Source organism: Tyto alba, unplaced genomic scaffold (genome assembly GCF_018691265.1).
Source record: "Tyto alba isolate M040663 unplaced genomic scaffold, T.alba_DEE_v4.0 Super-Scaffold_29, whole genome shotgun sequence".
Classification (NCBI taxonomy): Eukaryota; Metazoa; Chordata; class Aves; order Strigiformes; family Tytonidae; genus Tyto; species Tyto alba.
Window position 1 is genome coordinate 5,329,020 of NW_024881303.1, and position 70,895 is coordinate 5,399,914.

The 70,895-nt window shown below is 44.9% G+C and overlaps 1 protein-coding gene across 6 annotated transcripts; it reads left to right on the plus strand.

Annotated features, from left to right (window-relative positions):
• Positions 1-1,902: 1,902 nt before the first annotated feature.
• On the plus strand, positions 1,903-39,090 carry TMEM260 (transmembrane protein 260). 6 transcript variants are annotated; one of them, XR_006165904.1, is made up of 16 exons: positions 1,903-2,042; positions 7,687-7,718; positions 8,468-8,619; positions 21,904-22,081; positions 24,384-24,497; positions 26,847-27,026; positions 29,478-29,518; positions 29,891-29,974; positions 30,337-30,454; positions 30,623-30,795; positions 31,935-32,106; positions 33,087-33,224; positions 34,166-34,319; positions 34,881-34,934; positions 35,357-35,447; positions 37,072-37,090. XR_006165904.1 is itself a non-coding variant. In XM_033009809.2 (16 exons), exons 1-16 carry the CDS (start codon positions 1,937-1,939, stop codon positions 37,342-37,344), a joined length of 2,094 nt encoding a protein of 697 aa, XP_032865700.2. In that variant the 5' UTR covers positions 1,903-1,936; the 3' UTR covers positions 37,345-39,090. The 6 variants fall into 6 exon arrangements, 5 of the variants coding, with proteins under 5 accessions (XP_032865700.2, XP_042655114.1, XP_032865699.2 ...); XM_033009809.2 differs by having other exon boundaries at positions 33,087-33,235; positions 34,143-34,319; positions 37,072-39,090; XM_042799180.1 differs by having other exon boundaries at positions 34,881-34,965; positions 37,072-39,090.
• The last annotated feature ends 31,805 nt before the right edge of the window (positions 39,091-70,895 follow it).

The following is a 70,895-nucleotide window of genomic DNA, read 5'->3' on the forward strand; positions in this document are numbered from 1 at the left end:
TATTCAATAAGATAAAGGCTGTTGTGAGCCTGCCCTACCGTATTACAGCAAAGTACTTTGCCACTGGCACCCTAAAAGTTCCAGTTTCTGCATGACAAAGATATAAAACAACTTGCAGGACAATTAAAGAATAGTTTGTCCTTACCATATTATTATCAGCCATTCTTTCACATTTCGATATTCGCCTTTAAATTGCTACCTCCTCCATCAATATAATTGTAATCAGTCACGGTTAACATTTGTCTTTGGATGCCTTTTCCAAGTTAAATACAAAGAAAGAAAAATACTGCAAAGAAAAAAGCCACGCTTTGGATAAAGAGCCTCGCCACCAGCCTGCTTTCACACACAGACTGCGCACTTTGCTGCTAAAATTACATTTTAGCAGCCCCGACGGGTGCAGGAACAATGACCCCTCTCATTACCATAGTGACAATGGCTGGCGAAGGATTGCAACATATCTTTTTCCTCTCCCCAATGAACCCCAGCCAATAACGGCAGAAACCTGCCAACAAGTTGAGTATATTGAAGCTCACTTGGTCACCACAGAGCCAGGCGGTTGCCTTTGGATGGAAGGCAGCCACGTGGGCCCAGCCGTTATTCAGCCGGTGTTTATACCCTCAAACACCAGTTCCTCCAAGCAACCCAATTAACTTCTGAGCGGGTCGCAACTTCGGCTTCTTTTGCCGTCTCTGTACATACCGGCTGGAGTGTGTGAAAAGACCTTCCCTAAATTTCCTTAATACCTTTCTCGGTTTCAGCTTGTGCCCTTTCGGGGGTTTTGTGCCGGCAGTTTCAAAAGGGTCCCTCGGCACCAGCTTCTCCACTCCCCAGAACACGATGAGCGGTTTTTCAGTCGTGTCAACCCTTAATCCTGCTTTTTTTTTTTTTTTTTTTTAATAAATGCAAACCTAATTTCCTAACGTCTCCACTTAGATCTAATCCATAAGGCTGTTTATTATCCTAGTTACCCTCTCCTATACCTTTTCCATTTGTATTCACAAGCCTCTCTTTAATCTGTCTCAATTCTCTAGGTATGGCCTCGCCGCTCTTTTGCACAATCCCATAATGATTTCCATGGATGTGTTTTAGTCTTACATCGATAGGTCTCAGGATGCTATTTGCCTTCCTTAACTACTCCCGCAGCGGGAATCGCTGCATTTAATATTCTATACGCTGACAACTTCAATATATTTCTTCACCGGCATCTCACGCAACCCTGTTCTGGGCAGAAATCTTTATTATTTGTGCGGGCAGAAGGCGCTGAGCCCGGTTGGGAGCGGGGTATTTAAAATACATTTAAAAGTTGGTGTTTCAGGGGGCCTGGGGCCCGGCCCCTGGGGCACCAAGACACCGCCACCCCCCTACCCCCCCCCCCCCCCCCCCCCCGCGGCAAACCCTGAGGCGCCCGCCCGGGCCGGGTCAGGGCCGGGGTCCTCCTCGGCCGGGGACACTCCGCGGGCACCGGGAGGCGGCGGGGGCAGGGCCCGGTGAGGGGGGACGACACCGGGCAGGCGGGGAAAGTCGCGGCCCGGTCCCCGGTCCCCCCCCAGCCGGTCCGCGGTGGTTTCGCCCCGCCTCTCACACCCCCACCCCCCCCCCACCCCTCGCGCGGTGGTGCCGCCCGGCCGCCCTCAACGAGGGGCGCGCTCCTCCGCCCCGCCCTCTCCGGCTGTACCAACTCCTCTCGGCGAGGGGGGGGGTAGGATGTATAGATGAGGGCAGGAGGCCGCTCTGAACCTCTCCACCACGCCGACGACCCGACCTATTCCATATCCAAGCGGCCTTAATGACGAGCGCTCCCGCGAGGCAGCTCAGGGGGGGTGGGGGAAGCGGGGAGGCGGGAGGGGCGGGGAGGCTCCCCCCGACGGTCTGTGGGGTGGTACATCCCGCCCGCCCCGAGCGGCCGAACCCGGAAGGAGCGCGCGCGGTGGCACCCATGGGCGCGGGGACCGGGCCCGCGGCCGCCGCCGGGGCGCTGGGTGCTGCTGTGGCGGCTCTTTACACGGCCACGCTGCCGCCTGCCCTGCCCGGAGGGGACGCGGGTAACGTACCCAGCGCCGCTCAGCCCGCCCGCGAGCAGGGGGAGGGGCGGCGGGGCACCCCCTGGGGCCGGGGCACGGGGTCACCCCACTGGGGAGGTGGCAGCCGTAGGGACCCTCGCCCCGTGGGGGCCGGTGCATCGTGGTGACCCTTCGCGGGGTGTGGCTGGTGATTCGCAGTCACCATATAGGGATGTGCATCCTATAGGGGCTGGTGCGTTGTTGGCACCCCGTTAGGGTTGCTCTCACCCCATAGGGTTTCTCCCCCATAGGAGCTGGTGCGTTGCTGTCGCTCCATAGGGTTGCTGTCGCTCCATAGGGTAGCAGTCACCCCATAGGGTTTCTCCCCCGTAGGGGCTGGTGCATTGCTGTCACCCCATAGGGTTGCTGTCACTCCATAGGGGCTGGTACGCTGCTCTCACCCCATAGGGTTGCTGTCACTCCATAGGGGCTGGTACGCTGCTCTCACCCCATAGGGTTGCTGTCACTCCATAGGGGCTGGTACGCTGCTCTCACCCCATAGGGTTGCTCACTCCATAGGGTCTGGTGCGTTGCTGTTGTCCCATAGGGTTGCTGTCACCCCACAGGGTTTCTCCCCCATAGGGACTGGTGCATTACTGTCACCTCATAGAGTTGCTCATCCCATAAAGTTACACGCCCCCATAGGCACCGATGCATCACAGTCACTTTCCGGGGTGCTTAACCCCCTGGTCTCAGTGCATTTGGACCTCCTCATGGGTGCGCTTGCCCCCCAGGCTGGTGCATCACAGACATCCTATATAGGAGCACACTCCCCTGGGGGCTGGGGCATTGCCACCCCCATGAGGTGCTCGCCCCATGGAGCCTGCTGCATCACAGTCACACCTGGGGGGGGCTCACCCCCTTGGGGTCAGTGCAGCAGGGTCACCCCTTGGGACAGGAGCCCTCTGGCCACCCCGCATTGACCTGATCCTCTCCCTTTTCTTTGCTTTGCAGTAGTTTGCCTCTCTCTGAGCCTTTCAGCAAAGTCAGGGGCCCTGGGGATGGCTGGTGGCATTCAGAAGGCAGGTGTGCCATCCTGCCAGATGTGGGATCATCTTAAAGGTGTTTTCCAACCTCAATAATTCTATAATTGGGCCGTCGCTACCTCTGGCCCCATGCGGCCGCAGCCAATGTAGCAGTGAAATCTCTGCATGTGCCTGCCTGGAAGTGCGACTTGCCGACAAGCTATCTGATGATTTGTGTTTGGTGCTGCTGATCCCCCCAGATGGGACAAAATTCTCCTGTTTGGTCTTTCTCTGGTTTTGCAGGTTTAATCTGGTCTTGCTTAAAAAACCCGTCTTCCTTCTGTAGCATGTGTGCAGCTGTGATTTGGGGATAGGAGGGCTTGGATTTTCTAAGGGATGCTTTGATTTCTTTTTGATGGAGTAGGTACCCAACATTCTCTCCTTCTTTTGTATCCCTGAAGAGCGTTGGCTGCGTCTGTTTAACTCTGTGCCACTTGGCTGCCACTGGTTTTGAATCCAAGCTGTGCATAAAATTCTGTATAAATAAATGGGCTTTTAATAATATTAATAAATGGGCATTTATTTTACAGCTTCAGTATATGTGGAGAGAGAGATATATACATATTTTATCTACAACTCTTTAAAATTTGCTATCAGTTTTTTTGTTTAGTTACACAAAAGACAGTGCTGTTTGGTAAAAGCAGGATGGTTTTGTCCAGCTGGGTTTAAGGCAGTATATTCAGTGTGGCTCTTCACACACAAATGTAAAGTTGAGCAGTGCTTCAAGTGAGGATTATTTGATTTAAAGATAACAGGACGGAGCTGTATTTTCATTGCACCAAGCTCATCCTGGTTAGCTGGCTCGCAGAGGTGTAACCTTGTGTTGTCCCATTTTCCCTGTTCCCATGTTTGGATCAGAGGGACCCTGTTGTTAAGAGCTGTACTAAAAGAATTTCTTTTTAAATCCCTTCTCCATAGACCTTGCATCCCACGCTCTGGATGAGGTGTGCAAACACACCCTTACTAGGCTCACTGGTGTGCACCCTGATGGCTTTTGCTTCCGCTCCCAAGTTTGTAAAGGGGCTGGCTTTGCTCCTTCTGGTGGTATCAGTTAATATGTGATGATCAATAAAGTTACGGTTACTACCATTTTGTCTTTTCAAGTACTGCCTGATGAGAAACACGCGTCTGTGAACCCACAGGGTGCCTGTGCTCTGAGCTGTTTGTGCTGTGTGAAACCTTGGGAACCTGGTTTTTAATTATACTTGAGCTTGGGTTTTGCCTCCGGGATGCAAATAACCATTAGCACCCTTTACAAAGTGGGGTGCGGGTTCTCCCGTGGAGGTGATGCTGGGATTTGTTCCTTTCTTGGTGTGAATTATCCCAGTAGATACAGCGAGCAGCCAAGCAGCACAGGCGTGAGTTTGTCCCACTTTCCCTGGGCTATCGTGGTTATTTTATCCCATTTTAGAGGCAGGGGAGGGGATTCCACTTTCCCTAATTTCTGGAGGCTTGCTGGTTCTTCCTAGCACAGCAGCTGTGTGTACAGAAATGCACATACATACATGCAGCGTGCATTGCTCCTCTGCTAATAACTTTTGTCAGAGGTACCAAGGACACTAACAAGGTGTGTGCTGCAAACAAGGTTCCCGGGGCGGGGGGGGGGGGGGGGGGCAGGCTGGGGATGCTTTAACAAGCTTCCAGCAACCCACGTTAGAGGGAGTTATATTAGAGGAAATCTCTCAGCATGGTGTCCCTTGGCTAGCCAGTGACCTCGCTCCCCACCTCCCATTATTTTTATTTTTTGCATTTTCTATTAAATCTGCTGCCTGAGTTGCATGTGTTTACTGGAGCTGAACAGAGATGGGCTCATCCCCGCTGTCCCCTTGTGCCTGTTGCAGCCAGCAGCCACCCCGATGTCTTGTGTTAAGACTTTTTGGGTTATTCCCCTGGTTTCTAATGGCCTGAGCAGCCCATGGGATGCTTCCACCAGGCTGAGTCCCACAGAAAGTCTCTGCACGGCCCTGCTCAAGGTGATTAACTCGCCCATGCCTGAGCACGGAGCTTGAACTTTTGCTATGAAAAGCACTGAAGCTACTTGTGTGAGTAAAGAGCTGCTTAAGGATTTGCTGTATCTGCTTTCAGGCAGGGAGCCTATTATTTTATTCTATTTTTTTTTTTTTTAAGCTATCTGTATATTTTTAATTGTTCCTGAAGTTTGCAGTAATTCAAAAATCTAAAAGGCAATAGGTATTTTCACTGGCAGCTCTTTCATGTTACTTAGCATTATAATAAAGAAATGAGAGAATGAGTTCTAATTCGGAAACATCCACAGATGTTAAAACAGCTTAAAAAGGGATCAAATAAACTCAAGTTAAATAACAAAAAAAAAAAAAAACAAAACAAAAAAAAAAACCCAACCAACTTTTTCTCTGATTTTTTTTAGACATCAGCTCCCAACCTTGCTGAGGATAAATCAATTTTCAGGCAGTGTTGGGCCCGTTGCTTGAACATCTTTATTGGGGAATCAAGCGGGTGGTCAGAAACGCATTTACACCAAGGTTATGAAGGAATAAACTCTTCAGTTTGAGCTGGTGTCTGAAGATGCTGCAGGTCGTTTTCTGTCGCAAGAAATAGATTGAAATCGAGTTTGTGGATGCTGTAGTCTTCCTCTGTGTGTTTTGCCATTTAATAATAGTGCTCTGCACTTATGTAGCCCATATCTTCACTTACATCACCCGTAGAGGCTGTACGTGATGCCCAGGTACATGGGTGGGAGATGGAGAATTAACCTAATCTGAAGTGTTAGTTGTTATGCGCTTGTTTTGTTTTTTCCAGTGGAATTCAACAAGCCTGCAGCCTGGGAGCTTATTTTTGCAGGTTTTCTTACTTCCCCCCCTCCCCCCCGCCTTAATTCTTACAAATCTGTTGGCTTTCAGAGCTTGGCAATGGCATCAACCAGTATTTTAATTTTTTTTTTTTTTTTTAGCTTTCTGGTTAGTTAGTGTCTGTGTTGCTTTGGGGTTATTCTTGTCCGTTGTATCAACCGTTATCATAGCGACACGCATGAACTTAAGATTAACCTCTCCCCATTTTAGATGCACAAATTGCTGTGTCCCAGGACTTTAACGAAGGCGAAGCTGCGCCTGGCTCGGGAGCAGCATCCCCGCGGTGTGATGGGGCACCCAGCGTTAGCCGCTGCGCAGAGCAGCATGTGCTGACACGCTGGGGTACCCCCGCGATGCCGAATTTAGGGTTTCCTTCATTAGCATCACCTTTTGCTTCGTGCAGGGGGGATCGATTGCTTCCCAGCCTCGCCATGCCCTGGAAACGTCGGCGCTGCTGAACACTAAAGGGCTCGGCTTGGAGTGGATAATTTTCCCATTGCATCTGCTTTTTCGGAGCTGTCTTGCCATAGGTTGAAACTTTCCTAAAATAGAGTAGCAATAAAAATAGCCGGCGTTTGCAAGCGTGGTAAAATCCACATCTGAGAGGCTTTTGTGCAGAAAGCTGCGGGGCTGTCCCCGGAGCAGCACGCTGGGTGATAGCTGTAATTTTATGGCAGTTGCCAACAGCAGTAGTGGGTTGACTTGCATCTTCCTTTTAAATACACGGTTTACTGTAATGTCAAGATTTAAAGGTGCCATTTGTACAATCCTCCTCCTTTGCGTTGGGTGGTAAGGACGTAATAATGTGCAGACATGTAAAATATTGTTAATTTAGCATTTAAAGCCAACCGTGCCGTTTTGTTTTCTGTCTTTACCATCAAACTACGGGACAAAGCTGCCGTGACCTTGGCACTTGCAAAACTAGCAGGACCAGTAAGACCAGGCTCTGTAAAACTGGATCGTGAAATTTGAGGGAAAGAAGGAAAACTAGGCATAATTTTTAGTTTTGTTGCCCCTTGGTTCATCCTTGAATCTGTTGTGCCTATTGAATGTATTTAACATACACCATTCGGGAGCATTGCAAAATGCTTCAGTGTCAAGTGCTCTAAAAATGCCAAGTATTATTAACTATTATGCTAACATGGATTTTTTTTTGTGGCAGTTATTTGTCGTGGCATAAAATACAAATGAAATGCAGAATCTAAATGGTGTTTCTAATGGGAGCGGCTGCAGCATCCGCTGACAGGTAAAAGAGTTACTTGCGAAGCAGATGCTGCAAGGATTGCTTTAGCATCAGGGAAGAGCAGCGCTCCCAAATACATGGATGCAGATTTGCACGATCAATCATTATATTTTTCCTCCTTAAAACTATAAAGCTGTGAGTTTTTTTAGGTTGTTTAAGAGACAATGCAGCTTAAGCGTTACAAACTGTAGTGCTTGAAAGTTATTGAGTCAATTTGGTTTAAATTAAAAATACGCATACACAACTGTCTGCATTTTGAATATCTTGGGCCATTCTTTACCTGAGCCTACCTATACTTTCACTTATCTGTTCATAAAAGTCTCGCGAAAACATACAAAAGATATTTTGTGCAATGACATCAGAGGGAGAAAATATTCTTAGAAAATTTCATGCTGTTAAATCTCTACAGATTTACAGTTTTATCCAGTCAAATTAATGCAAAACCCCAATGCAAGCATTTGGATTTTGAAAACTTTGGAGGAGTGTCATTTCCTAATAGTAATTATTGGTTTTACATTATTTTTTCACAGGGGAGCTGATCACAGCCGCATATGAGCTTGGAGTAAGTATTAGTTTTATTGTTTAATCAATGCTCTCATTAACAGTTTTAGGAATTAAGGAAGTTTAATTAAGCATGGAGTAAAGTAGATTAATTTATTTTCAAACCACAGTTTTTACTAACTTATAAGTACAGCACGCGACAATTTACTTCAAGTTTTAAATCCAATTAAACTAAATTATAAAGCAAAGGCTTTACTGTATATACAGTAGCTGGCTTATTATCAACCCAAATTTTGTATAAGCTGGGGAGAATAAAATAAATCGGGTTAACAATTTTAATAAGTTTTATTATTTAATAAACTTTATTATGGTGCATGATCCCTTTAGGCAAGACCTTAGGACTGTCAGCGCGGTGGTAATCCGATAGCAGTGTGGTCTTTCAACTTGCTAACCAATAAAATAGTTGAGAAGCTGCTTTTTTTTTTTTTTAAAAAAAAAAAAAAAAAACAACAACAGAAAAAAAACAACAGCCTTTTGAATGACCCTAATATACTGTGAACCCAAACAAGGAGCCCTTTAAGGCACGCTAATGAAACGTGGCACCTCCTTTTCTCGCCGCCTCATTATTATGGGCGAGGCGTGGAGCCAAATCCACTACGGAAAAAAAATACTCGCGGAGTTATAATTGGTACGAAAGGATGGGTCAGGGAGAGGCGCCACTCGGAGATCGGCTGGACCCCGGAGTGCTGCTCTCCTTTTGATGCCATAGAATTTCACCCTTTTTTCAACCCCATTTTGATCTGCCCGTAGGTCGCCCACCCTCCCGGCTACCCCCTGTTCACGCTGCTGGCCAAAGTGGCGACGGGGCTGCTGCCCCTCGGCTCCCCCGCCTACCGAGTCAACCTCCTCTGCGGCTTGTTGGGAGCAGCTGCTGCCTCTTTGCTTTTTTACACAGTTTTCAGGTAAAGTCATTTTTCTCCTCGGCGTGATGCTGGCAGGGCGCTGCCCCGTCGGCTCGGGACATTTCCAAAGGCTCCCTCTGTTCCCCTCTGGCCTTTGGACTAGCATTCCCCCGCCCTCCCTTTCCAGCTGTAATTAGTTCTTCTGATTAACCTAGCAGTGGTTTAATCTGAATTTGACCTTCTTTCCTGCACAAAAGGTCCCTCTTCTTTTTTTTTTTTTTTTTTTTTTTTTACCCCCCCTTCTTTCTGTTAAATAATAATAATAATAATAAAAAGTGCGCCCTTTCCCTTACACAGACGTGACAGGTTGTTCAGGCTCATTATCACAAATCACCGCTCGGTTTAACTAACCAGAACTAATGAAGTTTGTCGTTCTCGAAAGATGCAGATGGTCTGTTTAAATTAACAGGGTGAGCTTCACCTATCGGGAGACGGCGCGCTTGGTTTAATCGCAGCTCCCGGCGGCGGATGGGCAGTTGCCTGCCGGTGGTACCCACGGGCCAGGGCGAGCGTCGGGGCCGGCCCCTGGCGTAGGTGCTGCCGTCTGCAGCGGGGGGGGACCGGCCGGAGCCCGCCCGATCTCTCCAGACCTCAAACCTTGGGAGGAAAGGGAACAATCGCGATGCGCACGTGGTTGGGGGGTTTTGTCAACCCCGCTCGTCTGTGATGGGCAAGTCCTGGCTGCTCTTAACCTCAGCCTGACCCATATTTGAGAGGATTATCGCAACCCGTACAAACAATTTCTGATGTTCTTTCGCAGGGAAAATAGGGCAAGTTTTCAGGCTGCAAACAGTGAAATCTGAAATGATATCGGGGCACTTTGGGGTGAGACAAGGCGCTTCCTAACCGAGATTATTTTGACAAAAGCCCTTTTCTCCCACCTCTTTCCAGAGCTGCATCACCCTTTGGGGAAACTTTCCCAGAGAGCAAGAGCAACCTAGAAATAAAAGCAGGAATAAATGGGGGGGGGGAGCCAGATCCTGCACAGCCCGAGAACCCTGAGCTTGCTTAAACTTTGGTCCACAGGTCCGTCTGTCCGGGTGCATCTTCCTCTGCTGAAGAGGAATTGCTTTTTGCACATCACCTTTCACGTAGCAGTGCATCAGCTCCAAAGCACACCTGCTGGAATTGCTTAAGTAATTCCTAAATATTTCTGTAGGTATTTAAAAGTGATTGCTTTTACTGTTGGGTAATACATGTAATTAAGTCAGCGTTATTTAATTTAATATCCTGTATTTTACAGAGTATTTAGGGAGCTGGAAGTGGTGCTGTCCTCCCATGCACAGCGCCAGGCGCAGCATCAGAGCGCAACTCGTTTTGATTATATTCAAAACTCCTGCAAGGAGTTGCTAAAGATTTTAAATACTGGGTTCTGAATTTTTTTTAATTGCGGTTATTCCCTTTATTACAGTTACTGTGAAGATCTGCCCCACTTAGTTTTTTCTCCAATGTGACAGTTCCTTATGCACTCATTTTGTGCATATGAAATGATGTGATCGTTGCTTTAGAGAAATAAGAATATAGGAGAGAAATGACAGGCTAAATTTGGGAATTATTTTTATACTTCTAGAGGTTTCATTTTTGTTGTTGTTGTTTAATTGGATTTGGAAGATGTTGCTTCTGTCAAATTTAAAACTTGCACAAAAGAACAAAAAACCTGGAACTGAGAGATGATAGAAATTGTTAGGAGTTATAGAAAATTATTTCACAGATACAAGGTATTGACAGGATCAATTATTCAGCCTAGCAGCAATTGATTTTTTCAAAATTAATTGTAATGTATTGTGGGTCAATTTTATTTCCAAATTACAATGTTATATCCTTCCTTTTAAGCACTTTAAAATAGATGTGTTTTTTACGACATTGATTTAGCAAAAAAGTTTGTGTTTTTTTTTTTTCTTTCCACTGCCATCTACTTTAAAAAAAAAAATCTTTCAGGAAGTGTTTACTGGCACCATCTGCGTGAAAGCTGTAACTATCTGAAGGGGATGTGTTTCGGTTTTAACCGGGCTTGTCTGTACTCACAAAGGATCTAAACTGGTCTATCAAATCCCCTCACATTTTTGTGTTTTAATTACAATTTAGCTGGTGGAGTGACCCCCGCGAGGTACCAGAGGAAAAATAAGCACCTGCTCCTCTTGCCGCATGAAATGTGGATGTTAATATGAAAATATGTAGATGTTAGGAATACAAATAATTGATGAAGTACACATCCTTCGGGAGGAACACAGTTCAAGTGGCAAATCTCTCTCCTCAAACAATAGCCACCCTTCAGCGGGGAGGAAGCCATCTCTATGGTAATGGGGCTGATGCTGCCCTATTGATCGAGTGGAAGAAGACATTACACAATGTCAGTTGGGTTGTTACAATTTCATTTGTCGTCTGACCTGAACTTAACCTCTAAAACCTTTCTTTTCTCCCCACCAGCCGGGCAGGGCTGCTGTTTACCCTCGCGGGGTTTTTTCTGTGTCTCCCAGCATCCCCGTACAGTAAATCTCTCCCTTTTTTTTCCCCGTTGACTCTTTTTGTTTAAGAGGCATTTCCCGAGTTTATTCCTCGGCAGGTCGGGACAATTTCATTTACTGCTTAAGGAAAGAGTCGCGGTTCCCTCCGTGGCTGGGTGGTGGTTGGGATGTTACGGCGCGTGCGGGATTAGGATCGAATTTATTCCTTAAACAGATTTCTCCTCTGCCAGGTGATGGCTGGCGGGATGTTCTGTGCAGACACTGCCAGGGTCGATAGGAAGCAACCTCAACATCTTGTTTGTTTATAGAATATATTATGTTATACTATTATTTTTTTAAGCCCAGACTGTGCTTCTTAAAACAGTTATGTCGAACCGCATTGATGCGAAAAGCCCTTTTGTCAGTAATCCAGACTATCACTGAACGAGCGGTTTACTCCTTTGAATTAGTTCTCAAATGCACTTTTTTTTCCCCCTCCACACAATCTTAATAAATTGCTTGTAATTATCGTAAAATGGCATTTACAAAGAGTTTTCTTGGACTGCTTGTAACTGAGGAAAATAATTCATCTTAGCTTTGAGAGGGGGGGAGCTGCTTTATGTTTTTAGGACGCAGCAAGTGCGGCTATAGGATTGTTTCTTTAAACAACTATTTATTTGTTTTACTGTGGGAGGCAAAGCATAGCAAGTTTGCAAAGTAAACCAATTATCTTCTTATAATATGATTGCCAAAGTGTCATTTTCTGCACAGATGCTGCATTCTTTGCATTCTCTGTTGCAAAGAGAAATAGGATGCTTTCCCCTGCTTTAAGTGCATTTTTTTTTTTCAGTGTATACCTTTCGTAGCTTGGCTGTTTTGCTGTATCTAAATGTACAAATCTAATTTATTGCAGGGGCAGTAGTAGAGTAGAAGATGTCATTGCCCAAGCACTTCTAGTAAGTTTTTGCCAGCTTTATACTGGCTGAGTTGCACACAGGTTTTGAAAAGGGGGAAGATGTTGCGTTAAATTAAGCAGTTCATGTCTCTTCAGTTCGCTTTTCTGGGTATCATGTTAAGTTTTGGGCTAATATATTTATGTATTTTTATATATAGTTTCCCTGCCCCTAACACCTGCCAAGCAATACAACCTCCGACCGCTAACAAAAAGGAGTGTTAGGCATGTTTTATCATGAAATCCTCAAAATTATTTGATCATTTTGAAATCATTGCAATCTTTTGGAAATGGCACTTGACCATCCTCGTAGCTCTGAGGATCCTTGCTCCAGTGTAGTGTGTCCTGGAGCTCTTGTGGGAAGGTCCCTGAGGAGGACCAGGCATGTTGGAGCACCGAGAGGATGGGTGACCTTCGTGGTCCTCACCAAAGGGACCTCATGGCTGATGCTCCCTTAAAACTGACTCGTGCTGGGAAAAGTTGTCTGCTGCCTGCGACGAGTGGGGAAATACCCCATGCCCCTCAGGTACACAGGTTTGCTGAAGCAAGAGTCGCCCCCAAACAGTTTGACCCCTTTTTTTGGGGCATGGTTTGGGGAAGATGGAGGGATGAGAGAGGAGCGCTCCCGCCTGATGTGCCGGTGTCTCCTCGACTATCGTGAGAAATTAAAATATTGGGCTTTGGGGAAGGCAGAATCTCCTTACAGGGCACATTTGGGTTTTTCCAGATTACAGATTATCGTAGATTGTCAATGTCATAGCACAGTGCAAAGATTTTGGCTGTTTCAAAAGCAGCTACGCTTAGTTACAAGAAGTTACAAAGTTTTAGGAAGGAGAGAAGAAAGGAAGGTACTCAAGCATTAATTTGCTTTTAGAAGAATATCTACCATGACTTCTGGCTAATTGATCATATTTATTTATTTATTTATGTTTCCCCTCGTCCTCATAATAAACTGGCACGGAGTTCAGTCTGTTTGAAGACATTAACATTACCAAATCTGTTCATTTGCATTTTGCTCTAAAGTAGGCACGTTAGGCTGCAATAGCTCTGCTTCATTTTGAAGTGGGGGGAGAAGGGGGGGGAAAGCAGTGCAAAAAACTCTTTTTTTTTTTTTTTTTTTTTTAAAAAAGACTGAGGAGTCTTTTCTGACAGCTAGTCAGAGTTAGAATTAGTTCAAGGAAATGTTAATAATGCACTGCCTGGCTTAATCCCTTTGATATCACCAGGTATCCTCCTGTTCATGGGTTAATTGCTTTAAAAGCGGAGGCAATATTCTGAGCGGTGGGCCGCTTCACCTTTTCACAGCTGTTACCATTGAGTGACAACTAAATCCCATGTGTAAGATGAGGAAGAGCTCAATCTCCAATTGGGAGAAAATTTATGTAAACCGCAATCCCTTCAGAATGTGCGGAAGTCACAGACTTTCTTGATTTACTCTGCTTTTCCCAGAAAGCTCCATTGTTCCCTTCCCTAAGTCCCATCAACCCTTTGTAGCAGAATATCACAGCGGCGGCAGATAGCTTGAAATATATAAATGCTATCATAGCTCTGATTAATAGCGGCGCTTATGAGTCAAGTCTGATAACGGAGCAGCTCTCCACTCAATTTCAGATACCGCTAATGGAATCTGTCTCCTGCAATTGTAATGTGAGAAGGGCTAATTTGCCATGGAGCTTGGAGCTGTCACCAGCCGGGGATTGGGGGGTCAGATGGGAGCTGCCAGGTTTTTGCCCTGCAGCTTGTATCTCTCGCTTTGAATAGCGCAGCCCCCTGCCTGCCAGGGAGCTGATAGGCCGCCGGGGGGTTTATGCCACTCCGTACAATAGCGAAGGGCTGCATGGGCTGACTTGGTAATTGTGAAGCCAGCTCATTTTTATTTTATTTTATATTTTATTCTCTTTTTTTTTTTTTTTTTTTTTCCCCTCTCTTTTTTTTTTTTTTTTTTTTTTTCTGCGGCTGCATAATTTCTAATAAGGGGTTTTAACAAATGTCAGATTAGGAAAAGTTTCTGCAATTACAGAAAGGAAAAAAGCCAACTTCTAAAACATTTAAATAGCTAGAGTCAGTTCCTACCAAGGGTTGGGGTTTTTTTGGCTGCTGGAAGTAGGCACCGGTTATTACAGGCGCTCAGGATAAAGGCGTACTCATTTTCTAAGGATTGTGAATCAAATAATAGGTCTAACTAATACACCCTTTCTGCTTGCAAAGACACCGTGAGAGAAGTTCGCATTTTTAATGGCAGGAAGCACAGTTTTTACCACTCGCTATTTAGAAAGGCGTGAGTGCAGGGTGATATTTATGAAAGCAGCGCAGCCGTCTATGCGTTTTAGCGATCTGTCGCGAGTTGTTCCGCTTGAACCGCTCCGGAGTAGCTTGGCATGGAGGTGTTGAATTTAATTACCAAACTTTCTTGGGAAGGGGCTGCTGCAGGCAGGCTCCGCTCCGCCGCGGTGCTGGGCGTCCAGGAGCGTGCAAGGTTGAAGGTTGAGAACTTGCGTTCCTCGCTCTCCTGCCGAGCCCTCGCGGGGGGGGATCTTCCCATCTCTGGTGTCCAGACCCACCCGGGTCCCCACCACCATCCCGGGGCACCTCACCACAGGGACAGCTTGACCCTCCCGGCCGAGGTGGCATGTCCCCAGGACTCCAGGGGTGGCATGTCCCCAGGACTCCAGGGGTGGCAGGTCCCCAGGACTCCAGGGGTGGCATGGAGGGACCCCTCTTGCACATGCTGGTGACATTCACTGGCCCGTATTTACCAAGAGGTCAGGCAGAGACTCAATATTGTCTTACCTACCTAGTGTTGGTGTCCTTACTGGGCACGTCCAGTCCAGGAGGACATATGCAAGAGGGTGCAAGGACCGGCTCCCCTTAGCCAGACTCCTCACTAGCTCAATATCCAGGCTGGAGCATCCCCTTTTCAACTTGTGGTGTTTCAATAAGAGAATTTTTTGAAAGGGTGAATAAGCGGTGGCAGTCCCCAGCTGGATGTGAGGGTGTATGGAGCAGAAGGGGCGCTGCGGTGGGTGGTGGGGATGCTGCCCGCTCACCCCCGCCCCAGGACATCGCGCTGAAGTTGCATGGTGCTGAAGTCCCATTTGACGTGAAAGGCAGCAGTCAGTTCTAACCAAAGTGCCCATTTTGTGTGGGTTTTTTGTTTTGCTTTGGATTTTTTTTTTTTTTTTTTTTTTTTTTTTTTTTTTTTTTTTTGTTATGGTGGCCCTGCCCATTTGCTTGGTTTCCATTCTCTTCTTGTGGCCACGAAGTCTCAGCCAGGACACGCGAGCCAAGCTGTGCTCTCCTACCTCCTCCTCCAGTGCCGGGAGCGGAGGCTGCGGGCAGGGCTTAAGTGGCTATTCAGCTCCAGGTCCTTGAGGAAGAATAAAATCTGGTTTGCTATTCCCTGTAGTACCTGCGCTGGCTCTTCAGCGCTGAGAGCAAGAGAAACAGCCTTTTGTCCATTGAGTGTTTGTGACTGAGAGGCAGGCAAACCCAGAGGGATTGGGGATTTTGGGGATAATTATTATTACTTAAGTCATAAACTCATGTTTGGGTTTTTATTTGTGTTTTATTTTAAAATAGTTTTTCAGCACCAAAGCAGGTGCACGCTTAAAATTTATCTGTGGAAAGCTTGGTTATTTAGTCTTTTAAGTCCTATTCTTTTTAGCCTACATCAAAAAAATTTGCTTTTTTATAAATCAAGCAAGTGAAACCTCTTAAGTTTAATTCAAAATGTTAAATCTTTAATGCCCTAGTCTGTTATAGCATGAAATGAAAATACACTGAAGGGATATATCTTTGCTACCGCGAAGCAAAGTCACAGCATCGCAGAGTCAAAAGTTCCTGGTGATGTACCTGGAGCCTGTGCAAGTGTACAGGGAACCACTGACATCAGGGTCGTCATCTGCAGGTGCAGGGAGAGAGTGAAATTTAAAAAATCCATTAATTAGCTTAATAGTGGAGATTTGAAAAAGCAGGAGAGTATTTTCTTTTTCCACTGACTAAAAATAAAAAGATGTAAGGCTGAGATCTGCTACCTGTAAAGTTTTGGAGGAACAGAAGGCAGGAATAATCAGCTTATTTCACTAGGTACAGATGGGTGTTTCCAATGTTTAATATATCAGCTTCAAATATAAAACATTCCGATTATCTTTTCTTTATGAATCCAGTGCACTAAAGATTGCATTTAACAAAAACATTTTAATTAAACTCCAGTTCCCATCCATTTATACAAATAATTGAATAAGTTTTTGCAAATTATTAAATATAAAATGTCTGCCATTATTTTCTAAATAAAAAGTAAAAATGCTGATCAAGTTCTTTGTTAAATGCATAGGGATGTAACCTGTGGTCTTGGATAACAAAAAGTTTTACCAAACTTACAGAAGAGGCTAAATTTTAAATCACAAACTGACGTGTTTTAGTGATCGCTAAGAACTGTAATTGCAAAACCAAGTTAGAATGTCTAATTTCAGTTTTCCCGGTTGCTCCTGCAAACTCTTAATAAAAACCTGCAGCTAAAAAATTCCTGATTAAAGCGTTTCTACTGCCTGTGTCCTTGGAGCTGAGGCCCAGCCACATGTTCTTTCACTTGGGTGCCTGAAAAGGAAAACGAAATAATAATTTTTTTTTATTCTTTTCCTTTTATGTTTAGGGATGCCATGGGAAAATATTTCTCACAAAGGACTGTGTGACCTTTCCTTTGCTGATTGTTTCTGTCCCTTGAGTGCATTTTCAGATGATGGGAATTTCTGCCCACGTTCAGAAGATTATAGATGGTGGACCTATAGGAAGGGACCTTCTTCCCATTTGTTTGATAAAGTGCTCCATTTGTTTTGAGCAGGTCTTGCCCCAAACTAGTTATTTTCCAAAATCAAGAATACAAACTGTTCTGTGGGCTTTTCCTCCGCGTAAGATGAACAAGCCTGGAAGACAGCTTTTGTTCAAGCTCGATGCTTCAATCCTTCTCGAAGTGGGCCTGGCGGTGATAGATGTAATACTGCTGGGAGAAGTTATGAAGACTTTCTCATTATTGCATTGACTGCAAATCTTTTCTTCTGTCATGAGCTGATTTCTGTGTGCTGAGGCTGTTCGAACGGCAGGGTATTACTACTCTGAATGCTTTCTTCTAGGTGACCCAGCCAAGAGATAGTCCCTACCCAGCCCAAGCCCAGGATCCCCACCTCCACTGGACAGAGCCTTATAGCAGTGTTTTGCCCACACTTTGCACTTTTTAAAGTCTCTTCCTGAGGGAGTCACTGCAAGATAACTTTATATCTATGCTGTGTTGACAGATGAGGACTGGATGGTTATTACCATTGCAATGGCTTCATTGTTGGCAACCGTTGTTGATCCTCTTGATCCAGTCATTTGTTCTTTCTCATACCAGTTCCAAAGACTGAGGGAAACATGCTGGCTTTGGGGAAGCAGGAAGCTGCCCTCCCTACTCTCCAGAAGGAATGGGATAAAACCCTCCTAGATGTTGCTGTTACATGAGGCCAGTTGAGGGTCCAGCTGTTGTGGGTCTTTGTCATGATTTTTGAAACACCTCAACTGTATTTGAAAATGTGTTCAAAGACAGAAGCGTGAGTAGAAGTCAAGGGAGGATAAATCTCTGCTGCTCTCTGCTCTGGAGCCCTGATATGCTGTCAAAAGGAGAGACAGTGTTAAGCAACTAAGAGGTATTTTTGGAAAAAGAACAACTGTTTCCTTCACCTGACCATGGTGCACCTGTAAGCCTTCAGCCAATGTAGATGGAAGAGTGTGGATCTCCAGGCTGCGTGGCAGAGACCAGAGGCTGCGTTTTTGCTTCTTGTCCAGCAAGGCTTCACTGCAGGAATTATTTGCAGTGTCTGTGTCAGACCTTGGTGTTTGTTTTTGGTGAGGCACGTGTCCATGCACCATGAGAAAACCCCTTCTTACCTTCCACACAACAAATGGCTTCTTGGGCTTCTTCCCCCTCCATTTTAACATTGGTATCTGGGTTGTTGAGCTTTTGCTGCAGTTATGGAAAGTCTCCTTTACCTCTTGTGTTAACCTTCTTCTACAACGTACTCTGTCTTAACCACAAAAATGCTGTCTATGTAATTAAAGCAGCCATTATCTTTTGGCTTCCTAATGTCCTACTTCATTATGCAGCATGTCATCAACAGCATCTTCAGTTGTAGATTACACTGTCCTCTTTTGCAGGTCTTTTCATCCTCTTTCTTGGATTCAAGTTTCTTGACTTCAGATCCAGAGATCTGCCCCATCCCTTTGCTCTTTTAATTCTTCCCATCTCTATTTTACTCTCATCTTTGTGCCTTTTCCATTCTTTCATCTCTTTCTGCCTTAGCTGACTAAACACCAGTGTCTTCCTCACCTTTAAATTGTTCTTTGGTCTAAAGTGTTGTAGGTGGCTGACCTGTGTTGTTTGTGCCTGAGTTGCTTTGTCACCTCTTTGGACAGTGTGTGGATTTGGGGTCCATCTTGGTGCTGAGGCAAGAGAGACAACGGCACGGTGTCGCTCCATGCGGGAGAAGCCCAAGAAGCTGCCAAATGGCAGAGTGCAGGGGTGCATGGAGATCCTGATATCAATCAAAACGAGCAGTATAGCCACGTTAGCTTAGCTCCAAGGTGGGGTTGATTTAATTTGCCCCCAGCATCATGCTGACATAGTTGCATGGGGTTCATTTCTGCTTGTCCTGCTGGTGCTAATTTGTACTGTGAAGTGTTGCATTGCATGGATCTGCTGGATGTGGGCTTTTTTCTGCCAGGTGGTCTTCATCTTCATCTGGAGATACCTGCTCTGATCACTTCCACTTCCAAGAGTGTTTCCTTCTGAATCAGCAAACTCATAAATCCATCATTTCTATTGCTGGTAACAGAATCTACAAAAAAACTCTTAGTCTCCAGCTTGCATTTCCCAAAACTACTGTCTTGATGTTCTTCAAGAATGTGACACATTTCCATTTGTTTTTTTAGCATCTAGCATACTTGTAGGGGCTTATTGCTTCATGCATGCAACATGCTTTTGCAAAATAAGGTTAGCAGCCTGTCTTTCCCACAAGTTTCACTGGAAGCTAAGAGCAGCGTTGGCTCTGTTGATAAACAGTTCTGTGGACTGTGCTTAGCGCTGGATCCTGACCCTGTACTGCTTGGTGAGCAGAGGTGTCCTCTGCCCCACGTAGCTGGGGTAAGTCTTTAAGTTTTGGGTTGAGTAGCTTTTGCTTAAACCGTATTTCAGAAAACTTGAATCGCAGGTTTGAGACTATTTATCAAGAGGATGGATTTTCTTTCATCTCATTTGAACTCTAATGATACTCTTGAGTCTTTTCTGGGAAAGACAGAGAGAATTGGTAAATGATTGGGGTGTTTGCCTAAAATGCTGCTTTTCATCCAAAGGTTTTGGGGAAGGTTGTTTTACTTTTTTTTTCAACCTTATTTCCCTGCAAGAATTTCAAAGTGATTTACAAAGTTGTTTCTTTATAACTAAAAGTTTGTGCTGTTTAAAGGGTTTAGTCCAAAATTAGGGATGTTTTGTAGTGGGGTTTGTGTATCGGGGGATCTCTCAGTTTTTAAATACACATGGCCCTGCTGCCCTTTCTTGGTATTTTTCTTTAGGAGCAGAAACCACTGCTGACTCAATTCCTGCAAGCTCCATCACATCTTCCCTTTTTCTGTTCAGGTGCCACATTTTTCTAGTAACAAGGAGGAGCACAGCCAGAGCCCTTGAGGCTGAGAACCTTGACAGACAGGCTGCGTGTGTCCCACTTCTCCCTTGGAGAAGATGTACTCGGGGCTGCTCGGCTGGCTTGGTAGCAAGACTGACGGAGCAGTGTTCATGCCTGTGATCGCCTTTTCTATGTGCAATTGTATGGTTTTGAAGCATTATATTAATGCAGTAAGTGACAGGTCTTGCCTTGGAGAATTTCATGCCAAATACCCAGACCTGTGTTGAACTGCAGTGAAGTTCAGGTGTTGGAAGAGTCCACCATGGTGGCATGCATTAGTGAGCACAACGGTAGATACTGGTAGTTTGCCTGATTTCCAACAGAACGGGTTCCACATAACCTTTCTTCAAAAGCTTATAAGGTACTTTGCAGATACACATTTGGTCAAACAGTCCCCCCTGCTGACAGTTGGGAATTTTTAGAATTTTTTTTCCCCTTCCATTGATTTTTCAAGATCCCTTCCTACAATCTTGATGCTGAATCTGTGTCACCCTGAGCTTGTCTAACTCTGGCCTCGGACACCTGAGAGTTGGTTTCTTTTTCCCCAGTGTTAACTGAACTACCTTTCTTCTTGCCTTCCAGCTACCCCCTGCAGCTGCAGATCTCAAAATGCTTCACAGAGGAGTTAAAAATCATTAGTCTTATTTTGCAGATACCTGGGGCAACACCAGCAGAGTGGCTTATCCCAGAGCACCCAGGATGTCCAGTGTCGGTGACAGGAGGAGGAATGGTCTTCCTGAGCCCTCATCCCAGTCCTCTCTTCCCCATGAACTCTGCTTCCTATCTTTAACAGACTAAAAATTCCCGTTCTGACTGCACAAGTCCTTCTTTGACAGCTACAGAAATAGATTGGCTGTACTGAGGTTGTTTGGGGAATGTGGAAAGAAAGTATAACCAAGGAGAGAAGCTCTTGCTAGAGAGTGCTCTGCCAGCAGCTCCCACATCTCTATAGGGGCTGTAGGTTTTGTTTCCTTGGTCTCCATTTATCTCAGAGTTATGTGAGGAACCCCATAAACAAATTCTACATGGGCATCCACTGTCCAATCCCTGATGGGCAGAACAAGCCACCTGGGGATTTTGGCTGTGCTAGAGGATATGGCCAGTATTTAGGAGCAAATTACACGGGTACCTTAATGAGTAAGTTGACTAGCTTATCATCGTTTTGCTTTAAACCTGCTGGAAACATTAGGACTAAATGGCAGCAAGCGTAGAGTCTGGCTTAGTCTCCCAGCAGGATGGTGAATTTCTGGAGAGGAGCTTTGATCATAGCTGCAGCTATTTCTGTCTTTGGATAAGGCTTAACTGAGCTGGTTATAGTGCCCTGCGCGGCATCTTTTCGGGGTAACTTCCTGAAGGGGAGACCTTCCAAACAGGCAGAGCCGGAGCTGCCCCTGACGCGACCAGGTGGGATGAGCCACTCTTGCAGAATGGGCGTTACAGGTTTCCCGGGCTAAACCTCACCTCGTGGGCTCCCTCTGCCAGCTGCAGCATCCAGCCAAGTCGGGCAAGCGGCTCCACGGGGAGCGTGCGCCGGAATCCCACCCGGGAGTCCCAGAGGCGCCCAGCGTCCGGGCTCACGGCCATCCCAACGGCGGAGGCTTCACCCGCTCGCTCCCTGCTGTTGGCTGGAGCTGACCCCCATTTTCCCCTGACCCCAGCAGCCCCCTCTCCCTACCAGGACCACAAACCTCGCCCACCCCTGAGACACTAAACACGTCCCCAGGAAAGCTCCGCTAACACTGTCCGTCTCGAGTAGCTCTAATCCACTTTTTTTTTGAGCACCTTGATGAATTTAAGGCTGCGCTGGAGGGTATCCCATTAGAGGCATGACTCCCTGGCTCGCCGTACCATGACCTGCTGGGCCATCGCTCCACGGGGTTTCTGAACCAAATTCCATACGGGAGGTTTTTCGTGGCGCTTGCGAGAAGAAGCCGACTCTTTGGTGTTGGGTGGCTGGCAAATAGACGGGCTGGCTGATGCCTGCTTCTCCTAATTGCAATTCTTTGCAAAGAAATTATTAGGAAGATATTAACCATATAATGTTTTGGCAGGGTGCTGGGTGGCAGTCATAATTTCTGCTGCTACAGTATGTTTATGAAAAAAAATAAAAAAAAAAATAAGGACAATAAAGTAGGCTTTTTTGTTGGAAAAGAAGATTTCATGTTATCTGTGTTTGCAGGCTTTCTGGCTCATATGCTGGAGGAATCCTTGCTGCGGGGGTGTTTTCATTTTCTCGTCTAACATGGCAGTGGTCCATCGCGGCGGAGGTTTTTAGCTTAAACAATCTGTTTGTGGGGCTGCTGATGGCTCTCACTGTGCATTTTGAGGAGGCATCTACTGCAAAAGAGAGATCAAAGGTAAAACATCTCAAGGAAAGTTAGTACTTCTTTATTTTTTTTTCAATTAGTTATCACACGTCTGTTGAATCTCCTATTCATTTAATGCTGATTTAGTTCTGTTTATTTAAAGAAGGCCAGATTTTGGGACCTGTTCAGCACCTGTGCTGGGTGGTGTCCATCCCTGACCTACCTGGATATTCAAAAGTGACAAATACTGAAAAACCTGTCCACTTTGCTTAAGGATTGAGTTGGACCTGTTGGATGGGTTTGGGGTTGGTTTGTTTAATACACACAGAGTGGAAACAAGAAAAGCAAAATAATTTTCATGTAAATGTTTTAGTGCAGAGTTTGGTTTCCTGCATCAAAGACCCAAACTAGTCTGTGGGTGTTCAAGTTTTTGTTTCCAGAACTGATATTTTTCTTTGGGGTAAATAGATACTTTTTACAGAAAACTTCATCTAGTGAGAAACCCAGTTTTCTACCGAAAAAGAGAAATGACCAAATTTTCAATCAGGTCTTCTTTTGAAATTAAATGTGCCCCTAAACTAATGGCATTGTTAAATACAGAGACTTTAAATTTCATGCTATATTCTCTACTTCATAAACAGACTAGTCAGCCAAATGATATTTTTACTCAGCCGTCTTCTGTTTGTCTGAATATCTGATCTCTTCTCCTCTCACAGACTTGCCTGCTGTGACTCCTGTAAATTGTGTGAATAAAAGGATTTTTGTTGGGCTAGGCTAGAATTTCAGGAGTCCACAGTGGTAGTTTACTCAGCTTCGCAAGTTCTCAAATAACATGTTTTATCAGTGCTTATAGAGACCTTGCTTCACCATTGGATTTTTTTTTCCTTTTCTGATGAGTACTGTCCCAAGATCCCTACAGCCTGAACTCCACAAAGATGGAACTGGCCATTTTCCAACCAGCTTCTACGTTTCACATGCCCAATTTCCAATGGGGTATTCAGATGAGATTTCAGAAGCAGTTAAGGAGTTTCTTTCTATGTTTTTTGGGTATCTGGTGTCCCATGCCTTGAAGAAGCCAGGCTGCCAACAGAAAGCTTACAGTGCTTTTCCTAAATTAGATGGTTGTGCAGACATCTTCAAGGGTGTACTTGGAGTTCATCAATATACTTAAAAAATTACTGAGGTTGTTCTGAGTCCTGCAGGGCAGCTCTGAAGCCCGCAAATGTATTTCAGAATTTATGGCAGGTGTTTCCCTGGCAAGGCAGCACTCAACAGCGAATGCTGGACAGTCAATTAAAAATTACCAGGTGATGCCACCACCGCACCAAGGCAAGTGTTTGCATCTCTGTCCTCGCCAGTGACTGAAATAAGCAGGAGTGATGCTCTGATGGTAGATGGCAGTACCATCCTTCTTGGGGGTGGCTGGGAAGGTGAGGATGGGTTGTCGGCTCCTGTCCAGCAATGTCTGTGGGACTTTGGTGGCTTTTTGCCTGCCAAGTTGCTCCCCTGGGGGCATGGCTCCAGGTTGTGACACGGACCAGGTGGTCAGTAATGGTGGAGGAAGAGGCAAATTCAGAGGAGAAGCTCCCTCGCTGAACAAAGAAGACTCAGCACTGGTCTGATGGTGTTGGGACAGAGCAGAGCATATGGCAGCATGGGACAGAGAGGCTTTCCTTAGCATCAGCCAGGGATGGCCATGGTACCAATAACAAACCCATGAATAATCCTCAGCGAGTACCCAAAATATCCTGCACAGCACTGCATAGTCTGGATAGGTTACCTGTTTTATCAGAAAACTCTTTCGAAGATGCTTGAAAATGAGATTTTAGAGGAATGAGGGATATCACATTTAATTCCCTTTGCTTAGGAAGTTTGTGCAGCCCTGACTTCAGCCCTCTGTGCCTGAAGAAAAGGAAAAAATCATTGCTGTTATATAAAACAAGATCTCTGTACATAATGGCATTATTTGAGGGTATGGCTTCTGAAAACTTTGCATTATTTGGAGTTAACTGCTGGGCAGTCTCCCCTGTGTAGGTGGGGTTCGGTTCCTGAACCCTGCCACATCATTATGACATGATGGTTCTACAGATGATCTTTGTGTGCATGGAGACATCATAGCTGTTGTGCTGGATGCTTCTTAAATAATGTTTTCCATTAAACAAATTAAATCTCCCTGTAAATAATTAAAAATATCCTGTGCTATCTGTGTTGCAATTGACTGGTGCTCACTGATGTATTTGCCTTTCTCCTGTAAGCATGTCATGCGCTGCACTGAAGCTCTTTTGGTCTCTGGAAGTTTTTGCAAACTGTAAAGATTAATTGTGGATGTGTTTGGGTTTTTTCCCCCTTTCAGATTTCTAAACTTGGTGCCTTTTGCTGTGGGCTCAGCTTGTGCAATCAGCACACAATAGTGCTTTATATCGCTTGTATTGTGCCTTGGATTCTCTCCCAGCTTTTCAGAAAGACGGTACGTATTTTGCTGACCTGGGCCTCTATTTTTGTAAGGCTGTTAGTAATTCTTCTTTTTAAGCACTTGTGACACTTCTGTGTTGATGTACAAACAGGGACAGTCAATGGTTTGTCTGAACTAGTCGGTCTTAACCCACTGAAGTTAGAGTCCATCAGTCTGACACCAGAGCCACCGATCACAATTTAGGGGCTTTGCTCACACCAGCAATCTGTGACCTGCCCGTGTCTCCTGGCACAGGAGCACTCTGCCCCAGCTGCTTGCAGATACCCTGTGAGCAGCCACGAGACTGATACTCAGAGCTAAACACTGCTCAGCATGTAGGAAATCAAGAGTATGTTCAGTGACCTACCAAACGGGAAAGCAGATAAATATCTGGTGGTGAGAAGTCACAGGCACGTGCAGTCAGTGTGCACTGCTTCTCTTGGCTGATGGCACAGGCTTTCTCATGCCATCAGCTCATCTGGAGATGAGTTTCTCTATGTTGATTCCCTGGTGGTACCAAACAAAAGCTGTGTCTCCTCGTTACAGAGCGTCTGGCAACTGCTGTTGATAATTAAAGGCCAGAATAAGCAGCACAGCCCTAAGGGTGCAGATGCTTGTCTCTAGGGGAAAGTCCTCTTGAGCATCTCCTTGGGGCATGCCTCCAGCTCTGATGCAGCCAGAAATTGTGAGTCCCACAAGAGATCAGCTCTCAGGTGAAGAGCACCTGGCTCACACCAGCTGGAAGAGACCGAAGGGAGGCTGAAACAGCGAGCCCCTGGTCTGGTCAAATACGTCGCTTTCATCTCCTACCAGAGATGCCATTCTCAAGATGTCCCTCCTTCCACACCTCTTTCATTAAGCTTGCTAGTTGTGGAAGAAGGTGAAAACACCTTCTGGCACGCCTGCCTTATGAAGGTGATGTGCATCTCTCTGGACGAAGCTCCCAGGTGATGTCGGGGGGCCCTGCAGTGCTCTTGCCTTCTGTAGGTGATCTTCTGAGTCAATGCATCAGGCTGGATGTAGACGTGTTGTAGAAATTCTACTTTGCCCTGAAAACAGCTGCACACCTCAGTGATGTAGATGCTCCGATCACTTTGCAAGTGGCCCTGAGAAGCCTCCAGCTACTCCCCCCCCCTCCTTTTCGTCCCCCTGAAGGTGACAGTTGGGCAGGTTTCTGCTGGGCCGGTCCTGCCTGTGTTTTTCCACCCTCAGCCTGATACATCAGGTGGGGTTCTGAGTAATGGCACAGGGTATAACTAAGCCTGGAGTGAAGCACGCAAGCTGCAAGAGATGAGATGCAGCTCAGACAAGCTTGATCCAAAATGTGTTCAGCATCTCAAGCAAACCCCTTTCTGAGTACATATTTCCTTTAACACAATGAAGACTCACTTCTGCAGTATATCTGTGTTCTTTAACCGAGTTTGTGTGTTTTTTTTTAACTGGGGAGATCCAGAGAGACTTCTGTGATTTCTAGCAAGGACAATCCTGTGCCAATATAATATTTCTGGGAAATACTTTGACAGCCCAGTGGTGCCTGCTGCAGAAAACCTAATATGAAGGATATTTGGTGGAAAACAGTTCCTTTTTAGGTAAAAAAGAGCCAGCCGCCTTCTGAAGGAACTTTGGCCACCACCATTACCAAGCTACCTTTTCTGCTCCTTAGATCATCAATCTGAGTGGTGCCTCTTCCCTATAACCCCAGCTACTGAAGAAGTGCTCTGATTGACAGCTCAGTGGCTAATGATAAAGCAAGCATGCAGTATTCTAGGGTGGGATTTTCCAAAGCACTTAAAGGAGTTAGGCACAGAAGTCCCTTTGAAAGTCTTGTCTTCCTGACCCCTTAGGCAGTCTTGAAAATCCCACCCCAAAAGTTGGCCTATCCAATTTAGCCAGTATAATCATGATAAAGTAAATGGCAAAACTGACTCCTGATGATGGTGGTGATGTGTGTAGTTGTACTAGAGCAGCATTTTTTTTTTTTTTTTTGCCAGATGGAATACCAGCCAACTCTTAATCACTGCAAAGTGGGTTATCTCAGCCTTGCAGTGCTTCAGCCATCTATGCATGTCATGCCATGATTTAAATGTGAAAGATGCAATGAGTATGATACTCATGAGTCCTAGCTAATATTATTTGCTTCACTTAAATTTCACCCTGCCATGCAAAGGAGATCAGTTTGATGCAGTTTCCTAGTAATCCACAAAATCGTAAGGTTTAACATAGCATTTTGTAGGGACTTACTATAAATTGAGAGATCAGCTCTGTGTAAATATATTTGATGTTTTTTCTTTATCTGTTCTTGAAGTTCCAGCGTGATTAAACTAAAATAAACATTGTTATGCAATATGACATATTTTGGTGCAGGAATTGTCCCTAGGCCATTTGCTGAAGTTGGGTTTATGCTTCTTGGCTGGTTTGCTGCCTTATCTCTATCTGCCGGCGTCATCCTACCTCAATCGAGCCCGTTGGACATGGGGAGACCAGACGACTTTTCGAGGATTTTTGACCCACTTTCTCAGGGAAGAATATGGGACATTCAATCTGGTAAATAAGAGTCATTTTCTAAATGACTTTCTTTAAACATATGCAATAGCAGGACCTTTCTGTTTGTGATGCTTAATGGCTTGCAGGGAAAGAAATTGAAAATGTTTTCTTTTTAAAAAATTTATTTCTGATTTTGACCTTCTGATCTGTCAGGTTTTCTGGGAATGGATCGTGTGGTTGGGAAAGCAAAGAAATAATTCTCTTTGCCTTTATGGGGTGAGCTGTATTATATACTGGGAGCTGTACAGGTGTCTCATATTTGTAAGAACCCAGAGAGCAAACTGTTCTAGAGAGAGACGGTGACATCAATTTTGTGTTTTTCTTGTTTTAAGATGAATAATTATCTCTATTTTTTTATTTTAAGCTCAGCTATTTCAAGGGGTTGCAAGCGTTTTTCATTGCTGTACCTTTAAAAAAGATTCCTCTTAACTTACTTCTTACTAATATTGAATTTAAATGAATGGTAGGTTTGAGGGCTCTCAGAAACCTCTGATTTGAGTTACTGGCAGATCTGTGCTCTTGCCAAGGGAAGGAGGTATTACGTGGTTGCTTGCTGAGCATAGGGTTTACATCTGCCTCCTCCAGCCCTGACTGAGATGTTTGACTCTGGCCACCCAAGGAGAGCAAGTGCCCAGCACCCCTTCTGTCCTTCCTGCTTCAGAGATTTCAGTGCAAAGGGCTGGGAAATCGCATCATTGGGAGGAAAAAAAAGAAAAAGGCATGGTTTACATATTGTGTCCCTCCCTGGGATCCCAAAGCCCCGCGTCCTCAGAAATTAAGTCCCTGCATCCAGCCAACGTGATGCAGTGAGCACCGTTGCCGTTCCATTACAGCCTTCTCGGAATGCTGGGTGGCTGGAGGCTGTGAGGCAAAAGACTTGATAATTCCTGCTGCTGCCACTTAATCTTTCCAAAACTCCAACAGAGATAAGATCCACTCTCTGAAGGACTTCCGAGGTTTTGCCTGTTGTCCTATTCCCAGCTGTCTCCTGAGAATGAGACTCTGTTGGGCAGAGCAATACCAAGACATGCAAATCCCTTAACTCCTTTCTCCATCAAATGTGATGAATTGAAATTGATGTTCAGGAGGCTTAGGGATGGACTGTGTGTAATCCTACACCACAAGTCACGTTTATGATGAACTTGTCTGAAGCAGGAGCAATAAATGCAGCAAAATCCAAGCGTTTGGTCCTGCCATCAGTTGGGCTAATGCCAGAGCCCTGCCTGGATGGACAGACAGCCCTTGTGCCCCATGGCTCCATTTTAAGGGAAGGCAGGGACAAAAAAAAAAAAAAACAAAACAGAGAAAAGGCTCAGGAGAAGGTTCCACCTATAAGCCAGGGATCAAAAATGTCATCTTGTGCAAGGGATGTGTCTGGGGCCAGAAGCCATCAACTGCCAGCAAGGTGGGGCTTTGCAAAAAACAGAGAGATAGTAGTGGTGCTTCAGGAGCTGCAGGCTGGCTCTCCATCCCCTAACACTTGTGTTTTTTAGTTAAATCTTGAATACAAGTAACTGTTCTACTTTTATTGAGATTAAAAATTCCTTCCAGACCTCCTGGATCCATTTACCTTATCTGGTAGCCACCACTTTTCCAACAAGCACCTATGAAGGTAATTCCTCACCTCGACCAAGCATGTCTTCTTTCCCAGACTTGTGTCATGGATTGCAAGTCTCTGCAATAAAAATTCTTATGTCTCTCATAAATCTCATACAGCTCTGCCTCTGTCAGGGCAGAGGGGACAGGGGCAAGACTGGTAAGCAAGCAGGAATTGAGGCCCACGTGATTGACTCAGGCTGTGGGGAGATGTCCCAGAAAGTAGTTGCACAATGCAGATATAAGAGGAAACAGCCTTAAGTTGTGCCAGGGGAGGTTTAGATTGGATATTAGGAAAACTTTCTTCACTGAAAGGATTATGAACCATGGGAACAGGCTGCCCAGGGAAGTGGTGGAGTCACCATCCCCAGAGGTATTTCTAAGACGTATATGTGATGCTTAGGAACATGGTTTAGTGGTGGGCTTGGCAGTGTTAGGTTTGCAGTTGGACTCGATGATCTTAAAGGTCTTTTCCAACCTAAACGATTCTGTGTTTCTATGACGCTGCGGAGATCTTAGCTGAACCAAATGATGTGCTTGAGTCACAGGGTGATGGGTTGGTAGCACCTTGAAAAAATGGTAATCCAGGTGGTAAACCCTACACAGTGGCATAATGTAAAACAAAAACATGAGAGAAAATATTGCAATGAAGGTTTGAGTAGAATTTTGCTGTCTTTTTGTTGTTTTAGCAATTCCTGTTCCTGGTGCCCACCTTGGGGTACCGCCTGAAGGGATTTTGAGGAGCCCTGTGTGCTCAGGGCTCTGCAAACAGAAAATGAAAAGACTTTTCCTTGCCCCAGTGATATGACAATCAGCGTGTGGGTTTCTCATGGCTTTTCTTTCTTTTTAATCTAGGCCAAGTCCGAGACAGGATCCAGTATGAGAGAGATGCTGGTGTGAGTAAAATCTTGACTGTGCCTTTTAGTGGAGTGAAACCTGTTGCTGCTGCTGTCATTTTGGCCAAAGTGGCTCCTGTCCTGCCTTTCCTCGGCTTGGTCCAGAGCTGGGGCTGTGTGTGTCCTGTGCAGGGCCAGCATGCATGTCCGTCTGTCTTCCCCACTGAAGTAAAAATGCTGGGTCCCCCTCCCCGGTGTTTTTTCACTCAAAATCCTGACACGTAAACCAAGCTTGTTCCCATTTCTGGTAGACTTAATCACAGCAGAATGGGAATATGTTATGTTGTGCTTATTCCCTGCTTCTCTTGACACTTTAATTGAGTGCAAGGGGCGATTTGGGGATGACCCATCCATGCACTAATTTCTCCTCAGGTTTCAGCTGGCGCATACGAAGTCGGAGCTCTCCCTTCCTGTCCTCGCCCTGGCACTCGTGGCCTGCGTGAGCACAGCCCTGCCGTAAGTTGGAGGAGAATAGTTGCTCTGACATGCACTTTCTTACTGGCTGCATGAGCAGCTGTCTTTGCCTTCTGCTTGCTGGTGCAAAAAATTCAGCAATTGGCTGCAGACATCTATTAATTAAGAGCAAAATATCCCTGCTCCTGGTAACCCTATGGCTTTGTAGATGGCAGGCTTAAAAATCTGAAAATCCTGATGGTTTTGTGCTTTGAAAACAAGTTTCATAAATCGCAAAGGTAAAAAAAGGCTCATCAGCTATTAAACGCATTTAGGTATGCAGAGAGAGAGTGGTTTTCAAACATATATAATTTTTGTCTCCTCTTTTGTCGTGCCACTAGAGTGTAACATTATTTTTTTTATAGGACAAAGCAGCAGAAATCACTTGTGATCTGGCTCTTCGCTGGAATGCTCTGTCTTTATTCCCTCTTCTTTGCTTGGAGGGCAAATTTGGATATTACAAAACCTCTGTTTCTGGGCGTGGTAAGTTGCACTCCAAAAATTGCTCTGGCTTGTTAATTTTTGGAAGAAGCCTTAAAACCACCCGATCGGTTGTCTTGAGGCTGTGTAAGGTGCAAAAATACAGCTGCTTGTTCTGTTTCCTCATAGCTGGGGAAACAGAAATAGGGTCTCTGGGGTTTTGTTTCCTAGGTGGAGCGATTCTGGCTGCAGAGCAGTGCGGTGGTGGCTGTGCTGGCGGGGCTGGGGCTGGCCACACTCCCCTCGGCCGGCAGCGCCGTGCTGGAGGGCAGCCGGGTGCTGCCGTGGCTGGAGTGGCTTTCTGCTCTCGCTCTTGTCACTTCTCAAGTTTGGGCAAATTACAGGTAACAAACGCCCCGGGCACGTGTTTTGGTGCAGCCTCGCGGGGCTGCGGGGTGCTGTGCGGTTGGGATGCTGCTGTAAACCCCCCACCCTGCTGCTGGCATTTCTGTCCTTGTCTTGGAGTGGGAAAGGCACTTTTCACGTCCCACCTAAGCTTGCGTGGTCACAGCCTGCAGGGCTCCCTTGTTTGATCTCCCTCAAAATCACGGGGCACCAACTCCAGGCTGTGAATGGGGGTATCATGTAGGTTGAAGGAAGAAAACTGTGTAGATACGTAAACTTCTAATGGAAGAAACTTGTAAATCTGTGCTTTATTTCCTAAGAAGGTCTACAGAATTCATTTGACCTGAATAGTCACCTCCTTCTCTTGCTTTGCTTCAGGACACATTGTGCCCTGGGGTTTTTTCTTACTTTTTTTTCCTTTTTGAAAAATTAGATCTGTAATGTAGGGCTTCCTTATCCCATAACCATGCTGACGGCTCTGCAGTGGCTTGGGAATCAGTGTAGTAGTAGGGGTGCTCGAGTAGAGGTTGACCAATAAAGTGTAGACTTCAAAGTATGGAGATCCTTCCTTTGCACACCTCTTTTTCCAAAGGCTGGTCCGTAGGTGAGCCAGTCATAGCTCATGTCCTGAGCCACATCATGGAGTGTCCTCTTCTTGAGCCCACACCTGGAGTGTGTGCACACACAGCTGTGTAACGAAAAGGATCCAACCTCAGGTAATGTAAATCTACTTCTGCCCGATGCTACAAAAACTTGGCTTTTTAATGCTTAATTAAAAGTATTGAAAGGATGAGGAGGATTTCAACCATCATTGGACTGGTACTTCCAACACCAACTAGTAAGTCTTTAGGTTTAACCCAAGAAAAAAATCAGAATTAAGGTGAAGGCGTGCAGTCAGTGTATATTTTGGCAAAACTGTAGTGGCTTATGTCCCTGGTGCTGGTTTCTGGGGGACTGTAGTCTAAATGCTTCATTTCTGTATCTCGGTGTCCCTGCAAATGGAGATGATGCTTTCCAGCAAGATCTGACCAGGGTGGACTTCCCCGGTGGATACCCATTGCATAAATTTGTTCTGAAGACATGCTAAGCCATGCAAATACCTGTTTTTAAGATACTGCTTTTTATCTCTTCTCTTAAGCACTTGTGATCAGAGCAACAACTACGTTGTTGATAAGTTTGCAAGGAATCTTCTGTCCTCTATGCCAGTGGGTGCAGTGATCTTGCTAAGAGGAGACTTACCTGGGAATGCTCTTCGTTACCTTCATTATTGTGAAGGAATGAGGCCAGATATCACCTTAGTGGACCAGGAGGTAGGTTCAGAAAGTAATATTAAAAGAGGCAACGGGCAGATTTAAGAACAGGAAGCAAAAGTTCATTTGTTCCTTTCTCTCCTTGAGGGAGTCTCTTTGTTCTAATAAAACTCATGATGCAGAAATAAATAAAATGATTTCTTTTTAAAAGGCTTGTGGGTGGCTCTGGGATAGAGCGTGGTGTGCAAGACCCAGTCAAGCCCAAAAAGCCAACAGGGAGGCAACAGTGGGTGGAGAGTCAGGGAAGCCGAAGTTCTTCATCACGACAGATATCCAGATGTGGCACGGGGCTGATGCTTGCCTTGCAGTGGAAGCTCTGTCCCTGCTGTTTTCTGTGATTTCCCTGAATTACAGATGTTGGGGCAGCCGAGGGCTTCTGGGAGCAGCCTAGAGGGCTGCAGGTCAGCAGCTGCCCCGTGGGTGATGCGGTTTCAGGGATTCTCCCAAGGGCTTTACCATGCTGAGGCTCATTCCCTGCATCACCTCCGTTACCTTGGTCCCCCAAAGGTAGTTTTGCAGACTTTTGCCTCTATTTTTTACATTAAAACGGAGGTGCTGTGTGTCCCCGGGTGGTGGTTGAACTCTTTCCTTTTTTCCTGAGAAATGGAAGAAGACAAAAAGCCCCTTACAGGAGGGGACACCTGCACTTCCACTGCCACATCAGTCCTTCCACTTGGCTTTGCAACAAGAGTTTGTGACTTGTTGGGAAGCTCAAAACCCAACACCTTGTATTTAACCAAACCTTGTGTCTCTTACCAGCAGTAGCTGTTTTGGTTTTCGTTAGTTTTGCCTGCTCAGCAGTGAGGATCACATGCCCCTGATCAGAAACCACTGGTAGCCTGCTCTGGTGGTGTGGTCCCAGCCCATTGCTGAAATGGGAGGTGACTTTACCGAACTCTTGCAGAAACCGCTTCTTCTGTATGTAAAATGGATGAAAACTTTGTTTCTTGCTTTAATTATGATAATATTTTTGGTGATAGATGATGACATATGAATGGTATTTACCCAAGCTGGCAAAGCATTTACCTGGAGTTTATTTTCCTGGGAACCGGTGGAATCCTGTGGAAAGAGTATTACCCGATGGGACAATTGCTTTTAATCTCCATCATTTCCTCAAAGTAAATAAACAGTAAGCATTTATTTCATATGTAACAGCTTTCCTAAAATCTTCGACCTTTTTTTTCTTGAAACTGTTTATGGAACAGCTTGGTACTGCATCCAAAAGACCAATTTTCTCCACTGACTTCCTCCCCGGTGGCGAGATTATTTTTGCAATTAAAGCAAATATCTGTGCAGAAGTAACTCCATCCGGATATAATGCTGCTTGTTGTTTTGAGGTTGGTCTGGTTTTTAGGAAGGAAAAATAAGAAGGTGATCAACAGTGACCATTTACTGATTATTTTTGTTGTTGTTGTTGATACAATTCATCATGAAAAAAGAACATTCCCATGTACTCAGAATGACGATGGTTGGAGAGCAAATTGCTGCTGCTTCTCCTTCGTGAACGTTGTGGCCAACTGATTAGCATAGAATGAATGTATTCCAGGAATAATCATCATATAAAAATAGCTTAGTAAGAGTGGAGAAAGGATTAGATACTCACATGAATAAGAATAGCATCTGCATTTAGACTAGCCAGGGTGAGCCTTGCGAGCGTGGGTAGGCAGAAAAGCCTTGCCAGGTGCCACGGGGGAGAAACGGGCTTCTCCTACGGCTTCTGGCACATTTGTGAGGTCCAACAAAGGGGAGAGGATGTGTCTCCCGTGCTGGCCGCACAAGATGTGCAATGCCAGATGGGGCGTTCGCTTGCAGCAGGCAAGCTGTTTCGCAGGCTGACCCAGAGACACGCTCTTTCTCATGTGAAACGGTCGGGATGGGTATCCGCGCTGCAGAAAATGTTGTGCTGCTTAAGGCCTGTCTGCTGCCCTGGTGTGGGGTGTGTGGTTTGCTCAAGCGTGCAGGGTGGCCCACGGTCTCTGGCATGGCTTCACGATTGCTCTCTTTGTTTGTTTGTTTGTTTGTTTGTTTTTTGACAGTAAGGAAGTGTTTGTCTGCATAGGTCTTCATGAAGGTGACTCGACCTGGAGAAGGAGCTATTCGCTCTGGCCATGGGGTACGTGTGAAAAGTTGGTTCCTTCTGATGCTGTCTTTGACCCAGGAGAATGGATTCATCTTACAAGAAATCTCTATAACTGGACTGAAGACTATGGCAGGTATGAGGGAGAGGTGGCTCTGCTCCTTCCTGCTCATCGTTTTTCCTGCCAGCAGCGTAGGCACATCCATTGCAGCGTTAGAGAAATTAAACATGAGCCATAATCATGATGTTTTGTGTTCTGGAATATATAATACCGCATGTGGTATTTCTATTAATATTAAAAATAGGAAGGACAATTCTAGTCAAATACCAGGTCCAATCCTGATCTTAAAACTTGATCAGGAGCCAAAAAACATTGAGGACTTGGGACGTACAAAGCTTTAAATGTCAGAGACTGAACTGTGATGGGTGGTAAAAAGCACCTCTCACTTTGCGGATAGCTAGGATGCTGTGAAACACCTGATATACCAGAGGCTCCTTCTATGGAGAGAGAGGAGTAAAGTTTTATGAATGACTGAGGATCAGCTGAATTTCCTGCTGTCAGAGCCACAGGCTTCATGATGGGTTTTTGTCTGCCTGGGAGGTCTGTAGCTGCCTGGGTTAGACGGGTTGATTGTGCGGTGGGTGAAACACAATGACATGGATCTGATGGCTGAATTTTATTCTCCCTCCCGTTTAGTTTCAAGCCCTCTTCCTGGGAAGCTGTTGCCAACGAGGAGATGTGGCAAGCCAGGTGATGCTCCTTTGCTTCCTTCCAACAGCCGGTGGGTGATGCCAACTCACTGGTGTGGAAATACACACCAAAGCGGGCAGCTTGATGGTGCGTGGCCTTATCGGATCTAAATGTGCCAAGCTGTGGGAGGAAAAGGCTGGCAGATTGAGACGAAGCGCGCATGGCCTCTGGCAAATCCTTCAGGACAGCGGTCATTTTCTTCACTAGAGGTTCTGCTCAAAGTATCTTGAAGGAGCAGAGGGTAATTGGGACGTAGGGTGAGAAAATACATCATGGAGAGAAGTTTGTATCGCTGATGACTTAAATGGAGATGCTGCTGTACTGTCCCACATATGGACATGTTGGAGATGTGTATGTAACCACGGGATGTGAGCTGGTTATGTTAAGCAGTTATTACATGGGAGTTTTTCTTCTTTTTCTAGGATGAAAACAGCTTTCTTTATATTTGACCTTGCAGAAACTGCCAGTGTGTCTGCAGAAATGAAATCACAACTTTACACATTCGCATACATGGTAAGTCATGTATTTTGGTTATGAATGATCCCTGCAGTCTCCACTCTTTTTTCCTCTTTCCTTTTTCCTTTTTTTTCTTTTCTTTTCTTTTCTTTTCTTTTCTTTTCTTTTCTTTCTTTTCTTTTCTTTTCTTTTCTTTTCTTTTCTTTTCTTTTCTTTTCTTTTCTTTTCTTTTCTTTTCTTTTCTTTTCTTTTCTTTTCTTTTCTTTTCTTTTCTTTTCTTTTCTTTTCTTTTCTTTTCTTTTCTTTTCTTTTCTTTTCTTTTCTTTTCTTTTCTTTTCTTTTCTTTTCTTTTCTTTTCTTTTCTTTTTTTTCTTTTCTTTTCTTTTCTTTTCTTTTCTTTTCTTTTTTCTCTTCTCTTCTCTTCTCTTCTCTTCTCTTCTCTTCTCTTCTCTTCTCTTCTCTTCTCTTCTCTTCTCTTCTCTTCTCTTCTCTTCTCTTCTCTTCTCTTCTCTTCTCTTCTCTTCTCTTCTCTTCTCTTCTCTTCTCTTCTCTTCTCTTCTCTTCTCTTCTCTTCTCTTCTCTTCCTTTTATTCTCTTTTCTTCTCTTTTTCTTTTCTTTTTCTTTTCTTCCTTTCTTTTCTTTTCCTTTCTTCTTTCCTTTTCATTTTTCAATTCCACAGAAATACAGTGTTCCCATATAGGTTGTCAGTCCTGTAATCTGTATTCTCCTTCATTCATCCAAACTGGGAGCGTGGCAGATTCAGAGAGATTTATTCAGGGATTTTATCCATTCCTACTTGCCCCCTCGGTCACAGAGGATGCCAGAAGCTAACCAATCAACACCCTGCTTTTGCTCTAATTATGTTGTCTGTGCTGGGCAGCAAACCCATGCCAAGAGATTGCTTGTCCTGAAGTCCCCTCTATGCACTTGTCCTCTCTGTCATTACACAGTCATGCATCTGAGCCAGCAAGTGTAAAATCCGACAGTCTTCTCACTGCAGATTAATTCTGCTGCATTTCACACCAAAGAATAACACCCATAAGCTGGAGTAGGTATCTCTGGAAATACTGGACTGCCTGAGATGCCAACAGATGCATAAAACAATCAGTGTATGTCAGCAAGAGGAGGAATGGTTCATATCCCTGCAAAGAGTCAGCAAATAGTTGATTTTCAACTCTTGCCCCTTTTGCTGTGATTTTTGCTGTTCTGCAAAGTTCTCAGACATGTGCCTGCTGTTGATCTTATGAATATTCCCCCTCAAGTCAACAAGACTGCTTAAGTCCTGTGGAAGACGTGCTGATCTCCTGAAATATTGAGTAAATGTCTTTCCAGGCGCAGCAGTTATATCTCTTTTTTTCCCCAGCTTGGGGTAACACCTCTCTTGGGGAAGCACAGAATGTGTGGCGGGGTTACCATGGTCATCTGTAACATTTCTAAACAAACAGCTCCTGTAGGAAGGGAAACATTTCAGCCCCTCTTGGATTTCTGATTCATGCTATTGCGCATCGCATGGCAAACATGGAGTGAGTTACAGAAACGCTCCGACTCTGGATGTGGACATCTAAATAACATCTGTTCCTTTACAGGCAGTTTTGAAGCCCTGCTAAGAGCTGTTGCTCCCCTTCGTTCAATTAATTTGTCCCACTTACTTTTTTTTTTTTTTTTTTGTCCTTTTAACAGTTGTACAAAGAAATTGTCAACTCTCATCCAAATCACCCAGTGAACTGGCACAAAAACTACGCCATCGCCTGCGAGAGGATGTTGCGTCTCCGTCGGGTGGATATGGATCCTGAAGCGTTGCTCTCTGAAACTGTGAAACATTTCCTTTTGTACACCCAGAAAGCGGAGGATGATCCCCAGCGGCAGGATATTCTGCAGGCTGTGAAGCACCTGAAGAAAGAGCTGCAGGGGCTGAGGAAAATGAAAGAAGATCTGAGGCGGCAAGCTGGCTAGTGCCCGGTCCTTCACGCATGTGCTGAAATTTCGAAGTCAGGACTTAAAATCTGAATTATTCCTTGACAACATGAGAATGGTTTTATAAGGCGACAGAAGTGGCAGCGGAGAGGAAATCAAGTGTGATTGCCTCTGCAGGAACGTACTGTTGTTCGGTCTTTGATTGCTGTTGCCAAATGAACTATTTGTGGTGTTTTGGGGGGAGGTGGGGGGGAAAGCTCATCATTAAATAAAATATTCTGTTTCAAAAAGGAGAGTTTTCTTTTAAACCTGCGAATCTGTTGTACTGTGAAGATATCTGGGGTTTCTTGTTTGGTTGGTTGTTTTTTTTTAATGGATGCAGCATCTTTTATAGATGCCAAAAATTTGTTTAGCCTTTAAATGTTTCTTCTGTTACTGAGCCAAGAGGTTTTCTACAGCCATTTTGCTTTAGCCGTGCTGTGTCTGTGTGTTTTTATGGTCCTGGGGCAGCACGGTTGGGTAGGTTTCCATCAGGACAAGCATATGGGATGGTGCCCTTCACAGGTTCACTGGTTTGGATGTGCCCTGTGCCCAGGGGTGCTGCAGGCACGATGTCCTGCTGGTGTGGGATGTTGGGGAGAGACCAACCCAGCTCTTTCTGCCTCCCTTGCTTCTCAGGGATGGTTATTTTCATTACACTGAGATTTTATGTTGGGGTAGACTATATTGCTGTAGTTTTTCAACATTGAGCCAAGCAATTTGTGTGTTTTCTCTTGCAGAGCGCCGTGACTGTAGGCAGCAGCGTGGCATCTCCTCCCTGGGGCAGAGGGACCGTGGTGCTGAGACCCTGCGTGGGGACACGAGATCAGCCCCCCTGGGACACTGCTCTCCACGTGCCTCGTGGCATCTGTGCCGTGGCCTCCTTCTGTGCAAGTCCATAGGTACTCATCTACTCTGCCACGTCCTCGCAGGTACAGAGGATGCCAGAACTGCAGTTTTAGAGGTGACAGGGACTTTAACCAAAAGAACGGAGTGTGAATCCCTCCTGCTTTTCAATCTACCCCAAAAGCCAAGCAGCTTGGTTAACGAGCTCAGCTACTGGTTTTCTAAAAATAAAAGACATAAAATAGTATGTTTTTCAAAAAGTTGTCAATTAACATGTACTTCAAATGCTTAAAACAGCCCCAAACCTCTGGTATTGTTCCTGGAAAGTTGTGTGCATCTAAATTTTCGTACTTTGTTCTGTGGTTCCGTGAGATCTCAGCCCACTGTTTGATAGGAGACAAATTGCCTCCAGGCCAGGATATCATTTGGACTAGGAGAATTTTCAAAGAAGAAAGAAGTTCTTCTGTAAAGACCGTGTTATCAAGTGGCACCTCTGGAAGCTTCCCAGAGGCTCAGCAGAGCAGATCAGGATGCAGGAGCGAGGGGGGATGCACGGGAGTGCTCTGTTAGTCTCTAGTTTGAAGTGCATGGAGGTGCAGATTTACGCTTGTGTGGCTACTAATCCTAATAGTTCCTTTTAAAAGTAGCCTATTTTTATTGTTCTCTACAAGTGTTGATATTCCCAGATTGACTTTCATTGAATGCTGGCTGTATAAAAATCAAGCTGCTGTCTAGGAATCTGTAACTTCAGTTGCAAAATAATATCTTCTATTTTTCTCCCTCTCATTCCAATTTATTTTCATAGTATGATTTCCATAGCAATTCCCCCTGTTACTTCTATAAATGATTCCTGTACAAACAGCGGATGAGAAATGAGCAATAAAAAGAAAGAAAACTCTGGCTTCTGAGTTGCAAAGCCACAAAGCAGAGGGGAGAGGAGGATGAGGAGCGGTTCAGGGGTGTCATTTTAACTCTTTGTGTTGTAATTGACTACATTTCAGGTCGACCGTGCCTCACTTAAATCTCTTCCTTTTTCTCAATCCCCACAGAAGTGTTTGTACAGAGCGGGGGGAATATCATACATTCCTCTGTGCAGCTTTCTCAGGGCTGGCTTTCTTCTCCCTTCTCAAAATCAGTCCTTCAGCCTAGCAGAAAAGCATTAGGAATCCAATTTTTGAATGCTTTTGTTACCTGCATTATTGAAAATCCATTCAAGCAAATATACTGAGCCAAGGGTTTTCTTTATCTTGATTAGATGCCCCTCCTTAGCTGCATAGTCTTGAAATAATTGGAAGCTTTTGTGGATTCCACTATCTACTCAGGAGAAAAGAGGGACTGGACAAAGGTATCCCAGCCTGCAGCCCGCATCGAGTAACATATCATCATATATTGTAATAAGCAGCAATGTGAGCTACAAGGAAAACTTTCCCACTGGCAAAAGCCTTCCCAGGTGTGAAGAACAGTGGAAAAATGATGATTTTTTTTTTAGGGAGCAAAGTAGAACAGGTTGCAATCATGCCATTCACGTGTGCTGTGTCCGTATGAGTCGTGTGCATGTGTGGTACGGGTGTCCGTGCTGGGTGCTCAGCTCGAAGATACCCCTGATGGCCGATGGGAAAGAGAAAAATACTGAACAGCGATAGAAGTTATAAAATTCTGCCCCCTGAGCCTGTTCAGATGAGATTTGCTGGTGCTTGTAGACGAAGCAGTTGTGTGGATGTTTCTGAGCCTGTTCTCTAAAAGGCAGTGCTGAGGGATGCTGCCAGAAGTTTAATTTTTATCAGCTCCTCTTAGGTGGCACCCTTAAGTTTATCAAACAAGCAAAGCTGATTTGCTCTTCGTTCGTCTCAGTTGCATGAATCGGTTGCCAAGTAAACAGGATTTTGCATTTTCCTAATTACTTTCATATTTGTGTTTTACCTCTATTTGTTCTCTTGCAAAACTGGTCCTAATAATTAGTCAGGCTCCTGCTGCCTAGACCTTAAAAAAAAAAAAAAAAAAAAAAAAAAAGAGGGGGGAGAGGGAAAAAAGACCTCTGAGGGTTTTTTCTCCCTTATAAATTCATTTTTGTTACAAGCATCTTTTATACATATTACTAAAGGGAGCGCACTAAGAAATGCAAATAATAGTTCTTTATTTTATTATGACAGTTAATTAATAGCAACCTGTTTTAATGAATAAAGTCACTCAGAGTCCTTCAGCACTTCCTAAGTAGAGGCCAAAATCTGTAGGGATTCTTTTTTCCCCCCCATTGTATAGCTCCGAGACTCCGCGCACTATATAGGGCCTGTATAGAAATGCTCACTAATGAAGAGGGAGGGCGAGGAACTTGTCTGCATTCAAAGATCACTGGTGAGTCATTCAGCGAGAAAAGGCCCCTTGCTAGGAATAGTCACAGTTCCTCGGCATTGTGCTAGCAAAAGGGTTTGATCAAAGGTCTCCTGCCGAGCTTGCATGGTTTCCTTTCATACGACGACCATAATTAAAACCACTAATTCTCTTTTAAAATGCTGCAGGATGCCATGTAGGCATCTGTCTGGAGTGTCCTTTGTGCTGTCGGGAGCTGTTAAGGACCAGCGCCGAGGGCTTTTCAGCGACATGCCAGTCAGGAAGGTGATTCGACATAAGGGTGCCTCTGAAGGCTTGACAGGGCCTTGACTACACAATTCCAGATGAATTTGCCCCTTGTCAGCTGCCAGTAAATAAATCTCAAAGAAGGGAGCGGGGGGGGGGGGGGGGAAAAGCTGAAGTTTCATTACCTGATCCCTGGGGCTTTGTTGGTTTTGGCATCGCCCGGGGGGAAGCCCTCGCCCCTCGGGGCCGGGGAGCTGGAGATGGCCATTGGAGACCCCAGCGCCCGGGCCGTTTGAAGACCATCAATACTTGTAACAGTTCAGCTGTTAGGAAGACAAATAAATGGAAGAGCCCATTAATCCCCTTTGGGTACTCGGTGCCTTTTGCCCTTTTATCGCAGCCTTATTAGGTTCCTACTCATCTTGAACCAGAAGAGATGAATTGAAGTTGTTGAGCGCTAATTGGCAAAGACTTTTCATCGCGGGCCAAGAACTTTCACTGACTTGAAAGTAACTTCACCACGGGGAGGATCAGCAAATTTTTGCCTTGCCATTAAAACAAAACCCCAAAATCCCGTTGAGATTCAATGCTGCGTTTAAAAAAAAATTATGGGGGAAAAAAAAAAGGCAACTGCTAAATTGTTGGGCTTGTCCTTCATGAGGATGTTGGCAACTTCTATTTGCTCTTTAAAAGAGAATCACGGAGCCAGATGGGGCACAGGGCCATCCATCCTGAAATGCAGTTGAAATCCACATGTCTTACATGTGTACGTCTGTGTTACCAAAACCTGCTTGTGGGGCAGACTTCCCATAAGCAGCCTGGGAGATAATCTGTAAGGTGACACCAAAATTCTTGGTGGTTTGCAACCGCTCAAGGTTTGAGCAGAGTGGTGCTGAGGTTTCCATATGCCTGGGGACAATTCTGGCTGCCCTCGAGTCATCCTTGGGTTTGCTGATGGGAAATATTTCAGCGTGGAGGCACTTGGATGTTCTCATGTGAATTGTTTTTAAATGTTGATTTTGATAAATGATGCATTAATTTGAACGTACTTATTGGTCTCTAGACCCATGTCCCCTCACTGGAAATTTTAAATAAAGAATGAAACTTTTGCCAGGTGGTGAAAACATCTTATGCATGGTAAGCGACAGTGTCGTGGGCGACCTCTGCCTGGAAGACATAGAGCTGAGGATTGTAGAGCACAAAATCCTATTGATGTGTTTCCCAGCCTCCCCATTTGGGGAACTCATGAAACAAGGCATGTGGGTACCCCAGTGGAGCCCTCACCATCTTTCCAGGGTCTTCCAGGATCGGGAGCTTGGCACAGTGCTGCATGAGCAAAGAGGCAGCTAAAGCTCCTGCACCGCTCGCGGTAGGGAATGAAGACCTCGTTGTCAGTACCCTCCAAAAGGCTGCTTGGTTTGGATCTGTCCGACGAAGCCCGACGTTGTCCCTGCCAGGCGGCTGCGGGGATGCTGCCCGGCTTGGTGGCCACGAAGGGCCATGCAGCGAGGGTGGAGGGTGCTGGTGGCACCATGGTGGTGTCCATTCCCCGGGAGCGTTTCAGTGCTCGTGGGTATTTTAGAGTTGTAACACATCGCTGCTGGTCAGACGCAGCAGCAGCTTGCTGAACTTTGGAGAGGGGGAAAAAAAAAAAAAGATGTAAGAGGAGCATGGTTTTGGATGGTTTCGGTGGCCTTTTTTGTCATGTCCTTTGATTTAGCAGTAAAGCCACTTTAAAAAATGGCATCTGAAGAACTCTGCTGCTCATAAAACTTCCCTAGGGATGATCTGCTGCCTGTTTCAGGCCAGAAGAAGGACTTGCATGCCCAAATTGTTGCTTTTTTTTTTTTCCTAAAATATATTATTTCTCCCTTGCTGCCTCTTGACACTCCTGTTATATTCAAACTTGACATTTCAATAAAGGCTTTTTTGAAACGGAGTGAAAATAAGAAATGAGTATAAATTGGAATAACTTTGTTCAGATGAGTGGAGCTGGGGGAGTTTGTGACGGCAGAGGACTGGTTGGAGATGGTACACTGTGATTAACAGCCTCCAGCCAGCCAGCGAACCTTCACGACCTGCTTCTAACAAATCTGAGATTTTGCCTTTTGTCAGGTTGAACAAATGCGGTGAAAACATATTGTTTATCAGTGAATTTTATCAGTAAATCCTTGTTGGTCAAACTACAGGAAAAGTGGGTTTTGTGAGTGAGTGAGGAAGAGACACAATGGCCTCAGGGAAGATGAAGGTCAGCCTGGATGCTTGGTGTATGTGAGTGTTGTCATTGCTTGTTAACAAATGAGGAGGGTAAGGTTCTTCTCCAGAGAAGTTCTCTGTAAGTGATTATTTCCTGCCAACAATTGGGAAATAAAAAGTAAGAATTTGCTACTTGATTGCAAGCTGTCGTTTGGCACCAAGAAAACTGAATTTTTTTAAAAAATCCACAATCGTAATTTTGATCCTTAAACTTAATTGAACTAATTCAATTAGACCATGCCAGTCTTGCATTTGATTGAAGACTGCAGTTTGGTTTTGTTAGAAGGTAGGAGTGAACCATGAATAATTCTGACTAGATATGAAAGAGGATTTTTTTCTCTTGTGGGGGCCCAAGAGGGAGGTCGGAGCCTCCTTTGGCACAGTATATCACAGTGCCCTGTAGTGCTAAGGTATTTTTTGCACAGCTTATGCTGGTATTTGGCCAATACACCCTGCTCATCCATTGCATCAACTCCGCTTCAAACCTTCTGAGTCCTATTTTCCATCATGTAAAAATTAAGGTAAATGACATGACAGGAGGAGGATCCAGCTTCTTCACTTGCTGTTTTATTTAGGACCGTTTGGGTAACTGTCACCTGCAAATAATCTTAATTACAGAAAACATAAGAAACATGTGCGACGTGGGCCAGGTGTTTTGTCTTCTTCTCCTGAAGGCAGTGTCCTGTCGAGATTCCCAGCACACGGATGACCTCCTATATCATTGAAAATATTGGGGTTTATGGTGTTTTTAAATTCAGTGACATCATTTACAACATTTTAATTCTTCTTGTTGTCCCTGGTGTTAAAAGCGACTCGTTTTAAGAAACCCCGGGGACCCCTAAATACCCTTTTTTTCTCCCAACTGGGATCTAGCTTTTTACCATTTCCTTAATGTTTGCAGCTAGAAATACAGCTTAAGTGGCATTATGCTAAGTAATTATTCTTACAGGATGTGAAATGAAACAAATTTTGCACAGCATGAAATTATTCCTGCCACGTATGGTGTTCGGTGGCAGATTTTTTCGTTTGGACCGTAAACAAGGCTCGGTGGCAACGAGACAACACGGAGAGGACGAGGGGGGAGCGGGGAGGAAAACACTACCAAAGGTAAGTCCTTGTAGCAAAAATATTTTTGGCTGGATCAAATATTAAACCTGCTACTACAAATTTCACGCTTTGCATTCCTAAAGCAGATGCCAAGTGATGATGCCAAAAATTAATTGGAAATAATATTGCTTGCCTTGTGTGCTCTATCCAGCAGAGGGCACAACGGATAAATGATGTGTGCGCCGCCGAATTCGCCGCCACTGATAAGGCTGTTTGTAATTATTTCGGTAAAAATATGTAGCAACATGCTTGTGTGCTTATTTACATTTGGGGATGTGGTCTGGAATGGAGGGTTTAGATTTATAACTATACCCCCCCCCTCCCCATCAATACATAGGAGACTTTCCTATTTTGCCCGCTTTATGTTTTGTTAAATTGCTGGGTTTGCTCGTCAAAGTACAGTGAACTGGTTCGGTGTTCGGATGATATCTTGAATTAAAAATTCAAACCTTGACTTCTAATAGAGAAACGATGCATCTCGCAGTATTGTGTTCTTCCAGCAGTATTTTTACATGGATTTCTGTGGGTAAATAAAAATGTAGTTACAGAGTGAAAAAAAAATAAGGTTGAAGATAATTATAAGGAGGGGAATATTGTCCTTTTTATTTATGGAAAAAAGTGCTCGTATATAACATAAGAGTAACAGGGAAGAGAAAGTTTCCCATTAGTTTCACATACTACTGCATAAAGAATCTATGATTGCATCAGGCAGGAGAAAGATGGGGAAAAAGTGTAAGAGAAGTCTAAAACAACAAAAATTTAAAAAAATCTGCTACTATTTGCATTCAATGAATTATGCAATTAGCAAAATGGACAAGGACGTTGGCACACAGCATTGGTTTTGCTAGTGCAAAATGGGTAGATATTCTTCTTAAGTACAATCCTTTGTATTCAGCAAACACATCAACCAGGCACAAGCATAACCCTTAAATCATCAGTCTGATTAGGGAAGAATTTTTTTCAGAAATGATATGGATCAGAAAAAAATGTTAACATGTGCTTTTCACCCAAACCTTGTACGGAAAACCTGATACTTCGAATTATTCCCACTGCTTCCAGCCCCCTTTGCACAAGTACAGCTGAAGTAAGCAGGAAGAGAAGGAGAGGGAAACGTGTGCAAGAACAAATGCAATAGTGCAGTCTTTCTCAAACGACTGAAAAATATATTTCACGCTGCTTCCTTCCAGTTTCACAACATATAAATAGATGCTGCCCTGGAACAAGTCAACATTCGATGCAAGAGACCTCAGAGCTCAATCTGTGCAATAAAAAAAAAATGTCTGTTTTCATGTTCTAGTCTCTCCCTATCTTGTTTCAGGGTTATTGTTTAAATCAACACTTTCCAACTGTGTAGATTTTAGCTGGAGGTTCTTTTGCTTGTTTGTTTTGGAGGGGAGGGGGTTGTAATTTCCAACGTATGGGAGATAAATGAGATGTTTAAAGCGCCTCAGTGGAGTGGCATAAAAGCTGGGAAATCAGAGAGATTGTAAATCTATGTTTGTTTTAGAAATAAAATAAAATAAATCAAGCAAGAGCAGGTTAGAGCTGCTAATACTGAGCTGATTAAGAGCAGCAGTTACATAAAAAGCAGATAGAGTCCATATTGTAAGTAAGTATTATTGCAGCCATGAGAAATGCAGCTCCAAAGCTTTTAAGGGCTGGTGTGCCTTTTTTTTTTTTTTTTTTTGGTGAATTAAGTGCTGATGAAAGGTATGGGATTGACAGCTTTGCAAACTCAGTGCTGCTGTTTAATCACATAACCCATGGTAATGCCTACAAGATCTGCCAGGAGCAAGTTGTCCCAGACCTCTGTCAACTCTGTTTTTAGGGAAAGAGATCACTGAGGAGTCCCCCAGTCCAGGCTGATAGGGTCCAAGATCTACTTGTAGATCTCTACAAGGAAAAAAGCAGTCAAGAACTCTTGCAATCCTGAGCCACTGTGCAATCGTTGGGTTGGCAAGGTTGTCCCCCGGACCCCGTGTGCCTCCCAAACCTTCTACTGAGCTTGACACTGGCGAGGGGTGGAAACCCAGAGCTCTAATGAGGCAAGAAAGCAATGGGTGCTGCTATTCTGTTGTGACTGACCTGAGACCCTTAAAATTGGAGGTGCGAGGTCCAAGGAGGAGGGAAGGCTGCTCTTGTGCTTCCCTTTGGTGGAGCTTCCTCCGATATGTTGGAAATTTGCAGCGGTGCCTTCCCTGTAAACCCACTGGCAGGTAGTTCCTTTTCCCCTTAAAGAGAGTAAAAGATGTGGACACTGACTGAACCCATACCAAGGAAGTTTTGTGCCCACTTTCCTTGGTAAGAAGAGGCTGTTTGCCCTTCACAAGCTCATGGCCCCAGGGCTGTGGCAGAGTGCTCTCATTAGCCTGTCCACCTCCTTCCCGAGAGACCTTCCCTCTGCAGCTCTTCCTCCAGCCTTGGCCAAAGTGAATGTCCTGGTGCCCGGGGCTGTCCGTCTCCCACGGAGGTATCCAGGTCAGGTGGATGGTAGTGAGTATTTCTACCACTAACATGGCAATGGCAAGGAGGAATTCCCACTGTGAATTTTGGAAATTATTGGGTTTGGAGGGCGGAGAGTTTAGATCGGACTAAGCATTTTTTTTATGTCATTGAAACATTTCCTTGTGATGCTCCATTCAGCCAGCAGTGAAATGGTGTCCCTCATTTGGAGGATTATTTGAGGCTTTTGGTTTCACGGCCTTCTTCCTTAAAGGTCTATTTTAAAATGGAAACTCTCCATGTTCAAAATGAGAAGTCATATATTTTGTTTAAAACACCCCCTCCTCCCCCTCCCCCCCCCCCCCCGAATTTTCAGATCTAAATTCTGAAAATACAAAATCATAATAATTACATTTGCTTGCTCTTTTTTTCTGGTACATTTCTAATGCATTTCTTGTGGCTGAAGTATCCTGAGATCAACCTGAATACAGCAGTGGTTTTGGTGTCTCAGGGTTATTTTTGATTTAGCTAGTGGCTATTCAAAATGTCTTATGTACCTTTACCTACCACAGCAAACAAGATTTGAGGTCCTTGTGGGGACAGGTAGATATATTTTCCTGGCCTTTATTACACGAGCGGAGAAACACAAAAATATAGGAAGAATAAAAATGAATTTACTTGCCTCATGGTCTTCTCCAGGGTCACGAGCATCATGCTGGGAGATGGTGGAGAGGATGAGGATTTTGCTAGCACAGCTGGTCTCCCGGCTGTCATTGCTGGCCCACGCTTCCCCAGTCTGCCTTACTGCTTCTGCCTGCTGGGAACCCCACCATGCCACTGCTCTCCCACTCCTGACGTGACCGTGAGGTACAGGATGGAAACCTTTCCATGATTTCCAGTCATGTCCAGCTCGGGTTGGAAGGTGACTCTGAAGGGTCGTTATATCCGTGCAAGAGAAACTTCGCATCTCTGCAGGTTTCCCTTGGATTTCCTGCGGTTGCCTCTGTTTCCTCAGCTTTACTGATGTCTCATGGAAAACGGGACATATCCTGACCTGCCTCCTGACTGGGAGCAGCAGGGCGTGTAGGCACCTCTCCAACTCCCCCCTTGCAGGATCCCCTTTGCAGCTCAGCCTTCTTTCTTCCCAGCAGCCCAGGGAAGCCTCTCCTGGAAGGGGACCAGGCTGCATCCCAGCCGGCACAGCGTGGGATGATTCACCCCATCCCAGTTCAGCGATCCCGGGGAGATTGGGGGGGGGATCGTGTGGTCAACAGTCCCCTTGTCTTGGTCAGAGGTGGAGGCAACCCAGGTTGCCAGTGCAGGCACGGGCATCTGCAGTGTAGGAAATCCCACACAAGGTGGCAAACCCTTCTGCAGCTTCAATTTGCGTTTTCTGACCACAAGCAAATAACGCTGTTTAGCTCTCTTGGCACACAAGGTTGTGAAAAACCAGGCATTATACAGACACGTGTATAAGCTAAATATTGAAATATGACTGAAACAACATTTTAGAGCTCAGGCCTGCTGGTATATTCAACTCAAAGCAAACATGCAGCATCAATTGACAGCTGCCTAGAAGAAAAGATATGAATAGAGACAGCAGGAATAAGTTGCAATGGACCGATTGGGCTCTTTTTAAGAGGAGAAAATAAGCATAATCACTGATTTCGTTGGCCTTATTCTCAACTGCTCTGTGCCATGGCAAAGCCTTGTACTAACTTTGCATGGGCTTAGCTGCTCCACAGGGCAGAAAAAGAATCTTCCTCTTTGCTATTTTATTTTAGTGGCAGCAAGAAACTACCTTCTCCTGCGCAAGATGGTGCCCAGGAATAAAAGAAAGAGGGTGCCTGCCCTGAGCACTGCGACAAGCAGCCAGAGCAGAGACCGAGCAGGAGGGAGCAATGCACAGAGCAAGGAGGGAAAGTCTTAGCTAATGTATAAGGAAAGTAAACAATCTGTGGTCAGTCATGAGGCAAAGGCAATTTTTGTGAGTTCCTCCTGTCCCACAGGACTGCCTCCCGGTCTCTCTGAGGAAGGCTTGGTGTGCTGAAAGCTGCCCAAGGTTGTGGTGAAGGTGTGCGCTGAGCCGGCAGCCACACAGTCCAGCTCAGAATACCTGGGAGAAGTGGGTGGCATGTCCTGATTCATCATGATGGCCAGGAAACAGAGGAGAAACTCAGGAGTGGGTGTGTAAATGCTCCCTCCTCTGGTCTCCTCTGGAGCTCAGATTTCCACAGGTGAGAGGAAAATATTTTCCAAAATTGCATGTTGCTTTCCGTTGAGGCACGTTGTCATAGCATTAGCCTGGAGAAAATTCATCAGCTACCCCTGCAGATTGAAAGGGATGTCCAAGGGGGCAGGGGTGGAGCAGAGCTTCGTCCCTGTGAGTGGTACCCATGCAGTGGGTGTCACCCATGGGTGACGGAAGGTGTGCAAGGATAAGCCACGCCACGAGCCCCGCTGGGAGGTCCGTCTTTGCCTTGGTGCCTGTGGGCATCCTCTCCCACGCGTGGCTCGCGCAGCCGCCCGCACGGCACGCGCCTGCGGCCGGTCTCACTCGCTGGCCTCTTCGGTGTTTGTACGTCTCTGAGTTGGCATCCCCACAGGTGTCAGAAATGACACAGAGCCAACGCATAGAGGGGAGGGTCTTAAATGCAAAAGCCTGGCTCAAGGCACCTCTAAAGCACTAATTGCTGGAAGCTGAGGGACGTGGCTGGGGAAGATTGCTCTGTGCTTCTTCCCTCACCTCATTTCCAAAGCGTGGCTGGTGTTGGAGCTGGTACAGCACTTTAGCTGGACCCAAGACCTGACCCAATACAGACCTGACCCTGCTCTTACAGCCAGTGTTAACTTTTTTTGCTCTAGGCTTCAGGGTCAGCAATTCCCTGTGGGTCTGCCTGTCCCTCGTCATTTGACCTGTGGCAGGGGAGAAATCCCCACCTTTCCCCTCAGCAGACAAGGGGACACTGAGGTTGTATCTCCAACAAGGGCCAACCATCACATCCCTTTTCCCTCCGGTTTCAAACAGGACTGGACCAGACTGGAAAAACAGTAAGTCCATCCATGTCTCTCAAACCTTTTTGGCCAAGTCTCAGCCAACTTGACCACATGCACGGGAAACCCTGGAGCAAGGGGACGCCTGTTATCTTGACATGACCAACAGTCTGCGGGATGAGAGGAAGGGCTGGAAATGGGCAGAAAGCAGGCACCAGCACTGCACGCTCTTTTTCGTCTCCTGCTTTTAAGTCCCTGACATATAATCTTGGTCCTGATTTGGTCTCCACCTCATCTGGCTCGTGTAAGCTGCTTCCCGTGACCTTTCCTCAGCAAAGGGAAGAAGGGGGAGGGATGGGGGGCATGTTAATAGAGCCAGACCCTCCTGCCAGCGGGCAGAGGGTGCTCTTGCCTAGCATATCCCGCTCTGTCCGGAGAGCTGAGGCTGTTCCCCTACAAGCCAGCCCTTCCCACACGCTTGGGCCCAGGGATGCCCAAATATCCCCGCTGGCCCAGCGCGCCAGCGACGGATCTGCTTCATTAATATTCCTGCTCGGGTGGGTGGGTGGAGGGAGCGCCGCGTCTAACCTACTTTATTCAAATAGAAAATGTGTGTGGTGGAGTGAGAGGGATATACAGGCTCTGCCATAATTCCAGATTTAATTGGAAATTTAGTAAATCTGCTAAAATATTTAGTGGTTTCAATTTTTTCCCCTCTTCTGTAAGAAACAAAGGATCCTGGTTTATCATGTGTCTTTCAACAACTTTAATTTCATTTGTAGATTAAGGATGGAAGTAGCATTTCCACTCGATTGCATACTGGGCATTAAGAAGACAAAAACGTTCATTGTTTGCCCAAAGTCGGAGGGTTTTTTTGCAGACATTAAGCTGTAGGTGGCATTCTTTATACCTGACATCAGGACGCTTTTGTCAGACGTTCAGTTGACAGGATTTTCTGCTGACCCGTCGGAGGTGTGCGAAGCAGTGAAAACAACCAAACCATTTCTGCCAGCTGATGGGGACCCAGGGAGAAGTGGGACAATCTCATCCCTGACCCATCGGGCAGTGGCTGCTCACAAAGTTGGTAATTCACAGGGGTTTTTTGAGAGAGCATCTGAGGGAATTATAGAGCAAAGATTTGGTGGCCTTTCCCATAACATAGTCAAAAACAACCCTTGCCCAAGAAGTGGTCAATGGGACAGGTTTTTTTTCCCAAACCCGTGATTATCCCATGAGGTTTTGGATGCCAAAGGGTTTCATGCTCACTTCTGCCTCCTTTGTTGGTGATGTTGGGGCCAGAGGTGAGGCTGGAGGCTGGGATTCTGGGCTCAGACCCTGGGTAGGGCAGTCCTAGAGAGCCACCGGGTTGTGGTTAAGACCAGCATCAGGCCCATTTCAGAGTGATGTTTTATACCCATGCGGGACAGGGAGTGACTATGCAGAAAACAGACGTTACACTTCTACATATGATTATACGAATAAGCTCCTGTTTTGGCCTTAAATGTCCACCTTGGCCTTAAGAGTCCACCATGCATGGAAGTAGTTGCCTACCCGGCAGCCCAGAGAAGTTTTTTGGGCTCCCTTGCAAAGTTTGCTGTTTTTTTTTCCCAGCACTGGCCAAATTGCTCCCATGACAGTGGGAGTTTGGCCTTCGGCTCATATTGGAGCAGGGCTGGACAGGGTGCCTGTGCAAATCCCATCTCCTTGGCTTTATTATTATTTTTAAAAATAATCCTTTGTTTATATTTTCTCTCGAAAACTCAGCCCAGCCTCTTCTGAAGCCATCTTTCTGTAATTCCCTTAACTACTGTAATGCAAACTCACCACAAAAGCTCAAAGAAATCAAAGCTTTTGTGAACGCCAGGCAAAAGGAAGAAAATTGTCGCCTAACCTTTCAGCCATCCTCATTTTCAGGGGAGCAAAGGACAATCTCTGGAGACACAGGGTTTTTTATCTGTGGCAGTTAAATCAGATTTATTAACATGCCACATTATGAAAGTGGGAAGTAACATTTGTTTTCCTAGGTCTTTAGGGAATTTATCCTGCCATCATTGAACTGGATTTTAAACCACCATTTAATGTTTTGTTATTTTTCTAGGGTGTTTTTTTAGCATCCAGTGTTAATCCTGCAATTGGAAACCACAGTGGATAAAAGTACTGTGTAACTTGCTTCCAGAACAAATAAGGTACAGCAGCTAATTTTAGTTTTAGGTTTCAAGGAGGGGGAGAGGAAAGGGGTAAGGCAGCACCTTCCCTTTATACTGTGAGACAGCCTTCAAGTGTGAAAGCAAAAATTCCCAAGCTGAGATCTAGTGAATGTAGAAAAGGTTCATTTTCAAAATTGTAACAGCCTGTACTTAGGTGATATTAGAAGACACCATGACAGTAAAGTAGTTTTATGCATAGCGGCTTAGCTAACATTTTGAGAACTAGTTTAGTGAAGCTATCAGGTTTAAAAATACCAAGCCACAAAGTTTTAATGAAACTATGCTTGGATCAAAGTACCATAAAGAGCATCCAAGAACTGCTTAAAAGATCCTTGAGTGGAAATTAGAATGGATCTTCAGGATTTATTCTGTAAAGCCTGTCTATTTTGACCTTTTTTCAGTCTCATATTAAGGCTGCTGAAAGTGTGTTTTGTTTGGCTAATGCTTGGGACTTGGTGTAGCTATTAGGTCTGTTAAACTGAGGCTGCCACTAAAGTTTTAGTATGCATTAATTGACTGATAAGGACCTGGGAATCAAATGGCTGAAGGAGAGGGCTATCATAGATTTTTTTTTTTCCTTTGCTTTATTTCTTTTTGCACTTCATTTACATCCTGAGCCCTATTGGTGATCCAGATTTGAATAAAGCCACAGCTTAAGCAGCGATTAGATCTCAATAGCTTGGATTTTCAATGAAATTGTGGCATCATTTTTTACCATGTGTATTTAGTAAGAGGTGTGAAAATTGACACCTGGTGCAAATTTATCTTTTAAAACACTGCTTCATTTTTTGCATATACGTACACACATGCGCACAACATTTGCAGATGCACATAGATATATGTATATATAAAATCCTCCTGAAATTAGGGTATTAGTTGATAGGCCTTTGACTCTGTCAATGTCAGGGGTTAGTGGGAAACAAAGATGAGGCTAAGCAAAGCTTTGCAAGAATGGAAAGAGATAAGAAGACCTCCCCCTTCTTCAGGTTAATTTTTTAAGCACATCATCCAAATGTTCAAAGCAATGATCCTGTAAACGCTATTAGAAGAAGAAAGCCATCAAGAATACATAATGCAGTAAGGGTTTTTTTCATTCTGATGTTATTATCATTACTGTTATTATTATTATTTGGAAGCAATATGTTTAAAGTTCACCTGCTAATCCTTAAGCTGTTGATATGACAATGTCAAAAATGATGGGATTTGGTGATTCTCATTATTGTTATGTATTGTTCTTCACTAGCGTTCCATATTAATATTTATAAATGCCAGGAAAAGTAGTCTTTTTATAGACATGAGAGCTCCTGAACTCCATTTTTATTTTCTTTTTAACAAATAAACATCATATCCAATATAGATGATTGCATTTTGGAACGAAAATTGTTTCCTAAGCAATCCACTTGATCCTGATTGCAGGTTTTTTTAAACTTTTTTTTCTGTGAACAAGATGACAACCTGTAGATGTGATCTTTCCTCATCACCATGCACAACAATCTTTGTTCAAATTCAAATAAATACTGATTGCAAAGAGTGTGATCAAACTGACAGGAATACTGAAATGGGTTTGAAATTCTGCCCAAAGGTACTTCAAGAAGCAGTGAAATAAAGCCAATGGCTAGGAAGGAACTCAGTGATTCTTGGTCACCTTCTTAATTTGAAGCCCTGCATTTCTAGGGGTCCTGTTTTTCTCCTGTGTGAACTGTCCCCAGGACGAAGCCCTAAGGACCAGTCCCCTCCTGCTGGGTAGTTTGGCTAATTGACCATTGGCACATCTGTCACAGAAGAGGAAGGTGTTTAGGGTAGCCTTCTAAGTTTTGGAAAGCCCATCTTGATTTCTACACTCTATCCCAAATCATTCTCCAACCTTGGGAACTCATCCGGGGGAGTCAGGGTGTTCACCAGGGTTAGCAGCTACCTAAGGAGACTGTTTATCCTATGACTGCTGTTAGTCAAAGGACAGGGAGGAATGGGATTGTTAGGTGGGAGAGACATGGGTCCTGATGGCAGCTTTCTACCTTGAGTCCCCTCGTCCCAGGGGTGCCTCGCTCCTAAGCCACTGAGGGGTGCACAGCACTGCTCTTCCCAACTGTGTGCTGCCCTGGCTACACCCAGTGCTAAACGGTGCCCTGGGGTAGCCCAGGCCAGCAGCCTGGTCCCAAGGTGCATGCAGCCTTGGTGAACGTTTTTGGATAGAGCATGATAGAGGCTCTCCTGGAAGTGACGAGTGAGGGACATTCACTTCCTAGAGTGGGTTTACATAATTATTTTTAATCCGTGCCTGCAGTACAACAACAAAAGAGGAGGAAAGAAAACAAAAAACAAAAACAAAAACAAAAACAAAAACAAAAACAAAAACAAAAACAAAAACAAAAACAAAAACAAAGAAGAAACATGAATTCCTGCTGACCTGCACATCTGGTTTATTTGGGGCTTTGTACAAAGTGGAAAAAAAAATGTTTGTCCCGATTACCAGGCAAGAAACCGAGATCGAGACTGCTTGTGAAACTGGTCCAGCTTAAGAGAGTTTCCCAAAATTACCATCACTGTGTGAGGCAGAAACATTCTGCAAAGGATGAACATCTTCACGTTGGCATTTGGCAGGCATAATCATCCCAACATCTGGAAGCTTTGCAGACATGTGTCCATCCCAACTTCATCTCTGCAGTGAAAGGCACAATCTCCTTTTTGTAGCGTGCTCTGCTTTTTGAGATAGATCTTTGCATGAGCTCCTTTGGTATACTATCTGGGTTTGAGACTGGGGACATCAGATGAGAACAGAGGTGGGACTGTTTTGAACTCGGGGCAAGAATGAAGAGAGGAGACGGGAAGAGCCGGGGTGATTTATCCTGGCTTGATGCGTGCTGAAGGGGATGTGGCTGCTGGTTGTGCGAGGGGTGAGGCTGCCTAGCTTTAATGGACCGTGCTGCTGCAAATACGGAGAGACATGAGTTGATGAAGAATATATTCAGGCTGGATATCAGCAGAGAGTTTGAGACTCTCAGACAACAGAGATTTGGGAATGGCCTTGGGGCAAATGCTCCAGCTCATTTGAAGCTGATGCTTGTTCAGCCTGTGAAATGGGATTGTATGACTTGGTTGCCGGGGAATGTGACGGGAAGGACTTGGTGATTAAAGGGGGCCCTTCTTGTCCTCAAATGGGTTTTAGGATGTTTTAGTTTCCTGTTTGGTGCTTCCCAGAAAGTCCTGGAGCTGCTGTCATGTTTTGATGACCATGGCAATTTGCAATGCTTTTCAGGCTTTTGGCGTATTCTGGCAAATGCAGATGAAGTATGTATGCCCTGGTTGAAGTGTGTGCCCTGGAAGTGTCATACTCTTGTGAGATGAAAGGCTGTGGTTTTGGTATAATCAAATGTTCTGTCTTGACCGCTTGGTCTGCACTGCTTTCCTATCCTTGACAGACACGAGACTGGCAACCATTAATTTGAGCCCCTTCCTTGAACTGTAGTTTCTAATGCAATATCACATAGATTGCAAAAACTGTTTTTAGCACTTTCAGCATTTCAAATTTTGTGTTTGAAGTAGCCAGTCCAGTGGCTGCCTCTTCTACTTTCTGTAATACAAACTGACATCTTGGCATTTGGTTTGAGTATGGGACTGTATGATATGATTGCAAACAGGAGTTTGTATTTGATATCTCAAAAGATCCCCCTCTACTTGATGCTCATTTTCTGCTGCGGACTTGTAGGAAGAGATCAGTTCCTTTTTCCTATGCCTGTCAGCTTCTCGCCTCCTCCTAAGCCACTCACTTGTGGGATCTTGCAGATCTTTTGCCTCTGGGTTTTCCCAGAGGCTTGTATCCTTCAGTGTACTATATGCAGACACATATATACTCTGAGTCTGAAAGATTTCTTTCTGAACTCATTTCCCTGTTCTGTAGATATCTGTAAAATCAGTGTGTTGCACACGCAGCCATCAGTAGAGGAAATAATGCATCAATCAATGTAGAGGCATTTAAATCACACATTATACTACTACTTCCTGAGCAGACCTTCTGGACCAGTGAGCACTGTGTAAGCATTTGGCTTCCAGATGCTGCTTGGTCATTAATAGGTTTGTTGAAGAGGAGGACTCAGGAGGAACTCCTCTGTACCCGTGGGTTTGTTTTGAGCAGTTCTCGGTGTACCTGTAAAACCAGCAGCTGCTCAAGTAGATGCAGTTGCAGTGCACTGAAGCCTGGAACAAAGTGGAATTCACCTTTGAAATGGCGCTGCTGTCTGTGTGCAATGAAAATTCAAGGTTGAACATATCTCCAAAATGGTGAAACCCTCTCTGAGAACCTGTACAAAGGTATTTTCCCCCTCGATATTAACAAATAAGCACGCACTTACGAACAAAAAAGATGCTCCACACCCCAATCACACAGATCAGGCAGGGAATGAATTGCTGGCAGCCACTGCAGAATCAGACAGCCTCTGCCCTGCTTTGCCTCCAGCATCAGCTCTTCTCTGCGTCAGGGATCCCTTTGCACCCCAACACTTTTAGTGTCCTTAGGACTGATCTTCCATGTACTACAGATGGCAAATGCAGCCAACTGTCACTGAAAACTGTAGCAGCACCGGGTGATTCACTTCCCTAAGGGAGGGCAGCAAAGTCATTTCATTGCAGGGGATCCATTTTGCCACCTCATTTCCAGCAAAGGAAGTCTTTTACTCCCTCCAGCCCGCAACTGGAACTGGTTCTCCAGCACAGCCAGCAGCTTTGTGGCAGATACTGCCTTCCTTTTCTTCCCTGCTCTGCTGTGTTGAAAGGGCGGTTTGTAGCACAGGAAAGACATTGCAACTCACAAGCATTCCTCAGAAAAGAATCTGAGGATCTCCTGCCGGTGCTTTTCTTCCACGGGACGCTTCTGTCACTGCTGTGCAAATGGAGGAGGTTTGGAAACCAGCCCAACCACCTCGTCAGGGCCTGACACAGCCTGCACGTGTTGCCAGGCTGCAAGGGAGCACGTACATGTAGTGGAAGGGGGAAAGAAAGTTGACACGAGTGGACAGACGGAGGAAGCCAAGGTCCAGGTTGCTCAGCAGAAGGCTCACTCCCATCCAAGCAGGGCAGAGGGGGAAGGGAGGGCTTGGAAAGCCTTTCCCTGGGGGAAACCGATGCCCCGCTTGGACAACTTTTCTTCTTGCTTTCTGCGCTTATCATTTGTTCCGCCCATTCACAGGAGGGACTCAAGCAAAACAGAGAGCTTTGTGTTCCTCCCGGCCTGCCTTAATGAGGGGGGAGTTTCGGGGCTGGCAGTGGGGAGTGTGTGCTCACACACCATGGAGAGGGGACGTGCACCACCAGGCTGCAGCATCAGGGCCCAGCTACCCGCGGGGTGGGGAAGAGAATGGCTGGGAAACTGAGGGCAAAAATGAAAAGGGAATTTTGTGGCCGACCTGTGTCCGCTAAAATGGGAGTTTCTTAAAGATGGTATTGGGAAATACTCTCTGCTTCTGAAAGTGTTGACACCCCGAGCCATCCCCAGAGGCTCATGGATTCCCCTTTCATCAGAGGTTTTATGCAGCATCTCCCAGGGATGTTCTAGACACATTTCTGCCCCACAGGGCGTCAGTCCCCTTCAATCCTACTGGTTAATGGCCAGTATGCCCATAAATACCAAAGGCACAGATTTCCAGCAGCTGGAGGGTTATTCTTGGGAAGCACAATCACATATTTATACTCTCCTTGTTCTAAATAGTGGCAAAAGTTATTGATCTGTCAGTTGCCTGTCCAAGAATGGTTGTTATTAAATAGTTAAAGCCATCAATCCTAGTAAACAAAAATGTGTCTGAAATCAGAATCACTCCGAGTGTAGGTAGACCTGACAGCTCAGTCTATAGCAGGGTATCTTTGATGTGTCCTACTAGAAGACTGACGTTTTCTTTCTGCCAGTGGTTTAGTCTTGAGTGTGTTGGATGGTTGCGTCACACTCATTTTTCTCCTGCTGCTGACAATGGATATTTCAAAGAAAACAATGACTATTTCTTGGAATAAAATTTGCTTGTAAAAAGAAAAAAAATTTCAGAGCCACTTGCCGAGGTTTTATCATCACACTTGGGAGTAGAAAGGAAATTGGCCATGTGCTGTCTGTGAACAAAGTGTTTTTCACGCCATTCTTGAAATCCACCCATGTTTGGCCAAGTTATCAGTAGTGTGCATGTTCTTTAGAGGTTTGTTGAAATTTGGCTGCTTCATTTCTCTGAAGACGCAGTCTGCACAGTGCCTGCTCTGGACCAAGGCTGGTGAATGGGAGAGGGAATTTTTTTCCCCCAGAACATGCCCTACTTAACTCTCTCACATTGACTGAGCACCTCTAAGGTTAGCTAGTAAGTGAGCCGCCAAAGGGCCCACCCACTTTGTTCCATGTGAACAAACCAACCTTTAGTTTTCTCTCTCAAGTTTCTTTTTTTTTGTAAGATACAGAAAAATAGTATCTTGGCTAAAAGCTGGATGATTACAAATCTAGGTGATGAACAAACTTAAAATGAGGGTTAAAGTTGCAATATTGAGCACTCAGTAGCTGAGGAGCTCTCAGAACTCATGCTGCATTTGCAAGCTTAATTTGCCTTCTTTACTGCCTATGGCTTATGATAATTTTTAATTACCCAATCACACGATATCTTTTCCCACAGGATCCCTGTTCCTTTGCTACACAGGATGGACAAAGATCTCTTAACAGGTACTCAGTTAGTTTTTCTTTTCATGCTTGTCCATCACATTGTCCAAAGCCAGAAGTAAATATGGATCTACTAATTAAAAGATAGGTTTTAAACGGTGAAAGAATTTATCTTCTGCTGTATACCGTATTGTAAGTAGGGCCCACCATGGGAGCAGGGAGGGGAGAAGGCAACCGTAAAATCTGACTTTGACCAGAGTCTTAGCAACCATTTGTGCTGTAGATGACCTCGATACTGTCTGCCTTTAATCATTTAACTTTGTATAAAACAGGATTGACAATATACCACTATCTGTCTGGAAAAAGTCAACCTCTTTATTGCTTGAGAAGTGTTGCAATACAACGGTGATGAGGTCCTGTATAAACCAAGATAGGCAGCAAAACTCTATATTTAATACATGCCCAGCAGACAAATAAAATGTGAAAAATGTGTCATTTCGGTCTTTAAGTAACAGAGGGAGTCGAGGAGGAGGTAGCAGGAAGCTTAGAACTGGAAAGTGATAGCTTTGGCAATGCATTGCAATGATTGAAAATGACATCTTCCATACACCCAATTAAAATTCATACCTTTTAACCTTCACAGCCATCTGAGATCTGTATCATTAAGACTGATTCAACAAGATGCCTTGATATTCTAAATTATTTGTATGCCTGGTATTCCAAATAAACATTTGTGAAATTCATTTCAAAAGATGTTAACACTCGTGAAACCCATGTGCCCCAGAGGGATTATATAAATTTCCATGTCAAATATTTGAAGCAAAGCACTTGTACAGAAACAGTGTTTTTTGTGTTTTGATGCCTTTCATTTCCATAAACTAGATTACTTTCTGAAATTACTTTCACACAGAGAACAGTTTCTATTGAATTCCAGTCAGTGAGCTCCTTGGAGTGTGATGTGAATAAAATATTACTGGGTTATGTAGCTTCCAGGATGCATATGCATCTGTGCTGTATAAGCAGGGCAAACCGAGTTTGGATTTTTATCTTGAAGTGGGTTCACACACAGAGATTTACTGTCTTAGAGTAATTGCTAAACAACTATTTCATTTATAGCCTAACAAGGAAGCTCTCTAGATTTCTGTCTCCAGCCCCTCTACCTGGCTAACAATGACATGATCTCCCTTGGTAAGTAGAGATTTGCTGGCAGGCAGCAATTCCTGGCTGTCAGTGATTCTTGAACAGAAAAGTTTTATCTGCTTCTTGCAAACACTGATTCTGCCAAAAATTCACACGCACACATACACACAAAAATAGATCTGAGCAAACATTGCCTCCATTGTGCTGGTTTTGCCAACCCTGTGAAATGATCAAATACCAGGTATTTAAATCAGAGATGGAAGGAAAATTTTGCTGAGGGTGTAGGGGAGGGAAGCAGCTGTGAGATTAAATGTTTTTACATAAACGACACACACAATCTCCATTGTTATATAATATCCCCCATGCGGGTGTCTTAGGTCAGCTTCAGGATGTGCTTCTAGATGGGAGGGTGAAATGCTAACTTTGGTGAAAACTTCAGGCTTCAGTCTTGGATCCTTGGCAAGCCCTCTGCGTACTCCTTGGTAAGAACACAGCTAAAGCTGGGTGGGCTCTCTGAGCACCCGGGAGAAATCCCTTACTGCTCGGGTTTGTACCGTGTTTTGCGGTTGTTAAGTACAGCTGTTAAGTACTCCCTCATTTACACCAGTAGAAATTTCACATGTGGAAATTCAGCAGCCAGGTCGCTGCAGCCAAGATCCAATGCTGGGGCTGAGCTATGCTCTCCTGCTGTGGCAGCTGTCCCTCTACCCAAAAAGCAGATGCGTGCCCTGGTTTGAGGTATGTAAAGATTCATTTGCAAGCCAGTTACTGTTTGGTTTGCTTGCCTCATGGTAATCCTGAGGTCATATCCTCTAACCAGCAGCAAGCAACAGATTCCCTCAGTTTAGCCTAGAAGTGCAGAATTGTTGTGGGTGGCTATTGCAGGTGCAGAAGAGGAGCTTGTGCATGCAGGGCTGGGTTTTGCAAATGCTATGGCAGAAATAAGCCTGCTGCTTTGAGCTCAGATGCATGTGTGCTCATGAGAGAGGAAATTTGCTTTCAGCTGGTGAGAGTGGCATGTGGTTTTTGATGTTTTTCTGTGGAGCTCAAACCAGTACATTCCAGAGTGGTGAGTGAAGGAGGAGTGAGTTACAGGACAGGCAGATACATGATGATATGAGCCACTGATCGAATCAGTCTGATAGTATGAAACAAATATGAAAAGCCTGACTGTTGTTCTTTTTCCTCTTTTCACTTTATAACAAAACAGAAACCTCCTGGTGCCCTTGACAAAGCCAAATTGGGAGCAGAAGGTCTTTTTCTGTCCCTTAATGATTTATTCTTTTTTCTATTGCCTCACTGTTCAGGGACATGGATTCCAGACCAGCACTAGTTTAGGACAGCAGCATCTTATTTCCCCACTTGTTACCTGCTATTTTCTGTTCTCCTGTTGGCTGTGTTCAGACAGATCCTTGCTAAGGAGAATGGAGGTGAGTGAGTTGCTAGTACATCTCACAGCTGAGGTCACTGGAATACAACATTCCTGTTTTAAGGATGTTTTACATATTTTTTTTAGATCTGGTTTCTACATGGTAAAAAAAAAAAACAGTAAGCGTTGAAGCAAAAGGAAAGGGAAAGGGAAAGGCTGAAACCAGTGACACTGAAAAGCAGAGCCTCATAGAAATATCCCAAAAGACCTGAGGCTTGGCTCCCCTCTGAAGTGGCTGTATATAGGTTCAAAGTAGCGCTGAGAGTGCCCAATGCTTGCTCCAGGCACAAGCCAAGTGGGTGGTTGCACCCACAGAGGGGAACAAGATGTCCATGGCTCTGCTGTCTGTTTGGCTTGGGCAGGGGCTGCCGAGGGAGGGTGAGAATGGAGAACAGGAGCAGGAAATCCAGCTCTCAGGTGTCTCCTGGCCCTGCTCCTCCTCCTGCTCCTCCCCGTGGCTGCAGTTCTTTGGCTCTGGTAGCAAAACCTGTTTTGCCTGAGAGCGATGAAGCCCCTATTGCTCAAAAGAAACATCTGCCAGAATGTCTCTGCCGGCTCCCACGCATACAACTCAGTGAGAGCAGGTGGAGGGATGCACCACTGCACCACTTTTCCCTTGAGGAGACCAGGAGAAGGACCCCCGTTTTACATGTAGGCTCCAGGGCATTCTGCAGCCACCTGGGTTCCATCCTTTTCAGGCTGCAAGACTCTCTTACTTCTTCATCCTTTCCCAGCAAGGCCATCTGATGTGATCAGGACAAGATGCAGCTCTTCTCTCACTCAGACATCGGTCCACAAAATCCCCACTACTCGTTCCTTATTACACAAGGCTGGTAATGCAGGGACCAGAATATAGGAATAAGGACAACAGAGTTTTGATGTAGGAATACATTAAATACAGCCTCTTTACTGTTTCAGAGATCCACCAGTTCCCACTGACACAGCTCACCTGAAGGAGCTGCAGAGAGAATTTTTTTCACTGGTTAGCAAAAGACAAAACGCTGATTCCCATTATTGCCAAATAACATCAAGCTAAGAACTAAACTGGGTAAAAATAAATGGGCTGCAATATATGCTTTGGTGCATTTCTTTAATGTCAGTCTTTAGGGGCAGACTTTGCAAAAATCCCCAATTATTTTAGCTGGTTAATCTGGTCCAGAGTAGGCTGTTGGCCAGCCTATATGCTCTACGTATGATCTGACTTAGCTAATGTGATAAATTCCAGTTTATTCTCTGGGTAGGTCCTGCAAATCCAGGACTATTTTAATTAGAGAAGCTGGGCAGTGACAGTTTATTGGGCAGTGGAGGTAAATTTGCAAGTCCTTCAGTCAGCGCTTGCCAGAGATGCAGGTCATTTGGGTTAACGAGTTGCCACTGCCCTAAATGATGTTTTTTTCTTCATCTCACTGCTTTTAGGCTTTTTTTAGCCTGTTTTTACACACAAGCAGGCCCGAGAATATTACTGACTTCAGGCTTGATCCCTAGTTGTAGCACAAAGCGCTTTTTGGTCAGTCCTTTCTATTTTCCAGCCTTGGTTATCCTAGTTTCTGCACCTCTTTGAATCTAAATACAAAATGAGCATTGATTTCTAAGGGAGAGGATTTTGATCTTTAGTTTTCCTCATGTTATTTCTTTTGCAGTGGAGCCTTCTAGATAAAGCTTCCAGCCTGTAGGTACTGTATCCCCCCTTGCAGATTAGAGTGTGGGCCATGAAGATCTGTGGTCAGGGGAGACAGGAAAGACAGAGGAAACCTATGGGCCATGGTTGCTTGGGGACAAAGGCAGCTGCAGAGTTACTGAGTGCCTGGCACAAGGCAGTAGATCTGGGATGCTTTGCCTTCAGCCATCCTCTCTTCCTCATCTCAGAGCAGGCAGCTTCTGCTGCATACAATATAGCTCCATTTTTATTAGCAAAGGCCGACCACACACAATAGGGTCTCTTCAACCCCATTTGTCATTCTTTCTAACTGACGAACTTCATGTCATTAAAATTGAGGACAAGGAGCACAGAACTTGGCAATTTCCAACGCAGATCATTTGTCAGAAAGCAAAAGCTTCTGTTCTTTTTCTTCAGAAGGATAAGTAAAACGCGCCTATATTGGGACAAGAGACTATAAACGAAGCTGAAATAATGGAAGATCACTCAAAAATTCTCCATGCTTTGGAAATATTTCCATTTGCATTTGTAACGCTGAAGAAAGTAGAGTTTTATATAAGAAACAAGATGCACAATAAGGATGTCTATGCACAAGTCTTATCTCTGCCTTAAACTTCCTGAAAAAAAAGCCCTTCCTGGATGGTCTCTGTTTCCACTCCTGTGAAATGAAATTCCTTGTCCTCCTTTCCAGCAGAGCCACTTGTGGAAGGTTTTGATCTGCGTGTGGAAGGTGCTGCTGCGGGCGTAAAAGAGCGGGCAAAGAAATGCTGGAACAGGCTTCCCAAAGAGAGCGAAACAAAATACAGCCCAGAGCTCTGGGAGTTGTGATTCCCTGGGTACAGAGACGATGTCCTTGTGCGAAGGATGTGGGGGGGCATGTTAGGCCCATTGCCGCCCCTGAGGTGGGAGCACAGAGCCAGGCCTGCTCCTCAGCACACGTCTCAAACTGCATTTTAAGGACAGTTGAGAGGGAGCCCTGCTGGGGTTTGTTTTTCTCTCCTGACTTTGTCCCAGTGCTGGGGTATTTTGCTGATGTGGCGGAGGACGCTCACACCTTGATGGGCCCCATCTGTTCCAGCGAGGAGAGTACAGCTGAATGCTTCAAGGGTGCCCGAGTGCAGCTTGGGAACGCTCCTTGCTTTATCCATGGTGAAGCAGTTGGCATCAGCCTAGCTCCCTGGCACCCGGGAGGGGGGAAATCCTGAGGTAAATTCGAGTAGACGTGATGTTAGAAAAGAACTAACCGTTAGGGCAAGTCGGGGTCGCCAGGTCTCGCAGCAGGGACAGGTGCCTGCCACTCCGCGCTTGGCCGTCGGCCAAGGACTTAGCGGTGGGACTCATGCCAGTCACGCATGAAGAGCAGACACAAGGCTGGATCCGCCGCCGACAGTAAGTAGTTTTCCTTTGCTCTCCCTGCCTCTCCTCCTGCGGGCGCGTTTGTGTGCAAATGCGGGGGTGGCTGGTGCCCAGGTTGCTACGTGGCATCTCCGGGGCGAGCAACGCCGGGCGCTGAGGGCGCTGGAAGATGCTGCGAAGTCGGCGGTGACCCCTTCGCGATGCTGCGGCGGCCTGGAAAATATTCCGCACGTCCCCGTCTGCTGAAGGGGGGCGGGGGCGGCAGGAGGAGAGTGAAAAATGGGCCTCCAAAGTCAGAACTGATTTCTGGGCTGCATGCAGCTATCTGCACGTACAAACCGGTATTTGCATATGCAAGCATCCAGCTGTGCATTCAGTCGCTTGCTATGCCGAGGCAAAGGCAGACGTGTGCATGTTTAATGGATCCTGCTCAGAGCTCGCTCGCTGAAATCACGGTTGCTGCATCTACCTAACTCTGAGTCCAGTCATCATGGGATGTATCTGAAAATCTATCTGGCACATCATATGATAACTGGAAGCTTTTTCTTTAGCCCTGCATTTTTAAGGCTGTTTGTTTTCCATCCCTAGATCTTCACAATGTACTTTTTAGTATGTTCTTTTTAGAAGAAAACACTGAATATTTTTTTGCCATATAACACAGATCATCTCTGCGAGCTCTCTTAAAGTTGTGCCCTATGTATTTCAAAATGCTATAGGCAAAAAAAAAGGTGAGTGTTCAAGTCACAAAGAAAAAAAATTATATTTTTCTCTTCATACTACCTCTTTTCCCCCTCCTCTGCATTCCCTTCTCTCAACTGCTAAATGAGATGTTTCCACAATTTCATTCAATGCAGGATGGCAGTGGTAGAGCTTGGCAGCTATGGGAGCAAATGACTTACAGCCGAAGGACAGCTTGAAAGGCAAACATGCGATTCACTGAACGTCTGGCAATCCAGAGTCTGTCAGTGGCCCTTTCCAACTTGCAGCTAAGGAGCATTGGACAGTGCCTAAAATAAAATGCATTTTCCTTTAGCGTAGCATCTGACCATGCTGACTTTGGTCATCTCTTACATCTTCTCCTATTTTCTTTTGCATTTTCCATGTGTGTTGTTCTGCTGATCCCAGTTCTGAGGGGAAGTATAGCAATACAGCTGCTGTGCATTTCTTTGTTATTTCCTTTCCTGCCTTGGCACCTGTAGCCACTGTAACTAAGCACTTTACAGTAATCTTAAAAGCCTTCCAAAAATACTGTGACTCATTAAAACTGACTCAATAATAAAATCGATGGCAGCCTTCTATCCCTTCTGGAAAACTCATCTGCCCTGCAGTTCCAGACAAAAATAAACTAGATAGTTTTAGGTTTGTTTTTTTTTTTCCCAAAGCTTGACTGAAGAAACAAATAAAGTCTTATGTGATGTCAGGACCATCAGGCTTTGAATTTATAGGTGTTAACCCTATGCACACATATGCAGTTTCTGTGCCTCTTCTTTATTGTCAGTCTTAAATCCAAGACTGTGGAGTTTGAGAAAAGCACTGAGCCAATGTTGTAGCAAATATTTAATAAAGGGAAATGATAGGGAACAGCTTTGTCACAGCAGCATTTACTAGACAAAGAGCTGCAGTCTGCAGGTGGAACGTGCACAACCACGTGTCATCCATAAGTGTTCTTGCTCCAGGCAGACACAAGCCTAAAAAGCATTGGGACAACTGGATGGTGCCTTTAGCTCTATTTCTGCTCCACCCTATAACCTGTGGGTGAACATAAGCCCCTTGCTAGTAATACATCTACACTGCATGGTGAGGAAGAGGAATGAGAGTAATAACTATATTTTGTGACCCACACAAGCCTCTTGTCCATGTTGCCAAGCAGTCGGTGAGGCACAAAGCATCTGCAGTGTGCTAAGAAAGAATTGGTCTTATGGTGTCTGCTGATGGACTTAGACATGGCAAGCTTAGCTCTGCTGGGGCCCAGCTGGTCTGCCTGCACAGATGCACAGGCTGGGGGTGCTGTGCTCTCCATCTGCAAGAAGGGGTGAGCACAGCCTGGATCTGCCTCTGAGAAGAAAAAGCAGCTCCCACCTCTGCACACCTGGTAGTGTGGCCACAACTCAGCTCTTCACACCTGTCTGCATCATCAAAACAGGATCACACTGCTGACCTCCTTAGCAAGATCTCCGAGATCAACAGAGAAAATGTTCTGTCTAAGAGCTGGAGATTATCTGGTTTAGAGTGTCTCTTTCTGCAGTCCAGAGGGGATGGAGTTATTTTCAATCTTTTTGTGCAAAGAAGAAACCAGAAGATTATTTTCTTTCTTCAATGTCCTAAAACTCCTCAGGGCTGCTTATCTCCAATTGTGCTTGTCAAATACACCCTTCTGCTATGCACTCTTCAGGGGAATGCATTTAAGAGCTTAGAAGATCCAGCCAGGAGAGGGGACTGGTGCTCATATGACTTACATGACGAGTGCACACACGGTGAAACAACGCTTACAATGGTGGGTTAAGTAAGACCTGTGCTACTCATAAAACCAAAGAATAAGCCTCAAAAGGCTTTTAGGAAGCTATTTAGTCCATCTCCCAGTTGCAGTACCCAACAAACCCAAAATCTCTCCTATTAGCTATTTCCCTAACCTGTTCTTAAAGATCTCCAGTTTAGAAGAAAGTGTACCACCACCAGCTTAGTTCACTGCTTCACAATTCTTACTCAGCAGAGATTTTCCTACTGCCTTTGTATCTTAATCCTTTTTCTTCTTGTCCTATCCACCTTGGAAATGGACAGTAAACTGGTCCCTTCTACAAACCGCACAGAAATGCCTTGCATGGGACTGAGGTAATATCAGTCACAGACCTGAATTCCAAAAGGTTTGTAAATTATCACTTTAATACTGACATGTTTTTATAGAAAAAAAGAAAAAGAACTCAATTGCTCCTCTCTAAATTTTTAGCAGCTATTAAATTTGGGCTCTAACTTCCTACCCACCTCCCAAATTACAAGTTGATTTGACATGTCAGCCAGCAGTCAAGTTTAAGAAGTCCCCCGTCTTTGACTTCAGTGCAGCTGACCCTTACAAAATGCTGTGTGAGACTTCTGGAGCTCCAAAATCCTGAAAAGTTGAGCAGGGAGCAATGCCTTGATCCAACAGTAAACTCAGGTGCTGTGCCAATGGTTTCTATTACTGCTGCAGGCGGTAAGCAATTAGAAAACGCCTACCATCAAAAAGAGCATTTTTAGTAGTAAACTTTGTGACATGAAGACAAATGTGGAAATCACAAGACCTAATTACATCTAATTGCCAATCCATGGGAAACACTCCATTGAACTGGCACTCTGCAAAGGGAGGAGACACGCAGCATTGTTTTAGAACACAAGTTTATCAAACATGTAATTAGCTACATAACCACACACTCTTCTAGCCACTTCTTTTATTCTGAATCAGAGCTCCTCCGCTGCACATGGGGAAGACATCCTCAAATGGTTAACTGCTTCTTTGTTAAAAGGGTTTCAAAGGACCATGTTAACAAGTAGAGATCAAATCTAAATATACTTTGTGATTTCCTCAATGATTGCCTTGAGTCACTGGTTTGTTGCAGACATTTCCAGGCTCCATGGATGTGTTGTCATTAGCAGGAAAGCTCAGCAAGAGCCATCCTGGCAATTTTCAGGGAGCAGCTTGTTTCCAAGCGGTGAAGCATCTCCTTCATGTTGGTGGAACATTCAGGGACACAGGAGCACGTTATTTACCTTGACTCTCCACCGGGCTTACAAGCTTTGAAACATTTGCTGTTTCAAATGCTGTTTGCCCAAAGCGGAATTTACCTGCACAGTGCAGACACTGCTTCCCCATTAATTGGTCTGAAATTCTAGGTGCAAAAGGGTTTGGTTTGCTCTCGCCATGGGACAGCCAGTTCATGGCACAGCAACACTGGTGTTAAGGGGTGATGCTGGCCAGCCAGCCCAACTGGTCGTACATGGGGTGAAAGCACTAGAAATCAGCCCGACATTTCTGCAAACACTGTCATCCTCCCAGCAGACTCCAGGCAGCTCAAACAAACCCAGGTCTTATTTTAGCCTCCTCTTACTTACGATCCCCTTCCTCAGCAGAAATATCTGTCCCAAAAGATGAAAACAGCCTTTTTCCCAACAAGACCATGGGGAGACCAAGTTAGTACAAGGCATGCAATTTTGTTTAAGGCAACAGCTGTGTAGGGCCATTCCTCTTCAACATTCACCCACTGTGGCCTGCACTCCTCCAGCACCATTCTGTGCTGAGCTGGAGGCTGACACATAATCCCCCTGCAGCGTATGTGCTAATCTAAATGTTAGAATAATATATTAGAGGCGTAACAATATAGGTTATTATATTATAGTATATACTATTGCTAAGTAATAATACTGCCGCCCTCCAGGTGCTGTCCTCTCATGGCCCACCATGACGGGAAGCCGCAGCAGCGAGGAGCACACACAAAATGGCCGCTGCTGCGGCGCGGCGGCCTCGCCACGGCTGCATGGAGGAGGACGGGCTGCGGGCTGGGGCTTTTCCTCACCAGGGACAGCCCCTGCTGTGTGAGAAGCCATGCTGGTTGCAGGGGAGGCAGGGAGGTGAGGGCCGGAGAGGGCTGGGCTGTGTCTGGGAGGGTGGGCTGCAATGGTGGTGGCTCGCGTCCCCCCACCCGCGTGGCTGTATTTCCAGTGTCCTCTGTAGTCAGAGGAGCCGTGGTGCCTCAGTTTCCCCAGCTGTGGGGGCAACGATGCTATTTGCCACACATTCAGAGGTTTTCTGGTGACAAATATAGCTCAAAAAGCTCCACAGTGAGCAATGTACAGGTTGTCTCCCCATCTCTCTTCATCTTCATGTCGCTCTGTTTTGTCTTCAGTTTGGCCACAGCAAATCTGCGGTGACACTGCCCTGGATGAGCTACCACCAAGTGCAAGTGAGAGGACTGAAACTGCGGCTGTATGCCCTTTTCTTTTTTATTTCTTTTAAACCTTAGCAGCCCCATTCTCTGAATGGTACAGTTACATTTGGCTGGTTTTGCTCATTTTCAGTTTAATGTAAATACCAGCTCTGGAAGTCATTTAGGAAGCTTGCATATGCTAATAATTTGTAGCTGAATTTTTTTTTTTTTTACATTAAACAATAATATTGATATTTTCAAACTTTGCATGCCAAACACTGAAATTGAATTAAGTATTGTTTAAAATAACAATAATATAAATTTGTTTTAAATGAATTTAGTGTCATTTCATTGTTTGAAATGTAATGTGGGAAAATATTACTGCTGGGGCAAGAGTAAATATCTAAGTCTATTAATTTTATTGAAGTAGTGGATAGATCCACATGAACTATTTCTGTGTGTGTTTGGTTAATATTTTATTGAAAATTGGTGTTAGCTCTAACTAATGAAAATCCAAACTCACTTCACATATGAAGGTGTAAGATGCATCCAACAACTTAATAACCCATTAACTTCAATGAAATTTTTTATGCTAAAATTTAAAAAAAAAAAAAAAAAAAGTGTTTCTAGGAGATGTATAAAAAGTGGAAATCAGCCAATACAGTCAACCTGAATTAACAGGAAAGGATAAGGAGCATGTGCAACTAAGATCCTTCATTGTCCAGCAGTTGCCAGCACCAGTCATTTGAAAGGATGGTGCAAGAAAGCCCCAAGTATTATGATATGAATGTGAACTTCTTAAATATAATGCTTTTCATGCATCAATGTTGGAGCACTTTGCAAAGAGGAGTGCAGGTAGCTCCATTTTACAGGTTGTGAAACTGAAGCACAGAGTAGGGATGTTATTTGCCTGGGCTCGCCCTGTCAATGGCCAGGGGTAGAGCCAGGAACAAATCCCTGTCTCTTGACAGCTAATCCAGTGCCTAAGCCAAGATGGTCTCCTGCTTCAGGAAAATGCTTCCTTTGTAGGTAGCACTTGAGCACATGTTAAAGTCAAGGGGACTTAAACATCTGCTCGAAGTTAAGCCTATACTTAAGTACTTTCCAAACAGAGGGTAAACTTAAACCCATGTTAAAGCGCTTTCCTGAATCTGGGCAAAATCTGTCCGAAGCGCTTGATTCTTCTAACTGCCGTAATTAATGGTGTGGAGTAGTTGAATTCTGGAGATTTCTATCTCTTTCTGTTTCCTGCTTTATTGTATTTCTCCAGGTTTCTCAGAAAGAAGGGGTAAGCCTCTAATTTTTCAGCAGTCCTGTTATGCTTGAGACTTGTATGCTTTCACGTAATTATCAAATCTCAAATCTTTGTAACGTGAATAAATGTGTTTATTAGGAGAGAACCAAACAGCCTTAACAACACAGTGAAAAATAACAGGAAGCCTAAAACAGTATCATGTTGAGTTTGTTGACTTTAGCAAAAACACATCCTCACTGCTCTGTGGCTGTGTATTTCTGAAGTTATGAAATTGCAGTCATGGCAGATCAGAGCATGTATCTTGTTTGACAGAAGTGAGGGTGAATATCAAAGTGGTATTCTTCCTTCCAGCAAATTAAAACTGCAGGGTTGACACAGTGCTCCACTCAAGAATCCCATCAGAAGGCAACTTATTTCTGTGTAACACCGATAACAATTCAGTCGTGCCAGTGCAGACTTGGAGAGAGACATATGTAACCTCAATCATACAGGCAGACAATTTGATCTACAGGATGATCATGATGCAGAAGAGTTGTTACCTGTTAACTTGGGTTCAAAATCTCAACTGGTGCTTGTGGTGTTGTCTAGGCTTCAACCAGGGACTATAAAAAGCAGCAGGCTGTATATCAGAGCCCAGGCAGACAAAGCTTCGCATGTTCCCTGTTACTGCAAAGCTGCCTAGAGGTGGGAAGACAGCTTGCGTGTATAACCATTCAGGATCCATCTTTCCCTTAACTGGGTAGCTAGATAACAAATGGTAATGCTATTAATGGT

Coding starts and splice junctions, on each gene's coding strand:
- TMEM260 (XM_033009809.2), top strand. CDS start 1,937: ATGGGCGCGGGGACCGGGCCCGCGGCCGCCGCCGGGGCGCTGGGTGCT. Junction 24,498..26,846: donor CCCAGCTTTTCAGAAAGACG/GTACGTATTTTG, acceptor ATTTTGGTGCAG/GAATTGTCCCTAGGCCATTT. Junction 29,975..30,336: donor TGCGTGAGCACAGCCCTGCC/GTAAGTTGGAGG, acceptor TTTTTTTTATAG/GACAAAGCAGCAGAAATCAC.